At 43.0% G+C, this 72,089-nt stretch overlaps 1 long non-coding RNA gene across 1 annotated transcript; it reads right to left on the reverse strand.

Moving 5' to 3' along the window:
• Positions 1–24,435: 24,435 nt before the first annotated feature.
• Positions 24,436–27,382, reverse strand: LOC137164092 (uncharacterized). The gene is made up of 3 exons (XR_010922931.1): positions 27,275–27,382; positions 25,912–26,007; positions 24,436–24,868 (listed from the first exon to the last, which is right to left on the reverse strand). It is a non-coding gene; the product is annotated as an uncharacterized lncRNA (long non-coding RNA).
• Between the last annotated feature and the right edge of the window lie 44,707 nt (positions 27,383–72,089).

A 72,089-nucleotide genomic window follows, 5' to 3' on the forward strand; every position in this document is an offset into this window, starting at 1 on the left:
GGAGGGAGGCTACCGCAAAATCCCTTCAACATTGCAAAAGATACAAGAAGGCATAGGATTTGCCCCAACACTCCTCTGCCTCTCTAGGTTTCCACAGCCACGTTGCACTGTTTTCTTAGTGCAGCTGCAATTCTCACTGTGGAGTGGAAAATCCTAGGTCTTGATTCCCCATTACCTTGTCCTTTGGGCAGTCACTTATACCTGCACAAAGCAGGTGCCAAATGCTAGCAAATCAGAATGGTGGGGTTCTACACTGATTGGGCACCGCTGTGAATGACTATGGAAGGTGCAAGGCGGTCCTGGGCCCTGATCATGCAAACGCTGAAGGACGTGCTTAACTTCAAGCACAGGAGCAATCCCATTGCACGCAGTCGTGGTCCTTCTCATTAGCAGTAAGTGATGTGGCAGGCAGGCAGAATTGGAGGGAAAAAGTCTTTACTAAACATGCTGAGTGGCCAGTGTTCCATGCTGCGTCTTTACCATTCGAGGGCAAACAGACTGTGCCATCTCTTGAGTTACTGAGCCCTGGGGGCTCTATCAAACTAGGTCACTCCAGAAACGCAACCCTTTTACTCCAGTTCCACTCAGAGGGCTATATTTCAAGCTGACGTAGATTAGCATTTCTCCATTAGCTTCAATGGGATTACTCACATGCTTCCAATTCCCCATGTGCATGAATGGGGCTCTAAAATGTTAGTTCAAGAGGCCCTATTCTCCCCGTGCAGAATACAAGAAACTCCTCTTGACTCCAGTATGAATGGGATTTACTTCTAGCCCAAGGAAGGAAAACAGAACCTAGGGAGTTTCAGGAGAAATTGTCCTTCCCTGGGTTTCCCTTGGCAGGAGATGGCATGGCCCTAGACTGTGTGCACATCCATTCCTTTGAAAGTCACGAGACCACCATATTCTCAGCCACAGCTGGATGCTTCATAAAAGACAAGTAGCAACTCCATCTTGAGCTGTTATATAAAGATGAGTCTGAATAAAGCTCCTTAGGCTAAATCCAGTGTGAGGGGACAGCCATCCCAGGTTGCCTCAATTCAATAAACCTGCTCTCAGCTTCATTGACAGGCTTTCATGTTCTTTGCCTAGGCTGTGCAGTTAATGACAATATCAAAAGTCTCCAGTGATGCCATCATTTCCTGCCTTCATTAGAAAAACAAAGAACATAAAGAGATGGCAGAGCTGAGAGCAATGAAAGAGTTCTGACACTGACATTTCTCGCAGTGGTACTTCGAGTCCTTCACTCGAATAGGATGTCAATAGGAGCGTCGGGTACTCAATGTCTGGCTGGATTGAACCTAATGGGTGCACACTTAATGTCTTTGAGTAGATACCATCTGTTAGTACAGAAGCAATGTTTTACTTATAAAGTAAATTACATTACTTGGGCTATAATGTGGATTTTCAAAGAGGATCCACCTTAGAAACATTTTGTTTAATAAAATAACTTAATTAGAAAAAAGTTTCTGGCTGATGTGGTTGAGGCTGTGATAATTTTTCCTTCTCAAATCATTTTCTCTGTTTATTATATGTAATTATGGTGTAATTATATCGTCATCCTCTAGGCAAATTATGCAATCAGAACATGTAAGTGGTTCATTTGCCACTGCAATTAGGAGAGACGTTTACATCTCTAAGATAAAAACTGTCTGTTGTTGTAAAATGTAAAATACAGGGCATGCAGGATACAGAATGAAAGTGGCTATAAAAGGTTTTATTGGCACTCGTTCTGTGTTACCTTCACCACACCAGGGTAATTAACGCAGCCATCCCAGACACATACTGGGAAAAATTCTGTCTCATGCTACTAGCATCATGAGGTTTGCTATGAGTTGGTCCACCGAGGAGATCAACGGGTAAGAATACTAGGGCCCGAACCAACAACCCTCATGTAAGTGTAATTCTTTCTCATGCATATAGCCTCCACTGGGTTTATTCATTATTTTTATTTGTATTACTGTAGTCTCTAGGATCCCTGGCTGTGGACCGGGACCTCTATTATGTTAAGTGCTGTACAAATACAGAACTAAAAGACTGAGCTATGTTGGCAAAAGCCACCTATTCCCATCTGCAACAGCCCAGAGACCATCCTAATGACACAGACCCAGCCCTGGTGAGCTATGTATTAGTGACCTCTAGTCCTGACTGTTGCAACTCATTATGTCTAGAGATGAAGTCAGACCCCCTGAAAGAAAGGAGGGTAATTAACCACTGGAACAATTTACCAGTGGTTGTGGTGGATTTTCCATCACTAGAATTTTTTAAATCAAAACTGGGCATTCTTCTGAAAGATATGCTCTAGTTCAGCTAGGAAACATTTGAAGGGAGGTCTGTGGCCTATGATATACAGGTCGGACTAGATGATCACAGTGGTCCCTTCTCGCCTGAGAATCTATAAATCTATGAAACTCTCAAAATGGTTAAAAAAAAGTGTACCAGCCCACCTGCTTAGCAATACAAGTTTCTGCCCTGCCTCTCCATCCAAATACAAGGTGCAAGACCCTGAAATACCTGAGATATCATCTCTGTGTCCTTGTGATTTCCCATTTCTGTTCTATTGCACTGAAATTGTCAACCATCTGGGAGAGGCCCAGCAGGGAGATAGAAATTTCATGAAAGACAGATCCAGGTACGGCCCTTGCTCCCAGGTGAGATAAGAATGATCACAAAACTCCGCTCACTCAGAAAAAAAGGCAAAATTAATTTCCTTGACTTAGCTTTCCCTCAATTAATCCCACCCTCCCTTACATACATACTCTCTCTCATGCACACACAGGGTCACTCACACACAAAACTCTACTTCTCCTACAGGCGGAGGAAAAGAGAAAGAGACAAATATTTCCATTTTTAAATATTTGGGGACTGCTCAGATATTTCAGTGCTGGGGACCATAAAAATAGATTGTTTCACATTCCAAGAAATCAGCCCTTGGCATGAGGGTTATAAAGAAGTTATCCAGTGCCCCTCTGACCTCCCGAAAGCCTACATACTGGCCATTGCAGAAGTCGTTTGTCAGGTGAAGTCACAGAAGGGTATTCCAGGGTGGGACCTAGCATCAGGGGTAGGAATCTACATGTTTATGCATGCACACTACGTGCTTCAAGAATGGTTCCAATGCATACATACCTTTGCAGACTACTGGTACTAGCAGGAATAATCTGCATAGACTATGTAAACAGGAATAAAAGTGCACATTATCACTGGCTCTGCACACACACACACCACACGCACACACAAATAAACACACACGCACACTTGTGGGGAGCCAGGATAAAAAGGATACAATATTTCCAGAATTTGATCCTCTGTGCAATGGTATCATATCAAACTGTGCCATCCTTAGGGCGAGGTCTGAAAATGGTGGGAGGGCACATTTTTATGGGCTACCCATCCCGATCATGCGACACAACCTTAGATTGCATTGCCAGAAATGAAGATGGCAGACAGGCCCATTTTGACGAGACAGGCCCACTCCGAGTAAAGAGCTTCTCAGCATGAGTTATGTGGTGAGAATCCAGCCCTTTGTTATCTAACACAGCTGAGAAGTTGAAGGGTAACTGCTGTCCTTGTGTTTGTGTTGAAGGGCCTGACGCTGGAATGTATGTGCATTTCCATAAAGGATCACACACTATACAGTTTAGTCGTGAAAGTGTGATGGACAATGGAGGCATTTGAATTTGACAATGGTGTGAGGTGAAACAGTAATGAATAATGTAGTAATAACAAGAATAGCATGATAACAATAGACGGTGTTGTCTAGTGGATAGAGCATTGGAGTGGGACTCTGTTCCTAGCTCTGCCAGTGACCTGCAAGGTCACCTCTCAGTGCCTCAGTTCCACATCCGTAGAACGGCAACGGTGATATGACCTCCTTTGTAAAGTGCTCGGAGATCTACTGACGAAACACACTATATAAGAGCAAGGTATTATTATTAATTAATAGAGAGACAAGGAGGGCCCCATGGTTGGCTCAGGAGTCCATGTCCTGGTTTCGATCTTTTGTACGAATCACTTGATATCCCTACACCTCAGTTCCTCATCTCTCAAATGGGGATAATCCTACTTCTTTTGTCTGTCTTTTCCTTTTTAGGCTGTAGGCTCTTCAAGACCGGGCTAGCAGCTTATTATAGGTTTGTACAGCACCCTAGTACAATGGGACTCTTGGTTGAGGCTACTTGAAGCTTCTATCATACAAAAAATAAATATTAATAATACACTGCCTCTCCACAGCATTCTCCCCCTGAGGATCTCAAAGCTCATTGCCTCTGCTCTTTTAAAATTAATTCCATAATTCACCCCCCCAATCCCCATTCTCAAACCTTGTATGCGAAAAGGGCCTCGCGTTTTCTCTCTCTCTCTCCCTCTCACAGCTCCCAAACTAGTAGATGACCAAAAGTGCTGCAGATAATATACAGTTAAAATGGCTGAGTCCATCTTCTCTCTGCCACTTGTGCCAGACCTCACGGCTGGCTTGGCTCTGTCTGCAGTTTGTCCAGTGGAAAAAAATAAAGAAAACAACAGGGGAGTACAGGTGGGTCAAATCCAGGCTCCACTGAAATTAAGAAGAGCTTTACTATTAACTTTAACAGAGGCAGGATGTCACCCTATAGTCCTAAACACAGATGGGAGTGAAGGACAGGGAGATAGATGAAGAAGGCCTTGAATCTCCTCTCACACTGGTGGAGATCAGGATCACGCCATTGACCTCAATTTAATTCACTTAGTGGTATGGCTAGTAGAAGAGAAAGCCCTCACGTATGTGTCAGGAGTGGGGCTACCCTCCATAGGGGGTGTGAGCCCCTGGGTCAGGTTGCTATGTAGCGCAATGCCAACTCTCCTTTCTCCTAGGATCAGGAACAAGTCAACAGAGCTAGACAGGTGCTGCAAAGTGAGAGCAGGATCCAGCCCCTAGTGAATAGAGTTAGGCTAGCTATGGATACATCTACATTTGAGCGGAAGGCACTATTTCCAGGTTGGGTGGACAGATGCGCACTAGCTCTGACTGAGACAGATGCTAAAAACAGATCCATGGTGGGCTGTCCACCTGAGTTACCTACCTAGGGTCCTAGGCAAGACTGTACTTGGGGCAGCTAGCCCATCTCAGGGATACACTGCTATTTTAGTGCTCTAGCTCCGTGTTTCTCAACCTGTTGGATACCAGGGACCAGCTGGCTGCCTTCCTAATCTGTGCCAGGGAGATCTCAGGGACTGGCGTCGGTCCACGGACCGGTTGTTGAGAAACACTGCTAAGCTGGGTCCAAACTAGGATGTGTACACATACCAGGCTAGAAAGTATACCTCCCACTTGACTGTAGATGTACCCTCAGATACCCATACTGCAGCATTTGAGCACCTCACAATTGTCACTTATCCTCCTAACGTCCCCATGCAGGAGAGCAGTGCTGTCATCCCCATTTCACAGATGGGGAACTGAGGCACAGGCAGGCTAAGTGACTCACCCACCATAACAAAGGAAGTCCATGGCGGCGCACAGACTGGAATTTATAGCTCCTAAAGTCACAGGCTATTACCCTAGCCACTGGGCCATGCTGCCTCCCTACCTAGCTCATTTACTCTAGCTAACTCAGGGCCAGACTGAGGAACCCTTCTTCATGCCGTTGAGCAAGGGCTCTGCATTCCAGCGCTCAGAGAAGATGAAAAGTCTCCGAAAGGAAAATCCTTTTGAGCTCATAAACGCTCTCCTCTCCTGTTAAGAGGTGGTGACCCTCCGCTTTGCATCTGTTATTATATGCATGCCTCCGTGCAGGCACCCAAACCCCCTCCACATACTGATGATGCTCATCCCAGATGAGCTATTTGAAACACGGGCTTGGCCTCATCAAATGCAGCTTCATTTCCACATGAAAGGGCTGGAAGAAAATCAAGCCAGTTCATCTACACTGATAAGAATTTGGTATTACTTTCACCTCCCCCCTCACCGCTTATCTGTGATTTCTATGTTCATTAATCACAGTGCATAGCCGGGGATGGGATGGATTCTCTCAGCTCTTTTCCCCTGAGCAGCGGCAGTATTCCTCTTTTCGTTTTACTTCCTTCCACTAACTCCACTATGCTAAAACCTGATTCCTCCCTCGGCTGCAGTTTGGCCTGCTCTGTGTTCTTGCCACAGCTGTGATGCAAGCACTCTGCTCCAATGTTAGCCAAACCTGGCATGGGTATCCACTTGGAGTCTAGACACCAGTCTAACTGTAGTGCTAATGTTAGCTTTTAACAGAGACTGATCTCTGCATTTGTCAGAGCTCTGCCCACGGTCATTGCTTTGATCTTGATCCTTAAAAACCACAATCACTGGCAAAGGTAAAATGAATTTCTGCCTCTTACAGACTCTGACGGCAAGTCCCTTGTTGTTTTTTTTTTTAATTTCCCCTCCCATTTGCTCCTTTCAATTGAACTCCTTTGTAAAAGCAAATCCAATGCCAACTAGTATTCATCCTTCCCTGGTTTCTACAGTAGAATCATTTAGCAATATGGGGCAGATCCTACGGCCCTTCTCCCCAGCAAAATTCCCAGTGATTTTAATGTGCACTTTGATTTGTATCGACTTCAATGGGAGCTTTGCCTGAGCAAGAGCTTCAGGATTTGGCCCTGAATTTTTAAACAATACCGTGATGGGACTGGGTGCCAAAAATCAGGAGAGAATGAGAACTAGAGTACTTGGCATTAGATTTGTAATCTAAAAGCTTTGGTTAGTATTATTAGCATCACAGCAAGCCTAGAGGTGCTAACTGAGATCTGGGCCTGTTGTGCCAGGCACTGTTTACTGTTTAAGAGTCTGTCCCTGCACTGAGGTTACAAGCCAAACTAGACAAAATAAAGCCATTTTACAGATGGGGAACTGAGGCACAGGATGTTTAAACCACTTGTCCATGGTCATGTGGAGCATCTGTGGCAGAGAAGTTTTGAACAGGGCAGTGTAGCCTAGTAGATGCAACGTGGACTAGGCCACAGGAGACCTGCCTTCTAGTCCTGGGTCGCCGCTGAGTGACCTTGGGCAAGACTTTTCTTCTCTGAGCTTCAGTTTCTCCATCTGTAAAATGGGGATAATGACACGGACCTCATTGGTAGTGTGCTTTGAGACCTATTGATGAAAAGTGCTATATAAGAGCTGGATATTTTTATTAATGCACTATCTGGAGTCCCAGTTCAGGGACTTAATGAAAACAGAAATTAATTTTACCTTTGTCAATGAGATTCTAGGAATGCACAGGGATGGGCATGGTATAAGATCACAGCTAGACAGATATGACTCTAGTTTACAAGATATTACTTCTGTCAGTGTTTAGTGTGAGTTAAGATTGCAGGAGTTGGCTCATAGATGGAAAAAATCTGTAGTTTTCTTGCTGGCTCAAAACTCCCATAGAAATCAAGAGAAACTTTGCTAGAGAAAGGCAGCTGATTTTGTCTCAGTTTTCTTTTTTTCAATATAGAGCATGACAATCATAGCCTGCAAAATGTATGGTCCCTCTGAACTCACGGTGAAAAACAGCTTGCTTTGTGGATCTGATGCTACTTCCATCCAATTCATTAGCAACATTCCTATTTATTTAGATGGTAGCAAGATTGGGTCCTGTGTCCTGAACCCAGGAAGGGAGCAGGCATTTTAAAGTGCACTAGTTTAGGTCAATTTAAAGAGTTAATAAAATCAGCATTGCTGATTTCGATAGCAGGACGTACACACCATTCCATTTTCATATCAGTGAAATCTAAGAACTGTGGGTGAAATCCAGTTCCACTGCAGTCAATGGGAGTTTTGCCATTAACTTCAATGGGGTCAGGATTTCATCCTAAATATTTTCACATAGTTTCCCCATCCTCTAACATATATTCAACACCAGCGAGCTACAGCAACCTCTGGAGTGGAAGACAGTACAGCAGTATACTACAACGGTGTGGGAAGGAGAAGTCAAGAGGACTTACAGTTGATCAGTATCCCCGAACACCAGGAAGCATATGTCGTGTCACATAGCCATTCAGTTGGAAAGCAGAAAACCCCACGTTCCTTGACTCCCAGGCACGTGCTTCCCCCAGAACTGCCCCCAGTGTACATAGCCCACAACTACCAATGGCCAGTAGAATGTTAGAGATAGGGGAAATAATTAGGCTGGACTAAGAATTGTCTTGCAAAGGAGCTGACCACTCAGAACTGGAGCTAGTTGCCATCTGGTATTTGCTGGTTGGGGCTGGTTTTTGCCAACTTTTTTCATCAAATTATTTTTACTTGTGTTTTGGGTCAGTTTATAGATTGATTGAAATGTTCGAAAAATTCAGAAGTTTGACAAAACACTGAAAATTGTCCATGGACACTTTTCAACCAGCTCTCCTCAGAATTTCTTCTGAGGGTCATAAGAATTTGAATAGCATTTGTTGTGTGCAATGGTGTACGTTTCTCAATATCCTGATTTCAGCCAGGACATAGACACACACCATGAGTAAAGCTGTTCTGATATTTATAGCCTAGTCAAAAAGATGACGTATAAGGACTCTCCCCAAAAAGCCTTGTACTATAAAATTTTCAGGCTGATTTTCATACTGACTGAAGGTGATATTCCAAGAAACCCCATGGGTAAAATCCTGGCCCCATTTAAGTCAGTGGGAAAACTCCCAATTTTTGGATGATATTCTGAACTTGAACCTCAAAACACAGGAGGTTCATATATTCTAGATAAATCCCCTGTCTAAAGTCTACATCTACGTGTCCCTTATACAGTCGTGACCCTAAAAAGAGGTGATGAAAATTTCTGTTTTAAAGACAAACAACCCTGTTTAGATTCATAACTACGGAAAGGGCAAAGAGGTTTTGAACAAACACCACCACCTGTCAGTTGTGAACCTCTTTCGGTTTCTAACACCAAATATTTGTGAAGGTTCTGAAATGTTTGGTTAATATTTTTTCCTTCGCTTTTACTTTTGCTTACTGTTAGTTCTGGCCAGGAATGGCACTGACATTGCTGAAATACCTTCATAAAGTCTGTTCTTGCGGTATCTCCAGCCTAGATGGTGGCAAGAAATGCTAGGTTTCTCTCTCTTTCTCTGACACACATACACACACACACACACACACACACACACACACACACACACACACACACACACACAAATCCTGGCCAATGTTTTCAAACATGGTTGTCTAACATAAGGCATTCAAGTAAGTGACCTGATTGTCAGAAGTGATGAGCACCCACAGATCTGACTGGTCTAAATTCTTACCCAAAATTCTGCTCAAATTCTTACCCAAAATGCCAGCCCAGTTTTGAAAACCCAAGAGATCGGATAAGATTTGGAAACAGGATATAAGCTCTTTGGACAGGAACTGTCTTTCCATTCTGAGTTTGAATAGTACGCAGCACAACAGAGTCCTGGTCCGTGACTGGGGCTCCTAAGTGCTATCTCCATACAAATAATAAATCATAATAATAATGAGAACCCAGGCTAACTCTTGTGAGATTTATCCATCAGTAATAGTTCACAGACCAGAATCAAAACCCTGGATCCATATACCAGAGCTGGTAAAAAAATGTAAAACATTTTCTCAAAGAAAAATGGCTTTTCAATTAAACAGAATTTTTTTTTGGGGGGGGGGGGGGGGGGGGATCCATTTTTGTCAAAAAGTTTTGCATTTCATTACAAAAACTAAAAAACGGATAATGTTTTTATTTGAGGTTTTTCAATACCCCCCCCCCCCTAAAGTTCTTTGAATAATAATAATAATTTATTTTATGTAGCACACTGTTACCCAGGCGAAAGCACTTGGGATACTGATCAACATTTAAAACAATTTTTAAAAATCATTTCATTGAAATAATTCCCAGGGAAAAAAAATTCATTTCCTGGCTTGCTCTACCACATACACCTGAAATTTGAATCTGACTCAAGATGCAAACTTTGTGGCTGTTCCTTTTTTTTCTTTTTATAATAGACCCATGAGAAATCCAAAATCCACCTAGCCCTGACTTCGAAGCCAAGTTCAAAACTAGATATGAATTTTGTAGCACAGTGTCATCTGAATTAATAATCTGTTTAGAACATACTTGAGCCTTTTATTGAAGATCAATATAGCTGAAGTGTTAAGTAATAAACAGTTGCATGCTTTGTCCTGTCCGAATCCCATATACACATACAATATGGCTTCTGTCAGTGTCACACAATGGTCTTCAGCAGAAGAAAGTCCATCATTAAGACTGGACTTGGAAGAGTGTAGACAAGGCACCCAAAGCAAACAGACCTGTCCAGGGTGGGAGAATGGGTATGCGCTGATGAAGAGCATCACTGAGGCCTCTAAGGGGAGACAATTGCTTTCCAAAGCTATTTACACCCATCATGAGCTTATAGGGTAGGTAGTAGCGTAACACAGCCATCCTCCCTCAGGTGTGGGATACATGGAGTACAATAAGCATCTCTGGTGCAAGGAGTTGCAATTTACTCTCACAACCTGCAGTAATGGGGAAGAAACGAGTCAACACCCTTGGTCTGTTCTTTATATATCATTACTTTCATTGAGAAATACTGATAGTTATGTTGAATTTATCCTATGGCAATTCCCTCCCCCACATACATCTTATGAAAAATATGAATATTTGAAGTTTTGATTGCACTAAATTATTATAATTCATTATGTGTAACAATGGAACCGAGGAGGCTTAACCAAAATCAAGGCCGCACTGCACTAGGTTCTGTACATACACATAGTTGAAGACAGTCCCTGCCCCAAAAGAACTTACAGTCTAAATAGGCAAGATGCTTAAAGGTGGTATTATTATCCCGTTTTATAGATGGGGAATTTAAGAATAGCAACATAAAGGCCCCAGTGCTGCAAACACTTAAGCATGTATATAACTTTTCTCCCGATTAAAATTGTGTGTACCTAAGGGCTTGTCTACACAGCACTGCAGTCTGAACAATGGGGGGTGAGAGGGTGATTTGTAGAATGCTCTAAAGCTTTGTGCACTAACCGCCCCATGTAGACTCTGCTGGCATGAACTAAAAGGTACCTAGTTCATGTTAATGTAGTTCTGTTTGAAATGCCCTAAGTGATTTGCACACAGGAACTGTGCAACAGAGCCAGCAATTAAATCTCCCATGGCCCAGTCCAGTTGCTCAACTACAAGACCATCCAACTAGAAATATAAATAATCTGTATTAATGTGTCAGAAATGTTACCTGTGTTATTACAAGGGGAAATTCTCTTCTTTACCATTCCATTATCAGTTTTCTCTGTCAAACATTCACTGGTAAGAACCACTGGACAATCAAACCTTTAGCGTTTGGAGGGATTATTTTTTTATTTCCTATATTATCAGCTATCATGAACTAAAATGGGGAAGGAGAAAAGCAATTAGATCTTGCCGTTTTTAAGGCTTCACTGAGTATAAGGTAAGAAAATATCATAAATTTTATTTCATGACTTCTTGCCAATTGTTAAAAATGTGCAGTCCATATGAATTCATATAACAAGGATGGAATGTCAGGAAAGCCAATAAAGATTTTGTGGCCTGAACTATAATGAATGTAGTTTGATATAGAGTCTGTTTTTCAAAACATGGCGAAATTAATCATAAAATACTGGACCTTGCAACTCCTGCATTTTTAACAATAGCCTGGGGACAGTTTGCAGTGTAATGAATTGTAATTAACCCACCTTCAAAATCTTTTATGAGTATTTTGCCAATTAGCCTTGCATGCTGGCTAATGACTCATGGCCAGCGCATGTCTTTACAGAGCTCGCTTTTACAGCACATGCTGGCCTGTTAAGTCAGCAGAAGTATGCAGTACAGGGAGGTATATGCAGGTAAGACCCAGCCAGTATGATCCACGTACATATTTCACCATTCAGACAGGCTTTGCCGTCCTCACAAACCCAAGATAACTGTAATGTATAGCAACGTCAGAAAGCTTTGGTTTCTGAAGGATCGCAAGGAATGCAATGGGCCTGAGCGGTAACATCTGTTGTTACTTAGTACTAACATATATAATGCTGCTAATTGCTGAGCCATCTTTGTTTTCCTTACTTAGCACTAGGGTTAGAATTATTTTATTTTTGTGGTTCCTGGCTTCCTGCCATTTGCAACACAAGGTTCACTCTAAAGAAAATAAAACAACTACCCGGATGCCTACTTACATTGTTTACGGTTGAGTTTTTGTTTTAAATTAAAGGGAATAAGTACAGCAATGCTCAGCACACACAATCGTAGCTCTGATGCCTGATTTTTTTGAATGTGTGTACTTACTGACATCTTCCCTTTTCTCCCGATGCAGAGCCCTACCACTATCAAATGGGTGGACTGGAGAAATCACGGCTGGGAACCTGTATCTCACATTTCACACGTTCCATTCCATAGCCCTGGATATGTCAGTCATAGGCCTGTTAGATTTAACTACTGTTTATTCTTCTGTCCCCACTGAACATGACTTAGTTTCAAATAATGCAGATAATTAAAAAGAGGGACCCAACGTGAATGAGATTTACTTTACTCTGAAGATCCTGCAATCTTTCCACATGCAAATCCCCCATTGGTCTGAGTGAGAATTTTCCTCATGAAAGGATGGATTATGACCTTACAATCCAGCCCCAGTAAGGAGCAGCCTGTGGCTGCTGACTGGGACTGGGACTCTGTCACAGTCTGGGCTGGGCCTTTTCCACCATCCCAGGAGGGAAGCAATTTACATCAGCCCTTTTGCTGGCACAGGTCACTTTCCCTTCTGAGACCATTTGGCTGCACTGTCCAGTGCCAAGACTCTGCCTAGCTGCACACAGGAACAGAGCAGCCCATCAGTGAGTGCTGTCCCCAAGCACAGGATCTCTCAACACACATAGCCAGCAGAGGACGGTGAAGGGCTTCCAAGTTCCTCTTTGCTTTCTCACACAGAGACATGGCTCATGGCTGAGCCCCAAAGGACTTCAGGATTTGGCCTGGTTTGTTTCTTGCAGAATTGCAAATGATGGTAAATAACGGCTGTCTACTTACGGCTTGTGGACCAACGAATACCTCTGTGACGCAGTTCAGAGCGGAAGGATGTTCAGCTCTGGCTCATTGAGAATTTGCCATTCTTTGGGGGAAGGCTGCGTGTCAGAAAAACAGCCAAATACAGTGATGGCCAAGATTTTTGAAAATGACTATTGATTTTGAGTGTCTCCACTTTGGGGTGTCCAACTTGCAATGCCTCAGAAGGGTCTGGCTTTCAGAGAGCACTGAGCAACCACTCTCTGAAAAGCAGACTCCTTTAAGGTGTTTTGAGATGGACACCGAACAACTGAGACAACTAAACTACTCACTTTTGAAGATCTTGGCTGGTGCCATCTGTAGAGTCTCACTCATCAGCCAAAACCCTGGCCCAGCCTTGGCCATCTCTTACTTTGACTGGTGTAAACTCCTCCCCGGTAGACTCCTTGCTCATCACATTTTCCCTCTCCTGTGTATCCAAAATACGCAATTAAAATTATAACCCTTCTCTGGGCACTCCAACCATCCTGCCATCTCTTCTTGAAATCCCTTCACTGGCCTCCCCTACTTTTCCATTTCAGGCTCAAACTATTCTTCACTTCCAGGGCCCTGCACAATTTCATCTATACTGACATCAATTTCTTCCTATTCTCCAGCCCCACAAAACCCCAAGCTCCACCTCATCCAGTCTCATTAGTGTTCAGCTTATCTCCTTCAGCCAACGTCATCATCATGCCTCTTTTCAAATCTATTCCATGGGCCAAGAGACGTCCTTTTACCTCATTTCATTCACTCAACCTTCCAATGCTGGTCTTCTCTTCAATGCAGTCTGCTCACGATATTCAGGGATTTGTACTGACTCTATCTGAATGAAGTTGTAGAGCAAGTATTTCACCTTGCTCTGTGCTTGTAGTGGTTGTAATTGTGCCATTATAATAATAAATAATAATAAAGCAAAGCATCTGGCTGTTGTGACACGTCCCTAAAGATAGTAGAAGTCCAAAAAAACTGTGTGTGAGATTTTCAAAATGTTCAGCATTGGACTAATTCTGCCCCCACTAAGTCAACTGGCTTCAATGAGAGCAGAGTTAGACAAATGCTGAGCACTTCTGAAAAATTTCACCCTGGATGTCATAATTTATTAGCTACAATTTGGGATCTAGCCATGATCAATATTTTGCCACTCACTTACTCCAGCAGATGAAGTCTGCATAGTGAAGTGGCTTTGAATCGGATCTAAATTAAACTAAATTAAAATAATTTTTAAACACCATTTGCAACGCAGTTAGAGTACAGTGCTTAGCTGAGATCTGTATAATCTGTACAAGGTATTACTGTATCTGAAGAAGAGAACTAAGTCTCTCGAAAGCTTATGTCTACAAATATTAAATTTGTTAGTCTTTAAAGTGCCACAGAACTCTCGTTGTCTTTGCTGTATACAGACTAATACGGCTACTCCTCTGGAAAATTCTCTGTTTACCTTGGAAGAATACTGTAATTATAGGACTGAATTTTCTGTGCTTTCTTGATTCCCATGCTTCCCCAGCAAACCACCAGGATTTGGTTCAAACACTGAAGGTAACTTGCTCTGTCATTCTTGTTGCAACAGAACCTGGCCTCCTGGTTCAAGAATGGCAGGTTGGGCTTAACTTCTGTAGTTAGTGTAATCTTAGCCTCACAATTTCTGCTGTTTGGGAGTATGAATGCTCTGCATTTGAAAGCATTCTGTTTGCATAAGGGAAGGGCTTGTAAATGCCCTTCCCTTGATCCTGGGCCAGTATAGCCCTTAACCCTTCTGGACTAACATCAACTATCATTCCAATGTGAAATATGCTAGTGTACTGGCAGTGGCTTGTCATTTCCTTATCTCATGAAATGTTGCTACTTCTCTATTGTCACAGGTCTATGTCACTCCCTTGTCAGTCAGTATCTAAGTGGTTCAGCAGTAGTGGTCAAACGTGGGATATACTTAGCAAAAGAATTTGCGTAAGTACTAGAAAGTTGTGTACTTCTGCGATGTTCCCTTGGGGTCCTGTTTCAGTTATTTCCTGTTTCTGATATGCTCTAACACCCTCCGCATGTGGCCATTGTGTGCTTTCTGGTCTTTTCCCCACACTATCATGTCATTGGATATCTTCTGGATTCCCTCACCCCCCTGTAAAACCTTTATATGGAATGCCAGTACACTGCTAGAGCAAATGATATCATGAACATGAAATGCTTTTACCTGTACAAATCCTTACAAGTCACCAGTCCAGGGATCTCTCTGGAATGGGCTTTGGCTCAGACCAACAGAGCATATGTTGTATAATTGTTGTTGCCTTTAAGTATTGCATATCTTCACACTCAATTCATGAAGCCCCTTATGCTCCCTAAATAGACAGAAATACCTGTTGATTAGAATGGGTTGAAAACTGGGCTATTTTTATGAAAACTTTCATTAAAATTTTATGCCTTTTGTCATAATAAAGTACTTAGATGAAATATGTTGTCCACCTTTCAAAAATATTCTACCAGGTCTAGAGAGGTTCAAAAACCCGGATGAAATTGTCCTGAACATATTTATCTTTTTTTTAATCAAATTTTTAAAATGTTTACCAAAAAAGGGAAGGGGGCGTTTTACCTGTATAAGATGTGCAGGGCTGAACCCTGTGTGTTTGTTCAGTTTGTGGAAATACCGTAACTCCGTGGGACATTAGCTATCTACATGATGTAGAGCAGTGGTTTTCAACCTGTGATCTACAGACCCTGGGGGTCCGTAGACAATTTCTTAGGCATCTACAAAAGGTTGTTATTACCATAGACCAGTGTTTTCAACCTGTGGTCCACAGACTCCTGGGGTTCCACAGACCATGTCTAAGATTTCCAAAGAGGTCCACACCTCCATTCAAAATTTTTTAGGACTCCGCAAATGAAAAAAGGTTGAAAACCACTGCACTGGAGGCTATTTTTACCATTCCGGCTTCTTCTTGGCATAGCATGGAATCAGAATTCTCCAGCATTCTCCAGGTGCTTAATCCTGCACCAGTGAAGTTAATGAGAATGTACCAATTAACCTCAATGGGAGCAGGAACAGTCCCTGAATTATTTTAGTCAAGCTAACACACCACAAAAATTGTGTCAAAACATTTTTTTAAAAAAGAAGAGAAAAAGAAAACATATGGTTAGCTAATGGTTTAGAATTACTAAACACCTCCACAAAATAGTTGTAAGCAATGCAATACTCAGACAAGTATTTGAAGCTCCCCCACAGGTTTCATGGGTGTTGCTTACGCTGCTTCTTTGTGCCTGGGCAAATAATTTGGATGATGATCACTCAGCTAATTTAATCTGGAAAGGCTGTAATTGAAATGAAATCAGAACTGCTAGTGTTACAGAAAGAGGAGAAGACAGTCAGTTTTTATTCCTGCTTAAAACAGAGTTGAGTTCACAGCTGTGGCTATATAGCTGTCTGTTACACAAATATACAAGAGGGATTTATGAAATATATTGAAGATTTTGTTGTCATGACAAGTACGAAGATCTGACTTCCTTATAGCAGTTCTCAATGAAAGTACTATATAAAGGCAGCCAATTTTTCTGTATGATAAAAGAAACTTCATAACTCATTCCCTGTTTGTATGCAATAACTAGTCAGGGTAGTCGGGTGTGTTTCCTTGATTGCAACTATGCTTGTGTGTGAGGAAGAATAGATACCACTGATGGAAGCTCAGAGGCAGGAGGGGCTGAATGTATATCTGATTGGAGAGAGCAGATGGAAGAGGGAGAGATGCTCAAATCTACATGCTAAACCTTCTCAAATAAGATGGTTGGGGGGACCCTGTACTAAGGTAGCTAGACCATTTAGTGAAACAGCTCTCCTGTTCTTGTCCAGCTGCTCCCTGCTGGGGCAATTAAGAAGGTGGGGCGGCACCTGGGGAGCTATAAGAAGCTGGGTGAGATCCATTGTCTCAGAGCCGACTGAGTCAGTCTGGAGACAAGGCAGGAGATGAGATCTGCCAGAGAGAGAGAAGTTGGTTCTTGGGAGAAGGCTGGAGGCAAGAAAGCAGCAAGGCGTTTGCTGGCAGGCATCCCCAAGCCAGAAAGCCAGGACAAGAGGGGGCTGAAGGCGGGAGGAGCAGCAGCAGCAGGAGATGCCTGCTGGCTCTAAGATGGAGAACCAGAGCCCAGGACCAGAGAGGGCTGAAGGAAAAGGAACAGCGGATGGACTTTCCTGCTGACCTCTCCTTGCCGGGAAGCTGGGCACCAGAGGAACCATGAGAGGCTCCTAGCAGAGAGGGTGTGAGAGTTCCTGCTGGGAAGAGCACAGTTATGCCTCAGCAGGAAGGGCTGGGGTGGCTGTCCTGGCCAAGGGATAGAGGGGGACTGTTAAGAGTCCAGGTCTGGCAGAAGACAACAGGATGGTGAGAATGGAGCTGAGTTTTTAAAGATTACTTGAATGGGGTTGATATGGACTATGCTGCAGGACTTTTGGCTTGGGATTCTTGCACCTGTTTTGATTAATAAACTGTCGATGGACTAAAGAACAAGATCGTATGGATTTACTGGGAACCAAGGAGGGAAACTGAGGCAAAAGGCCATTTGCAGGGCTGCCCAGAGTCCATGAAGGGCTAGCCAAGGAGGAGGCAACTCCTTTACAGACTCCATTACAAACTGCTGTACATACATACAGCCCCTGCCTCAAAGAACTTACTGCCTAAATAGGCAAGACAGACAAAAGGTGGGAGAAAAGAAGGATTATTATCCCCATTTTACAAAGGTGGAAGTGGGGCACAAAGAAATTAAATGATTTGCCCAAGACCACACAGGGAGTCAGTGACGGAACCACATTGAAAGCTTTGTCAGCAATGTGAAAAGCCAGAGGCGGCTGGGGTGGAAGATGTCCCCTTTCCTTCCGCAGTCTCTTTTCAGGGTTGATATCTGCTTCAAGTTCCAAAATACAATGGAGATTTCTAAGAGAGAGCACGTTTGTTGTATCCTGCAATAAACGTTGTCTAACCATGTTTAAGGATGGCCAACTTATTTATTTGTATGCAAACGATACTGGGCTGCTTGCGCACAGAGCCTATTTTGGGATAATTCACTAACAGACAATTTGGATAGAAAACAATGTTTCAGCCACAGCTTTAAAAAAAAATCATCTCCAATTCCCTCTCATTATACACACTGATGGAGCTGTTATTAACATAGTCATCATGCTGCTCCTATCACACCTGATCAGCTCTGATAGCACTAGCCTGCATGGTTCCTGCTAGCCAGTTCCCTTTTTATTTCAGCTAAACACAAGTTGTGCATGAGATCACATGTAATCATTGCCATCAAGTGACTTAACTCAAACTAAAAAGGAAGCCATCTGTACAAATAGGAAATGTGCCGCAATTTCATTCGGAGGAGTATCAAGAAGGAAGCCAAGAAAGTTTCTCACTGTCAGCAGGTTGGGAATTTTGAGAGTGGGTTGCCATATTATTCCAACTGGTAAAACATAATGAGCCACCCAGGAGCTAATGTAAGACAATGGAACTCCACCAAAGTCCATACAGAGCAGCTGAGGATCTGGCCCCCTCGACGTGGGTAAGCACACAATAGTCAAGGGATTTTTAGGCAGCATGGGTAACATTTTCAAAAGCGCCAAAGGAACTGAGCAGCCTAAATCCCGTTTTCAAAAGTGGAGTAGGCCCATTTCCTCAAAGGCATTTCGGTGCCTAACTCCCTACTGAAATCATTTGGAGTTAGCCACCTAATGCCTTTGAGATTCTGGGCCTCAGAAGGCTGAGGCCTGGTCTACACTAGAAAATTTGGTCGGCAGAACCACATCGCTCAGGGGTGTGAAAAATCCTCACCCTTGAGCAGCGTAGTTAAGCCAGCCTAAATCCCTGTGTTGACAGCGCTAGGTCGATGGAAGGTGGCAGATGACAGAACTAGGAGCAACGGTCTCAAGTTGCAGTTGGGGAGGTCTAGGTTGGACATTAGGAAAAAGTTTTTCACTAGGAGGGTGGTGAAGCACTGGAACGGCTTACCTAGGGAGGTGGTGGAATCTCCATCTTTAGAGTTATTTTTAAGCTGAGGCTTGACAAAGCCCTAGCTGGGATGATATAGCTGAGGTTAGTCCTGCTTTGAGCAGGGGGTTGGACTAGGTGACCTCCTGAGGTCCCTTCCAACTCTAATATTCTATGATTCTATGTAGACAGTGTTTACACTGATGCTCTACAGCTGTGAGGCAGCAGTGCTGCAGTTGTGCCACTGTAGCATTTCAAATGTAGACAAGCCCTGAGTCTCATTAAAAGGCCAAGGATCTTAAGCTCACGGAACCTAAAGCCATGTCTGCACTGCAATGTGAGGTCTCCCTGAAGCACATATAGACACATACGAGCTACCTTTGATTTAGCGAGCTCGAATAACACCAGAAGTGAAGCCATGACAGCAGGGGCTAGCTGCTCAACTACACACCCAAGTCCGGGGGTGGGTTGTAAAGCCCCATGCTAGTTCACTGCAGTTATCTAATCTAGCTAGATCCAAGCTAGGCTTGGGTATATTTACACATGCTGCAGTCATGCCTTTGATTGCAGTGTGACAGACCATATTCCACTTTTGAAAATGGGACTTATGTGCCTTTGAAAATTTTGCCCCATAGATCGGGGGAGTAAACTATTTTGAAATGAAATCTACTAGATTAAGTTCTGTTGTTAGTCTGTCTAGCCAGACACATCACTAAGCTAGTGACAAAGGAAAACTTATTCAAATCCTCCCACTGAACCATGCCTTCCAGTTCAGTGTACCTGGGCTGTTGTTTTTTTTCCACTCATCTGGAGAGAGGGCTATCGCAGGCTGGCTGCTGGTCCGCTGCTATCCTTTGTTTTAGAGATATGCGTCCCTGCGAAGCTCCCTTTCTCCTGAAAGTCTGAGCTATAAACTTGCTAACACTAAGGAACAGGTTTGTGGATGATCAGTCTCTCTCTCTCTTTCTCTCTCTCTCTCTCACACACACACACTCACACACACACACACAGTGGTGCCTTGAAGCACGTTCTTTTCTACAGCCCCAGAACAATATTTAGAATCCCCATGGGCACACATCAGCAGGTTGAAAATTAGGCCTGGCAAGAATGCACTCCCCAGAGGGGCCACGCACATGTCACATGTGTGCACATGTCAAACAGAGAGCATCTGAAAAGGGGTTCCAGCATGCCAGCTAAAGCTAAAGCTAGTGTCTGTACCTCTCTACAGTACCCACCTTCCCTGAGAACTTCTCACTCTGAGGAAGGTGAGCACTTCCTTCTACTTTTCACCCTCCCTGAAGGAATTTCACATGTTTGCAATCACCTCCTTAGGGAGAACTCATTATTTTGACTTGATAATTAGCTTCTGCCTAGGAAACAGAGATATTTCCTTGCATTATCATCCACACTTTTCCAGAACAAATATACTTTCTAGAGTCATCGTAAGTATCCTGGTCTGCTAAGAGTCAAAGCAAAGAGAGATCTGCTGAGAACTGATGGGTTCTGCCCTTGCTAGACCATTCCATGTTAGCTCAGATTTCAAGGGGTTTGCTTGAAGGCCTAAGGGTTTTGAGGATTTTTTTTAATAATTCTCAGAAAAATCATTTTTATCTGCTTCTTAGATGAAGGCTAATATTCTCCTGCTGTGCTGCTGGGAAAAATTAGGAGAAGTAAGTGCAAGTTCTGCTCATAAAAGGTCCTAACTGATACTAAACTCCCACCGACGATGGGAATGTTGCCTGTCTAACGACATTAGGAAGAGGCCTTAATGGGAGTAAGAATCAGCACCTGCCTGGCTACCCTAAAGAACAGGTCCCAGATTCTTTACTGGTGTCAACTGGCGTACAACCATTGACTTAAACAGAGCTGTGCCAATTGACACCTGTAACAGCTCTGGTTAGCATTCTCTAGAATAGCTGGTACAATGTCAATTTACACCATTTGAAGGTCTGGCATTAGGTATGTAAAAACTTAGACTAAAATGTAACAGAATAAAACCTGACTGTATTTTAATAAACTATAGTACTACCAACCAACACAGTAACATCTCCTTGCCAACTTGGAAACAGGAGATGAACTAGATGTTTCTATTTTTATGTTAAAATGGAAACTGAGGTGGGAAGGTTTCATGGAATTTACCAAGCTAAAGAAATACTTTTCTCTTTTTAAAATTCAAAATGGAATAAAAATTATAGTCTTCCACTGTTATTATGGAACTGTAATATTAGCCTTCCACTTACCCGACCTTTAGCAATGAGGAATCAGCTGCAGCAACTGGAGCTTGGGAGTCTACTTCCTAAACCAATCTAATTCCCTCCAAGGTCTGCCCTTTTTTTGAATTATTACACCACCTGGCACAGGAAATATTATTGACTCAGGAGGAAGGAGTCTAGTTTTGCAATAATTTTTACAGATTGCTAACTGGAAAACAAGAACAAAAATGAACTACTAGGTAGCTGAAACCACTGATTTTCACTCTTCCTTCCTGACCCTATGTAATTTATTGCAACAGACCTCAGCTCCCACACTAAGTTAGGCACTTTGGCACGTCTAAGATCCTTACTGTGTGTGGGCACCAGCCCAAGGAAAGAATCAACCCACGTCTGTGGATTTCGGACCACATTGCATGTAGCTCCCACAACCTTCTCTGTGTTCACATCTCCATTTTGGGACAGGCACAGCTAACATAGCTTTAAAAATATAACTATTAAAGCAGTGATCCTCTTCTGATGTAGTATTTCACTGTTGTAGCTTAAGAAAAAAAACAATCCAAACCCAACAATGTTGGAAAAACAAAATTATGATTTAACGCAAGGTAAACAATTATATCATAAACATCTGATGACTTATTCCTTAAGTAGGGTGCTCAGATACTAAGGTGATAAGAGCCTGAATGGATAAATAGATTGCCTAGATTTACCTCTAATTTTTTACTATTTTCAGCTGGTGACCCAGATGCTGCATGTTGTTCCAGGCAAGGGTTTGCCTTTGCCTTCAAGGGGATTAGAGACAGGGGCGAAGATATAAGAGCACAGAACTGTAGCAGGATCAGGACCTAAAAATGTTACAGAGACTTTAAACAAGTAAAATGGCATAGCTGCCTCCATATTCCAGGACTACAAAACTCCAACTGGATGACAGTGTGACAATGTGCTACTGAGAGTTATTTGCTGATCTAGATGAGGTTAAAAAAAAAAGTGAGCCAAATATTTGTCCGTTTCTTGAACTTAACTTAAGTTTTTTTTGTTTTTTTTTTGAGGTTTGAAATAGAGCAGAGAGCTCTTCTGTTGTGTTGTTTTTCACATTTCATATCCCCTTGCACTTCCTGGTTTTGTGTGGGATCAGAAACCCAAATACCAAAATGTTATGAGAAAGGCCCATTCTTGAGGTAACTTTGAACCAGCAATCTCATGAGAAAACTTGCTCTCCTGAGTTTTCCAGCCCAATTACCAGAGACTGAAAATGGTGGGATAAGTTCAGATATGCTTCAAATATGCAACCAACCCATTTGAGGTTCACCCGTCACTCGTCTGGACGCACATTTCAGAAGGAGATCAAAAATAGATATGGTAGCCTCTCTGGGAATTTTTACCTGTGATTGTTGCATATCAAAAGAGCAAGGCAATGCTCTTCAATTGAATACACTTGTTTAGAGAGTGTTAGAGCCATCTTCGCATCTTCCTCTCCATAGGGACTCTAGCAATGTCCCAGATCTCTGCTATACGTGTTTGTGACAGCAGCACTTTGGGCAAGACACTTAGGTCCAGATCCTCAAAGGTATTTAGGTTTTTAACTCCCATTGAAATCAATAGGTGTTCAGTTCCTAAATGCCTTTGAGGATCTGGACCCTAATCTCTCTGGGTTTGTCACAGCCCTTACCCTGCCAAGCAGGTGAGTAAGAAGTGGGGGGAGGGGTGGAGGTAAGGATCTTCCCGTCTCTGCCCTACCCAGATACTAATTCCAGCTTCAGGGGGTGGGGTGAGAACAAGGAATACTTGGCTGATGTTTCCCCGCCCACTGGCTCACAGGGTGGAGGGAGGAGTCTCGGTTCCTCCCTCCATCCCGGACTAACCCTAGCCAGAAGCCACAACTGGTTCATTGGCCTGCTCCTGGGACGATGCAGCTGTCAAATTGGGATGATAATAATCCTTCCCTGCCTCACAGGGGCATTGAGAGGATAAATCCATAACAATACTCAGGAGATGCTCAGCCATTTAATTACCTGGAGAGGGAGAGAATTGTCACCGCACAAACCACAGAAATGCCTCCTTCGTTATATCACACCTGGGTGCATTCACAGACAAGCAACAGCATTGCCGGGAAAGAAAAGCATGTGGTGTTGGTTCCCATCTGTGGGATGGGCCTCCAGGGGGAGCACAAGACCACGGTGGGCCTAAGATGGGAAATGATGTGATTCCAGATCCATGTTAAACCCAGCAGCAGTCAGCCTGCAACACTAGCACTGAAAATCCTCAGACCAAGGGAGCTTCCCCCATCCCTTTGTAAAGCTTGTTAAATAGCAGATGACAAAATACTGATACAGTCAAGTGCATGGCCTCTTACTAGGAATCCAACATGCTACAAGAAAAGAGAGCCTCACCTCTGAGCATACTCTTTAAACAACGTAGAGAATACAGGAGAGAAGAAGATGACAAGAAGATGAGTTTCAAGGCCAAATTCAATGGAGCCATACTGATTTACATCAGGTGAAGATCCATAAAGGCTACCTAAATATTGCCTAGATATTACTGGGCATTTTAATTGCTAATTTATTAATATTTGTACATTAAAATAATGTGCAATTATTATTGTTTTAGCCCTCTGCACATAGTGCATGTTAACAATTGAGAATCCCTGTAGGCAAAAAAAAAAAAAAAAAAAAAGAGTTCCATTTTTTGTATCATTTGACTGGACTTTATGCACTTTAGTAAATGAAAGTGATGGAAGTGTGGTCTATCCTTCTCAATGCTTTTTCGGTTTTAGATGATCAGAAAGCAGCAAGATGGCCTTGTAATTAATGCACTGGACTGGTGTTATGAACGGGAGTGGATTAACACACTAGACTGGCTCAATTCCCAGCTCTGCCATAGCATTTTTCTGTCACCTTGGGCAAGTCATGTTATTTCTCTGCACCTAAACTCTCTGTCGAATGAGGATGATGAATCCTTCCTTTGCCTGTCTTGTCATTTAGAGACTAGTGGCAGGGATTGCCTCTTGACATGTGTATGTATAGTGCCTAGCACATTAGGCCCTGATTTTGGAGGGGCCGATAATCTGGGTTGGAATCTGAACAATGATTTGTCCTCTTTTTTCCTCAACAATATATTCACAATACAAACGGGGTGAGTTTAAGGGCTCTGGACAAAATTAGAATACGTCAGACTACTTGGAGAATCTTTTTGCTCCTCTCTACATCCTACTGGGCCCAATACCGCTCAATAACCTTCATCCACCATGATAAACTCAACATTAATTTATTCAGAGGGCAACTTCCCATTGAGGCTCAGAATAAATAGCTCAAGCTTCCCAACCAAGTTCTCTACCACCGCACTAAAGGAGCAGCTCCATTAGCACCAGCCCAGACTGGTATTCAACCCAGATTTCCTCACAGTATCATATTATATCATAAAACCATCATCCATGTGGCACAAGTTTAAGGCAGTATTCAATACAAGAACGAAACCAAGGACAGAATTGGCATCCCACAAAGTTGTTTTCTCAAATCACAGATGAAGTGCGGAGACATGTGGAGAATCCACTAGTCCCTCTCAAACGAAAGAAGGGCTGTCAAGGTTTTATAGTCTTTGAAAATGCCACTCCCCTTTGAAAATTTGAAAATGCCACTTCATTACCTCCGCTTTTTGTTGCCAGGAGAAGACTGAGGGATGAAACGTTCCTGAAGCATTCTTTCTGGAACATAAAATAGGGTTTACATATTAATCAGTTTTCACCATACAGCACACCTGAAGGATGCATGTCCAGTGAGAGACCACTAATACGCACTCCTTCATATGCTAACAAAGATGAAAGGAATTTCAACACTTGCTTTATATTCCACCTCCTCCACCACCACCAAAAAAACCCCACAACCAAGCTTAGGCCCTGATATTCAGGTCTGCATGTGGTTTGCCTTTGCACTCTGCTGATCCTTGGGGCATAACTGGTTTGGCATACATTTTGGCTGTTCTGATCTATGCTGCTTTGTAACAGTCCCTAGGGGCCATTACACCGGTTGGGGATCACCAGAGCACACCACCTCTTCCCCCCACTTCTGGAGGAATCCTCAGATTCCCAATGAGAGAAGCTTTATAGCTAGGGGAGGATGCAGCTTCCCAATTCAAAGTGTGAGCTATACTAAACTGCTGAGGGAGCACCAACCACCTGCAGTAGCACCCTCCACCCTAATCCCAGCCTGGTATGGAGGGCAGGCCTGGGGAGGAGATGGGGGGCTTTGAGAGTGAGCCCACCTGGAACTCTCCCCACAGAGGCGGTTCCCATCCCACTGGGTGGGGCCCTCGTCTGGGCATTGCAGCCTGGTGCAGGGTGTCGTAGTGCCACTCAGGTTTGGCACTGCCACCCGGCCATCTTGATGGAGTGGCAGCCAGGCCAAATTTGAGTGAGTAGCTTTGCAACCTGGTGCGTGGCGATGATGGAGGGACAGCCAGGCTAAACCTGAGTGGCGCTGCGACCCTGTGTGCCAGGATGCAATGCCCAGAGTGGTGAGCTAGGCCCAGCCCCCTGGGACAAGAGCTGCCGCTGTGAGGTGAGTGTGGGATGAGTTTGCGCTCCAGCACTTCCCCCATCCCCATCCTGGAGTCACCCCCTCCATGCTTGGCAAGGAGAAGTACATGTTTGCCTGGTTTTGCACCATTGGTTTCATGATTTCTGTGGGTTCAGCTGAACCCATGAACCCACACTAAAGCTGCCCCTGTTTACATCCCCTTTATACCCACCTGGATTTCTGGTGAAAAGCTGATTCAGTGTGATGGTTCCAAGCAGCGTTCACTCGTTTCAATCAGCACCAATGGCTGGTCAGTTGCATAAAACGTCTACAATTTAAACAACATTATGTAAAATAAACGGGTAGGTTAAGCTAAAACACCATCCTGATCATAGAGAACATGCAACCAGGTGCGGCGGGAGTAGACTGTGGCTTGCAAATATTGATTATATATGTTGGCACAGCCCACACTTTCCACATCCGCTATATGGGGCTTCCAGTGCATCCAATTGGTCATTCTCATCAATGCAACCTCAAAGAGGGAGACTGTTAGCAAAGCAGGATTGTGATGGGGGGAAGCCAAAGCGCTCAGCTCTGACAGCTCCTCCCTCTGTCCACTGTCCATGACCCCAGTTTGAAACCCACCTGGGCATTCAACTCCCCGTACCCCTGTCATGAGAGAAACTGGGATTCCTAAAGTTACTTAGGCAGCTAATCCCCAGATTTAGGCACCTAAGGGCCAATTTAGGGACCATTGCAATCCACAAAATTCCCACTTGGCCTAACCCTGTAAGTGCCTAAACTTCGTCAGAGCCTTAGTGCTTTCTGCCTCTGGGCACGCACAGCTGCTGCCTCACTCTGGGCATCTGGATGCCTAGCTCCTGCCTACCCTCAGAGCAATCCAAGAACCAGGGGAAGACAGGCCCTCCTCTGCCTGACTCATGTGCAGGGCCTGATCTAGTCTGTGTGCTGAGAGGCTGCCCAGCTCTATACACGATAGCGGGGGTGGGGGGGGAGAGACGACAAGGCCTCCCTTATAACTTTAGACCAGCAGTTAGAGCATTCACCTGGGATGTGGGAGCCAACTTGATCAAGTCCCCCTCTGCCTGATGAGGAAAAGGGATGTGAACAGAGCTCTGCCATGTCACAGGTGTGGGCCCTAACCACTGGGCTATGGAATAGTCTTACGTGGGGCTCCCTCAGTCTCTCTTATTGAAGTTGTTCCATTTTAATGAAATATTAACTGGACCAGAGAAAGGATGACAGACTGCATACCCCAGTGGTGAGGGCACTTACCTGAGGGACAGTCGATCCTTAGGCAAATCTCTTCTCATCCAGCAGAGGGGGGACTCGAACCAGTGGGCTCCCATATCTCACGTGAATGCTCTAATCGCCGGGCCAAAGTTATAAGGGAGGTCCCTTCCTTTATACAATAGTACCAAGGAATAACCGTAAATCTACCAGTGCCAACATGGGTGGGTGAGGAGAAGAAAGGGGACATGAAACAATTAAATAAATAAAAAAGGAAAGGCCACACCCACAACCTCTGTTATTCAAAAATTTTGAATGGGTCGACAACCCAAAGTTTGACCTACCTCTTCTTTCCTTATAGGAAACGTGACTTGATTCTCTCTTGCTTTGCATCTTGTGTAGTCATGCACACCTGCACAAAATGTGCAAAATGCTATCATTCTAATCTGCAGTGGTCCTGAAAGTAAGAGATTGGTTTTCCTTTTCTGTGAAGTGAAAGAGCTAATGGTGATTACCTAAAGGAAGGGTGGGGGAAGATCCAGTGTCAGACACTGGTGCAAATCAGAATAGCTCCACTGACTTCACACAGTAAAATGGGGATAATAAACCTCACTTTCTGCCACCCTTTGAGTGTTTTGCCTAGTTGGAATGTACGTTCTTTTGGGCATTCTTCTGTCTCTTACTATGCATCTATATATTATCCAGCACAATGGATTCCAAATCCTGCCTGCAGCCTCTAGATGTTACTCTAATACTGATAATAACATGAGCTAGACTTCAAAGACTGAACTTATGCACAAAGTTTCTCCAGTTGTGTAAAACAAATTATAGAGTGGATACTCTCCACTGGGAGAAGATAAGTGCTTGACTTTCTAAGTCACCCTTCAATGCTTTGCTATGTTTTTGTCAGTTTACAAAATAGTCCAGCAGAGTTTGTATTGTTTTTTTAAAATGTACAGTTAATGTAATTTAAATATTTAAATATCTCCCTTCAAAACCCCATAAAAATAGAAAGTAACACTAATATGAAACAAATGTTATATAGATTATATCCCTGTCTATGACATATAGTAGCCAGTTAAGTAGAAGGTAAGGGGAAAAAATGAGATCAAAATCTAGGTCAGAATGAAAAGCTGGAAAAGAGCCCACCCTTCCAAATCTTGGGCCTCCCACAAAAAAAAATTAAATCATTTTTTGTTTAAAAAAAAAAAAAAAAGGAATAATGTGCCTTTTCAAACCTCCAATATTCTACAAAAAGCTCTTACTGGAAATACTATTGTTCCATTCCATCGGTTTCTAGGACAACCATTATTATTCACTAATTTTACAGATACTTTGTTGCTTGTGTTGCCAGCTTGTGCCTGACTTGCCCTGTTGCTCCTTAAAGTTGCAGAGCCACCTTTCCTTTGGCTTGCTTTTCCCCGGCACATTGGCCTTACCCCATCCTCTCCTCCAGATGCTTTCCACTGCTTCTTGTTCTATGTACAGAATATTTCAATTTTAATTTCTGTGTTTTCCCCAGTAAAACAAAACATGACTCTCGGCAACATTTTAGCAGCCACTCATCTGTACTCTTTGGGTCTGATTTTTCCCAGTAGCCAGTGACATCCCGGCAGCACAAAAGCTTCCGTTCTTTTCTCAGCAGCAGCCGGAATCCAATGTTCACATCGAAACATGGACAAATCAAGGCTTGTGCTCTACTGAATTTAGCATGAACTGACATACCCTTTTCCCTTCCTCATGTTCTTCTCTCTCAGATGCTGAATGAGCCACTGCCAAATTGTTCCACAGCTCCTTGGTCCCATCCCAAATCTTTATATGCTGCAGAATTTATACTAGGCTACATAAATCTGAAGAGGAAGCTTGGTTTTCTGGTCAGGGCACTGGATTGGAACACAAGAGAACCGTGGGCTTCATTCCTTGCTCTGTCACATGCTCCGTGTGTGACCTTAGCAAGACCTTTAGGGTATGTCTTCACTGCTGAGCCAGCCTGGCTGATCAACACTCAGACCGGAACACATGGGCCAGCCTGGCAAAAGTACCAACGGCCAAACTGCAAAGCCCTACCCATGTTACTGCACTCTCAGTATGACTGCACTCGCCCTCGTGTGTCAAGACTCGCCATAGGACTTTGGGGGGGCCCATCCCAAGGTTCTTTGTGCTGCAGTAAACAGAGCCACTTCATGATGCTTTACAAGTGAATTTAAAGGAGAACTTGTCTCTCCTTCTGAGCATAAAAAGGGAATTGTGGGAAGGCATTGGAGGATTATCTGCACTCAAGTGATTTTGCCTGTCTCCCCTCTGCAAAGTGAGAGGGTTACCAGCCTGAGTGACAGCAAAACCCAGTCTCTAAACCAGGAGTGCCCAACCTATGGCCCCTAGACTATATACATGACCCACCAGAGCATTTCATAAGGCCCACGGCCTGCTTCAACGCGATATACTAACCACCAATTCATTAGTGTTCTGCCATCATGTTTACGTCATTTTAGTTTACACCAGTATGTCAATAGACACACTGGACATAGAAACAAACCTATCTAAATAAATCTGAAACAAGCTGAACGTAAAATATAAATCAGTACAGGTAGCTTTAAATCTTATGAAAATACATAGAATCTGTTCGGCCCACCCAAGGTTGTGCTTAGGTTTATGTGGCCCTCCTGCATCATAAGACTGGGAACCACGGTTCTAAACCATATCCCCACCAGGGCCAGTAAACCTGACTTTAAAGCTCTATTAAGCTTGGGTGGGAGGTGGGTGGATGGGAGGGAGGGAGGGTAAAGGCAACACACAGGTAAGAGCCCCAGGTAACTCTGCAGTGAAAACATACCCTTAGGGCAAAATTTTCAAAAGTGTCAGAATGACTAAGGAGCCCCAGTCCTATTTTCAGAAGTGATTTAGGCACTTTGGCACCTAAGTCCCATTGAATATCAATGAGATTTAAGCTCCTAAATCACTTTTGAAAATGGGCTTTAGGTTTCTAAGTCATTTAGACACTTTTTAAAAAATTACCTAACTCTTTCTGTATCCAAGTTCCCCCTCCCTAAAATGAAGCTAATTTGGCTCGCTGTCTTCCACTCTTTGCTTGTCTTGTCTAATTAAGCTGTAAACTCTTAAGGGCAGGGACTCCTGTTTCTTACTCTGTATGTGTGTGCCTGGTATGCTGACACCTCTAGATGTTAAAGTGTTATAAATAATAATACATCTTCTAACCAGAGGCCTGATACTGCATTCTTCATAAAGAGGCAAAACATCCATTTATTTCTGAAAGAAAATAAAACTTACCATCTTTTTGCCAAGTAATTCTCTCTCTCAGGTATTGTATTTAAAATTCACAAAATATTTGTATTTAGGGGCGCACAGGGTGGGAGGAAATTGGCCACAATATGATCATAAGAATGTACCAAAGTTGTGCTTCCTTTCCCACCCTTTGATCTTGGTGCCTTAATGACTAATTAGTGCTAAAGTACTGGAAAATACCTCACTTAAGGCATTTGAAAGCTTCTCTTTGTACAGATAAAAACGATGAGTCACATCAAAGGATAACCACAAAACGTGCCAGAGAGGGTAAAGCAGAAACCTGTCTCATGGGGATGTTTGGGTAATGGCCAAACTGGAGAATCTGCTGGGCTTTTGGGTCAACTGATGCCTCCATTCAATACTCCAGATTTTTCACTCCTAGACTTGCACAAGGCAAAAGCTAATCAGAAACGTCAAAGGAAATCTGTGCTCCAGAAAGAGATGTATGTGTTCAAGGGGAGGTGAGCCTTCAAACCTTGTCCTTTCATGAAGGATCAAGGAGAAATGTCATCAGATCCTGTATGCAGTGTAGTGGTGGCTATGCCAGTCCCAAGATATTAAAGAGACAAGGTGGGTGAGGTAATATTTATTGGACTAACTTCTGTCTCTTGCCTCTCTCATCAACAGAAGTTTGTCCAATAAAAGATATTGCCTCACCCATCAGATCCGGTGGCAGTCAGCAGAAATTAATAACCACCTCAAGCATTCAAATCGGAAATCATTCACCTTTCTGCTACGGCAGGTTTTTGTTTTCAGCACTTCATTTTCGGGGTTTCAGCCAATCTCTTAGCAATCAGGGCAAGGAAGGTAGATTATCCCACATCTGTCTATTGTGTGGTTCTTACACCTTCTTCTGGAGCATCAGATCCTGGCCATTTTCAGAGACAGGTTAGTGGACTAGATGAATTTCAGCTCTGATCCAGTATGGTTATTTTTGTGTCCCTATGTATGCTATTTAGCCTGAGGGCTAGTGGAAGGAAAAATGGGTCTTATTTCCACTCCCAAAGCTATTGCCATACGGATGCTGTAAGATCAAATCTGAACAGTTTATTTGCCTTTCTTTGTAATGGAGTATGAGCCCCATCCTGCAAGCAGCCACCTTGAGGAAGGGCTGAGGAATTGGGTCATATGCTCCATTAAAGACCCAAGGGTTGTAAAAGCCTGGTGCCAAGTTCTGTTAGTGAATCAGCCCCCATGTCTTCTCCTTTGATGGAAGTCTCAGGTTTTCAGAGAGGGACCTCGGTATGTTACCATGGAATGGATCAACAAGTCAGCAGTATGATCTACTGAAACCATTTGAATAATTATACCACCTTGCTCTTAGCTAAACTTTCACACCTACTGAGCACCCCCGACTCCCACAGACCTCAGTGGGAATTGTAGCTGCTCGGAAGGGCCCTGACTGGCTGCAAGGTGCCAACAGCTAGAGGGGCAGTCAATGGGAACGGAGGGCACTGGGAACCTTGCAGGACTGAATCCCTAGTGGTAAGTACTCGAGCTCATTGGGAATTTTCCATCAAAATGATTCTTCTATGAAAAACAAAGTTTCTGCACATCTGAAAGTTTCCCAAGGGGAAAATTTCAATATTTGTCAACATTTTTCTGATCAGAAAAACTAATATGAAACATTTTTGTTTTAGCCAGTCCAATCTTCAACTGCATCTGCCTAAGCTACTGCAGTGACTCCTGCGTGTTGTAGTTTCAGTGTGTCATGCCCCCATTCTCTTGTATGGACCAGGCTGCTTGACCATGCCACCACGGTCTTCCCTCAGACCAAGCCAAGGGGTACAATATGGGACTCAAATGACTGCATTGCATCCAGCCAAGTAGCCCACCCTATAAGAAACAATGAGGACATGATCCACACAAGCTACAACTTCCATGAGGCACTGTGGTGTGATAAGCAGAAGCTGTTCAGGGTCGAACCAAAATATTTTGATGTTTCTGAATTGAAAGTTTTTGTAACTTTCTATTGGGTGAAAAATGTGATATTAAGAATTTCCCATGGGACAGAAATCCTTGGCTTCGCTCAGCCCTCGTCAGCACTCTCAGGCTCTGCATCTCCATCTGCAACATGGGTGTGGGGTGAGGTGTAATTCATTAATGTTTGTAAAGTACTTTGAGATCTTCACATCAAAGGGGTTCTTGAAATGCAAGGCATTAGTATTCGGTTAGCAGTAAATAGTTTTTAATATTAGTGACTAGCGCTGCAGGAAGCATTCCCTGTGAAATCTAAAAGAATAAGAATTTGCCAGGCTTCACGTTTCATTACAAACTTGAAATTTAGCTCCGATTCAGTGAAAGGACTGCTAAAGTGTGGCAACCGCAGAAGTGAGTCAGGGCTTGGTTTCAGGTGAGCTAGGGCTAAATAGATTATTGTACATCAGCGTCATGGGAAATTAGTAGTGTTTCATGCTTTTGACACAGAACTCCTTGGCATTAGCTGAATTTCACTCAAACGTTCAAAGAAAATCTCAGGTAAGGAGTGCAGAATTCAGACACCACAGTGAAAGGTCAAGTATGGAGGAAGGAAAGTAGATTAGATCACATCCTGATTATAGCTGAAGGAAAAGGTTCATATATATATATAAATAAAGAATTGGTATTGGCTTAAAAGCAGAACCTAGAGGTGCCAACTGAGCTCATGGCTCCATTGTGCTAAGCATAGTGCAAACAGCTAAAGAGAGAGAGTTGCCCTAAAAGACTTTGCAACGGATAAAACAGAGGAAGGGAGGGAAGGAGGGAGAAGAGAGGCAAAGTGACTTGGCCCAGGTCCCACAGAATATTAGTAGTTGAACTAAGAACAGAAACTGATCTCCTGAGTCAGGCCGGGACCCTATTCACTGAACCACACTGCCGGCCAAAAAAAGTATCCAAGAAACAAAGCCACCAGGTTTCACACAGCTCTTGTGCTGACACCTTGCAACAGCACTTGAGGTCTGTAACAGATAGACTTTGCTTTTATTATGAATTCCTATACATAGGAAGAGAAGTACAGTGACTGAGCCCCACCTGAGTAGTGGCAGGAAATTGACTGTGTGGGGTATGACCACCTGGTCTTAATGGATTATCTTTACTCAGTGTCCTCAAGAAAGGCACCCCACTTCCCAGATTCTTGCTCCACGTGCACTGCTTTCCACTCCAAAACTTGGTCATCGGTTTAATGCTGTGTATAGAGTCAAGAATCAGACTAGTTATTTATTATATGCATTTCCAATGTGCCTATCTTCACAGTGCCTTACAAAAATGGAGGTAACCAAAGACAATATGCTCTAAATCAGGGACCGGTACCCAGTTCTCCCCCTCTCTCCAAATATCCAATACTGTTTCCCTGAAGGAGAACTGTCCCAGGAGATAACTATGCAGCTGGCTGGGTTGCTAAGATGTCAGGAGTAAACCTCAACAAAAAGACATGTCTTACCTCACACCCTACATGAGGCAAGCCTCGGGGCTTTGGCATCTCCCTGAAGAGTGAATTCCAGGATCTAGGGATCTCTGTTGGGAACACCCAGTCCTCCAGCTCCTACAAATTTAGTCTTGGGCACCAAAGTTTCTCCACCACTGACACTTATCAGGGTGGAACAAATTCCTTTTATTTTTAAATATGCCAGTAGTGTCAAAGAAATGATCTTGGTGTGGCCCAGTACTAGACTGAGATTCCAAGGATCCAGTTTCTATTCCTGGCTAGGAAATCTGAGGCAAGTTAATTTATTTCTCAGTGCCTTTGTTTCCCCTTCTGTAAAATGCAGATGATGATACTCTCATCTCTTTTTGTAAAGCACTTTGACATCTCTCCATGAAAAGCATTATATCAGCAGGAGGTATTATTGTTTTTTCTCATAATTTAGCAAGCTGGCTTCTGCCAGTCTCCTCAGAAACAGAGGATTTCAAATACTGATCACTCTCTGATTATTTAAACTAACCTTTGGGTTTTGCTCATTTTCTTTTTCAACTTTCCAGGTGTGTCTGTGTGTTTTCCTGTGGTTACTACATTTGAATAGATCATTATTCAAGTCCTTGTGATCACTCTAAGGTATTTATTAGAGCCATCTGAAAATTTTCCATCAACCCCAGTCCCCCCGCTGCCTTTTTTTTTTTTTTTTCCCCTGATGGAAAATGGCTTGTCAACTAAATGGAAATTTTCATGGAAAAATTTCCACTTTCACCATCTAATTTATCCAGTTTTCATCAAAAAGCTGAAAACTGAAAACATGTTTTGGTTTTCAAGTTTTTTGACGATAACCCTGAAAAATTGTATGAAAACAATCAATTGTTTTAATTGAAGTTTTTTTGTGGGATAAAAAGGTCACTTCCCAGCCAGCTCTAGTATTTATATGCTTCTGAAGGTCTTACAAGTGAACATGCCCAGAAAATGTCAAGGGATATCCAAAATAATCCAATCTAGAATGCTGATACTGAGATCACAATAGCACCGTGTTGTTACTGTGTCTCTGTGAAAATAAATATACTGGTCCAGATCCCCAGCTGAGATAAACAGATGCAGCTGCACTGACTGCAATGGACCTGCTCCCGTTCATATAAACTATGTATCTGTCCCGCTGTCTCTTCAGTTATAAAAGGCTGAGAATGGTATATTTGTGCAGCAGTGAAGCGCGTGCATGGCTCTGTGTTACAGACTTGATGAATATTTTATGTGCGGTATTCCACGTCAACGGAAAGGCTCATATTGGCAGCAGGCTTTGTGGACAGACGGTTCCATGGAAATGCAGACATTGGTCCCCTCACAGTTAAACTAGGGGCTGTGGCTCAAACACCTCAGTGGATTACAACACCTACAGCAACACCAGGGAAGAGATACGGCCTCCTAGCCTGGAACCATCCCGTTCAGGGCTGTAGAAATGAAAACCAATATCTTAAAGTGCATCCAGAAAGAACCTGCACAATTGCAGAGAGCATGTGCGGTGTGATCCCAGAGAGAAAAATCTTAGCAAATGGACCTCTACCTTCTGCCCCATCTGAAGATAGGGCTAGCACTCAGGAGCAGCCCATTGCAGAACATTCTCCTTGGATGACAAAGGCTTGGATCATTCTGGTGAGGTCACTGGCAGTTTCCACCATTTGAGCGCATTCTGTGATAATGACTAAGACTTTGAGATTCCTTCATCCCAATCCTTGAAGTGCAGGAAGTGTCTGGAACTGACAGAAGACTGGAGTTTGCCAGCCGAAGCTTTTAGCTAAGAACCTCTCAATACTAGGAAAAGGTTCTGTTTCCACCAGAAAGGAAGGGCTGGCCAGAGATAACACGCGCACACGCACGTGGGTCTAAAACACCAGGGCCAGAGCCTCAACAGATACAAATTGGGGAAGATGCAGTGGAGCCAGTTTAGACCAGCTGAGGAGCTCAGCTGGCCCATGGAATTAACATTAGGACCGACAAATTTCTGAAAGGTCATGAGGTGCACTGACTTTCCAAGTTACATGAAGAAAGGCACAAGCATTTTGCAAAGCTTGCACTCATTTTCTCGGTCAGAGCCATATTTCAGATAGGCAGAATTGCTGTCTAATATGATCTCTTTTCAAAGTAAGAACAAAAATGTGCAGTTGCAACTCATTAAATTAGGTGCTAATTTCACTAAATTATTTATTCAAGCGTTAGACAGGTGTCCCATTTCAGAGAGTACTAGTAAATAGTGCCGCAAGCCTAAAAGCTAATTTCTAACCTAACCTAACGATGCCAGTAATAATGGCCTACCATCGCTGCCTTGTGAATCAGATCTTATGAGAGTTAAAATAATTAACATCAAAGCACAAACTGGTAGCTTGCTAACTTCACTATCAGTCATAAACCATTAGCACAGTTCTGAACATTACACAGAATTGTCTCCATGCAGCTTCTCAGCAAATTCAGTTTAGAAACCTGTTTAATGGTTTTGTCACCAAAAAGCGACCACCTACTAATATAATTCTATTGAAACTGACGAGCTGTTTCGTCTCAGCGGGCACCTTCAACTCACAGCTAGAGGGCAGACGTCCAGAGGGCATGCAACATACCAGTCCAGGAGCAATGCAGGGCAGAGCAATGAGATTCTGCTCAAGAAGGGAACTCCTACAAAATTCCCTACCCCTAAACCTGTGATAAGCCCTGTCTATGGGGTGCAGGTTCTCACAGAGAGGAGAGGACTGGGGAATCTATTCTTTTATTTTTCCTTTAAAAACAGAAAACACAGGGGCTACCATACTAGATCAGACCAATGACCCATTCAATCCATTAACCTGACTCTGACGGTGGTCAGTACTGGATGCTTTGGAGGCAGGTGCAAGAAACCTTGCAACAGACAGTTATGAGAGAATCTGCCCACGGGGAAAGTTTCCTCCTGACCCCCATTGGCTACAGGTTGGTTTAAGCCCTGAAAGCATAGGGGTTCATATGACTTCCAAACTTTTGGGGGTAACTCTGGTTACTGTGGTGACTCTGGATACTCTTCTATATGGTTCTGGTGGAGAAGCAAACCTCCCCTGCCTTTGGAGTAGAGATTGGCTTTCTCTAGGAGCCATGTGGGTAGGGGCTGGAGGATTCAGGTGGGGAGGATGGTACCTAGGCAATTGGGATAGTCAGGCAGGAAGAAGCAGGGTGTCTGATTTCATGGAGGGCTAAAATAGAGCGCCAATTTCACCTCTAAACCATGATCATTTTGTGGCTAGCAAGTTAGTTGTAACCACCTTTATGTTTGAGGCTGATGGCCGGTATCTGTATGAAATGAGTTGGTGGCCTCAGTCCAGTTCCTGGGAAACAAATATAAGCATCATAAAAATAACCACCAAAATGGGTAGCTAGTGGCTTCTACGTTGTCAGTCTCAGATGAGAGACAAAGGACAGGGAGATAGAGCTGCCTCCTCAGTCATCAGGCAGTGTCACTCCCAATGCCGTACTCTGACTATGGGTGAGAATGACACAGAAAGCCAGTCCCTAGGTAATGAAGAACATTTCATTTGCATCTTTTTCATTATGAAGATACTATCACATAAACAATAGCTGCACTGGAGAGACATTTGTAGTTGATAATAATGCCTGTGTTTTAACTTCCTGATGAGCCCAAATCACCAAGCTGAGACCTGGAGTTAGATCCAAACTAAGATTTGGTTTTGCAGTTGCATCCATTATAGAGGCCTGTTTCCCATTATAAAGGCCTGAGCAGCAAAAGATAGATCTGGAGATTAACTTTCCCAAGCTTAACCCTGACTGGAAAAATTGTTTGCCTGCAATGCATATCCTCCGTACCCAGTGGTACCCTCCCCACAAGCAATTGGACCCGAAGGGTGCAATGGAACAAATACTGAGGTGTGTTTCCGTAGATTCAAGAGTAGATGATATAGAGCTGGCTGAGGTTTAATCCAGTAAAACTGTAGAATGGGGGAAGCAACTGGAAGAGGTGATGAGGGTGATCTCTGCACCTCTTGTGGCAGGAGCGTCGCCACCATCAGTGATTCAGGTTTGCAATCCTGGGGTGAAATCCTGGCCCCATTAAGTTGTCAATGGGAGTTTTGTCATTGACTTCAGTGGGTCCAGGATTTCACCCTTAGTTTTCTTGAATCCAGAGCTGTCATTGGAAGGTCAAATATGAAGCTGACTGACATTTTGGCAACAAAAAGTTTTTAGTCTAAAAATGAATGAAAAAAAAATTATGAAATCTTTTATTGTTGACAAAATATTTTGTTCCTTGAAAAAATTGGAAACAAAATTTGGGGGGAGAAGGGGAAACCCTAAATCTTTCGGTATTTATGACTGTTTTCATTTTGGAATTGTGGTAAAATCCCTACTTTCTCTCTGTTTTTTCCTGGAAAAGTAAAAGCAGAGAAGTGCAGGTGGGGGAAACACAGTCTCTCACTTATTTATTTTTTTCCCTGTTGGGAAAAAAAAAAATTCTAAAAGTGTGAGAAAGTAGGGAGCAAAAAACTTTCTTACACCAGCTTCCGCTTTGGAAAAATCTGAAAGACACCCATAATCTTATAAAAACTGACGTGGGTACTTTAATGATCTCAAGTGATCAGCTAGAACCACCCAGAATATGGTACCTGCAGCAACTCTGTGCACCAGCACTGCAAAGGTGCGTGAGTTCAGTATTGACTCCGAAAAGGACTATTGCCATCAGCAATATTCTTCAATCTCTTCAGTACCCAGGATTATCTCACTAAAGATCTTCAATCCAAGTACTGCCCAGGCCTTGGCCATACTTAGTTGGGAGAACTGTTGAAATCACAGCCCCAGGTCAGGTGACTGTTGGAAAGAGATGAGCAGGATAGCACTGTACAGTGCCTCCATCTATCAGATTTTTGACCCCACAGCTGGGATAAAAAATTCAAAAGCACCTAAATGGTTACGGGCGCGAGTTCCACCTTTAAAAGGGATTAAGGCACCTAGGCTTTTGAGTCCCATTGACTATCACTGAAATGTAGGTTAAAAATTTCAAAAGAGCCTAGACCCTAAGACACTCAGGCACTTTTGAAAGTCTCATTGAAAGTCAGTGGGACTTAGGAGCCTAAATCACAAAGGTGCTTTTGAAAATGTTATACTAAGACTTTATTTTCTTAACCTATTCACTTACTCAAAGGGGAAGGGATGGGGAGCATTTCTCTAATCCAACAGTTTGTTTTCTAAGGCTGTCAACACTGACACCAACTTGCTCTTCAAGCTTTGTATGGCTAACTGATACTCCAGGGTTAATGGACATAAAAGCAGCAGCAGCATATAAGCAGCAGCAAAAGCATTTCTGCTCTAGTCACATTTTTGGTCGACATACAGGACTGGTTCCAGGGGGACTGTGGAAACGAGACCGTGCCTGAGCTGCAGTTTTGTCCCAGGATTAGCTCTCTGCAAGGGTGAAAGATTTCACTGGGATCAACATCAGAACACACTACTGAATGTGAGAAAGGTACCAGGAAAATATTGGGTGGATTGCCTGAGATTATTTGTTTCTCAAAACACTATTGACATTATAACCTTGATTGAGCAAGTACTTTAGTGCGTATGTAACTTTAAGCATGCAGGTAGTCACAAAGAAGTCAGTGGTCTCTGCCAATATGTTCTACATGCACCTTTGCATTGTTTCCTATCTCAGAACTATCCACAGAAAGAGACATCAGTTGCCAGTTAGTCCAGCCACATGCACATCCACTCTCCCAACTGATCTCTTTTTTGACAACAGCACATTTTTAATGACATGGAGACATCATTAGAATATAGGCTTTAAGTTGGAATTCCTGCTACCTGCGAATGGTTTAGGAAAATCGCCTGGCAAGTTATTTACAAACTCACCTTGAAAAAAGACAGAGCAAGAAAAGGTCAAAGAAAGGCAACCAGAATTATTCAATGCATGGGTTGGATTCCAAGTGTGAAGAGATTAAAGAGACTGGGGGCTATTTTGTTTAGATGGGATAAGAATAAAAGGAATCTAAGCTAGTGGAATCTCCCCCCAACTCCACACAAAACTCCACACATGCTCACTGCACAGGCAGTGTCACCTTACCTGTGGTCTGGTCTTATTTAAATAAAAGTAATTCCAGAATAGCCATGCATGCGCCCCCAGCCTGAGCCTGAGTCTTCTCTCTAGGCTCCACTACTCCTTCCCTCCAGACCTGTCTACTACAGAGCCTACCGCCACCGGGCTAATCCCACCTCGCTTAAATTCCAGGTGGAGTCTAGGGTGCTACATCTGCTCCTGTGAGTCATCAGCGATTAACCTGCAGCTCCTGGAGGGTTCCAACACCTGCTACCGGGAGGGGTGGGGAAAACAGGAGAAACCTGCTGCCTTATTTCCAAGAGGTAAGATATATGAAATCTGCAAATGAACGTAGAGATAAGGGCAGTCATGTATTCCTATTGGTCAGGGAAATCTTGATTTAAAAGAAACAAGGAAAATATTTTATGCAACAGATAATTAATGAATGGACTCACTGCTGCATGGTATTATCGAGGCAAAGAACTTGGTAAGTGCTGAACAAGAATAAGCACACTTATAAGTATAGCATCTGCAGCTACTCTAGTTAGGAGAATAATTATTTAGCCCTCATTCTTCAGGATGTAAGCTGAATACCATCGGAGTTCCAGAAGGAGCTCCCCACAAAATATAGTGGACATTTAGGGCGGTTATGGAGAAAATGTTAAACCATCCTCTGAAGCATCTGGCGTTGGCGACTGGATATCATACTGCCACTGATGAACCTCCAATCTTTTTTCAGCATAACAATCCTGATCTTCTCACTATACAAAGTTGTGCTATGAGCTACAGGCAAGGTTCCACGTCCATCATGCAATCAATAACGCTATTCATTTTTCCCCATAAAATGATGAAATCCAGAAAATCATTTATTATGACTTCTGATTTATTGTGAATTTTAGTAGCATTTTATTGAGCATGAAATGGAAACTGTACAACATCCAGATGTTCTGGGTAATAATTAAAACTGGGTTACTGAAGCACACAGTCCAGAAAGATCAGCTTGCCTATATTTTAAAGTGTATATTTCCCAAATTCCATTGGCACAAGGAGAAATGGCTCTAACATATGGATCTGAGTCTCTCTGAAAATGAGAAACAATTATGCAAGCACAATTGTCACATTAACATTTATTCTTGATTTTTAAGACTACATCACTCTACAAGACTTTTGAGAGCATTGAGACATGGATGGAATTTAGCCTATTATGTAACAAAATCAATCTACATTTGGGAGTCTCTCTCATTCTAATGTTTAGAAAGGTGAATGAACTTGGAAGTTTCCCCATGTTGTTTGTGAGTATCTATTACAACAACTTTTGGAAAGTACATGAGTTGTGTTTCAAGCAGTCGCATTCACTTCTGCATGCCAAAAACCTCTTCATGTTCTCAAGCTACCAGCAATGCAAAACAGAATCCAAAATGTCCTGATGAGAGAGATATGTAACTTCCTCTGAGACAATTCACATTAAGAGTGGGTTTTATTGCTATTTTGTTGTTGTTGTTGTTAACATCCTGCCCTCTCTCCTAGATCCTCTACAATGCAGAACTACAACGCAATTTGCAAAGCTCCCCTTTGGGACAGGTAACAAACAAGCTCTAGTCATTGTCTTTCCACTTCATGCAATGATGCAAGAATAGAAGTTAAGACGTTAAATGTATTTCTGCATTCGCATCTGAAAGCCTCCCTCCTCCATGAATATACTTTTTTTTCGCAAACTTACGATGCTTTAAGCACGCTCTATCTTTGGTAAATCACCATTTCCATGAAAACTCAAAAGGCAAGATACTTATTAAAATATAATGTAAGACAAGTTTATTATCCAGTGACTCATGAATGTACTAAACACCATACAATAATCATCCTTAATATTTCATCACCTCTGCTTAGTGCCATAAAGGGCTAGCTCACAAACATACCACAGGTAATTTAAAAATGAGAGGACAGTGCATTACATTTATCCCCAATTTATTCAAAATTGTATATTAGATAGAAACTTCACTTCTGAAAATGCCATTCCTGGAGCTGTTACAAGCTTCCACAGAGAAGCCCCAAGAGAGTTAAGTGACAGGGATGTCTTCATATTATAGCCATAATCTGCCCTCTCTGTCCTTTGCTTTCTCAATTTGACTTTCACAGCTCATAGAATAGAGCCATCTATTGCCACATCACCATAGTTGAAGGCTACAGCTGATAATGGCTGGACGTCACTGAGAATAGTTGAGAAACCACCAAGAAGCCTCTGGAGGATTCCACCGTCTCTAATTTCTCTGCAAAGCCATTTGCTTCCAGGAACATTTGGAAGCACTGCAACCACTTCCTTTAGGTCTCTGCCAGACTGAAGAATCCAAGTGGCTTCATTTGCTCCATTTTTGCCAAAGGTTGAAGACTAAAAATGGAGTCCTAAATCTGTGAGCTGATTTTCAAAAGATCTGAGGGTCTGGCAACTCCTCTTCAAGTCACCCATGTAGGTGCCTCAATATAGATTCAGGAAACTAACTTTAGGTTCCTACTTTTGAAAATCTCAGCCATTATGACAAAACCCGAGTGAACTGATACCAGCAAAGTTCTGCATAGCCCTAGACTTTCACCATTACTAGTTTTCCTCCATTCTTTTCCATTTTCCAATTCTCCAGCAGTGTCACAAGCTCAAACAGTAGGAAAACATGATGTTTCAGGGTGGAAAAGAAAATAAATGGAAAAAAAAATGTATCTAAGGAAGGTGGGGGGAGATGGATGGGGAAAGTCATAGGGATCAAGAGTAACATTTTCAAAAGTTCTTAAGTGAGATGGGGTTCTGATCTGTATTATTTAGGAAAAATCAATGAAAGTTAGGCTCCTAAGTCACTTAAACGCTTTTGAAAATTTTATCCCAAATATGTAACATATTAATTGCTAATGTCATCCCTTAATCTTTTTATTGGACAATATTAAAGTACTGAGTTTTGGGAAGGTTACATAAGGAAGAGAGCATACAGCTTCTTTTATGTACAACATTTTAAGATACTGAACAGAGAAATAGGATTCCCCTAGCCAGCTAAGGCCTTCATAAAGGTAAGATGTTTTTTTACTTAATTTTCAAATTTACTTAACTTTCAAAGCCTCAAAGGATGCAGCACCCTTAATATCTGTCATAAGAGGGACTTATATCCCAGGCAGCACAAACAAATTGCTGAACTCCTGCCAAATTCAACTGAAAAGGAAAGAAAAAGGCGTAAGCATTGAATACATTTGTATTCCAATACGACTTTGTAAAAGCGAATACTGGGTGCATATAGGTGGGAGATTCCAACTAAATAAAGAGTCAATTTTTTCCTTGTGATTGTTAATATAAAAATGTTTACTGAAGGAAAACAGATGGCACAAGAGGGCTAATTTGGGAAAGTAACTCTACAGATGCTTCTAGACGATGACATGCATTCAGAGATTCTTCTAGGGTTGTTATTATTATTAGATGTATTACAGTAGCACTTTGAAGCAGTATCTGAAATCGAGGTCCCATTGTACATCAGGTATTAAAAGATAATTCTTTCCCCCAAAACAGACAATCTACAATATACAGGCTAAATAGACAAAGAATGTGTTGTCACCCCCATTTAACATATGGAGAACTGAGGCACAGAGAGATCGCATGAGTTGTTGAAGTTTTTACAATAACTATGAGGCAGAGCTAAAAAGTGAAACCAGATCTCCTATGTCCTGCTCCTTTTCCTTAACCACAAGATCGTGCTCTAAGTCCATAGCTGGGTAGTAGAATGTTGTTGTCAGTTCACAACCTGCTGGAAAGATGGATATGGAGTTCTGTTGAAAAGCCCAGAAATTATCTCCTAATGCACAGACAGTATAGTACGGCCCTATTTAAGTCCATGATCCTTGTTTCTAACTCTCCTCTGGGCACTGACATTAGTGTTCGAAACACATAGATATGGCCATCCAATATCTTGACAGATGAAAGGAGAGGTAGCTCTTAAGTTGGCCATAGAACCCAACTTTTAGCAGACGATCTTGTGGCCTCAGTACCCTCCTTTATAGCTGTGAAAGCTGGGTTACATACTCCAAGCGCTTCACATGTCTCAGCCAGCGAAGCCTGTGAGCATCCAGCATAGTCTGCTTAGACTGTACGCCGGTTCTCTCAAGGATCTCATTGTTAGTGATATGTGGTCCCAAATGACTTCAAGGATTTTTCTGAGACAGCGAAGATGGAAGCTGTTCAGTCTCCACTCCTGCTTGGGGTATGTGACCCAGCTTTCACAGCTGTAAAGAAGGGTACTGAGGACAAAAGCCTGATAGACGGACACCTTTGTATTTAGGGTTAGCAACAGTGTTCAAAAAAAGCTAGCTTCTCCCACCATATACACTGGCAAAAAAATCAGCAACACTAACTCCTGTGTGAAAACACAGCCTCCGAGGGCTACTCAACTCAGCAAAAGTTTGATTATTTGCTGAGTTAATGCTGGTCATGATGGTAGTGTTAAATAGAGTTGAGTGGAAATGGTTTTCTCATCCCATGAAAATTTTTGAGATTTTTGAAGTTTTTCCCATCTCAAATTAAGACAAAAAGTCAAAAACCCAAGAATTCTCACAAAAGGAAAATCAGAAAAAAAATTCAGTTTGGATCAATCAAAATATTTTATAGTAATAATGATTCCTAAATGTTCTGTTTTGATTTATAATTTTAAATTAAAAAATCCTGTACTGTAATCAACTTAACGTTCAAAACAAAAAGTTGTTCTGAACCTAAAAATAAATGAAAATTTTCATTTTCAAAATGTCAGAACAGGACACTTTGACAATTTTTAAACATTTTTTCCCAACATTTTTCAAGTCAACATATTAAACAAAATCAATGCATTCCTGCAGAGAGCTTTGGTTTTAACAAATTGGCTTTTCTTTTTCTTTTTTTTTTTTTTTTTTTTAAAAAGGCAATTTTTTGGGTAGTTTGTTTACAAAATAAAAATGGTTAAAAAATTCCCAACCAACTCTAGATTCAAACTTATTCAGTGTTTCCAAGGTTTTAATGAAAAAAATAGAAGCCAAAAATATGTCACTTACATCATTGGGCCAATTCTTTGCCTTTTGCTATTTTCTCCATTTTTATGGGTATATCACATGCACTATACACATGTGCACACATACAAATGCACTTTTTATTTCCAGTGATGGACACCAAATTCTGAACAGAAAAAGCTGCCCATAATTTAAAGAGGAACTGCATGGTGTCTGTATTTTTTCTTCAAATAACACAACAGTCCAAGCTATGTAGGGTAAAAGTAAGGGCAGAATAGAGCCCGAGGCCTCATCTACACCATATAATTGGCCATGTTAAGAAAGCATTTCAGAGATAGTTTCGGCTAACATGGTTCTTCTCACTAATAGGGATGAGGCATGACTTTATTAAAGCAGATTTTAAAACCATTTGAGACAAAGGGATGATTTTAAACTGATGAATTTGTAAAAGGCTCAAGAATAGGGAAAAAAGTCATGTCCCATTTATATTAGCCATTTTAGCGGAAACTTTCTTTAAAAAATAGTTCATTAACATGATTTTCTGTTGCAGACTGGGCCTTAGGGCCCAATCCTACAAAAATACACAGGATATACTACAGCTGGTAGTAAATATTTGTAAGATCAGGCACTTTAGGCCCCCATCCTACAAAGAAAATCACTGAACCCGTAAGCCTTCCTGCTGAGGTATCTGACTTGGACTTTGCAGGGTTATGCACTGACTTTTGGAAGTTTATTAGGATATCTCATCAGTCTTCCATGATCCAGCAAAGTACTTAAGCATGTGCTTAACTTTAAGTACCTGATTGGCCCTGTGCTTAAAGTTAAGCATGTGCTTAAATCATTTGCTGGAAGCCAATGGGATCATTCACACACTGAAAATTCAGCACATGCTGGATCGGTGCCTGGATTTGTTCTTCAACTCCGCTTAAACTAGGCACATTTTCTAGCACGTACTCCACAAGCAGAACTATCCCTCTCAGTCCAATAACACACACTATGATGACTGTTTCAGTCCATTAAAACTAAAAGAAATGTTATTTCTTTAATGGCAACTAAATCTTTATAAATTAGATTGTAGTGTCAATACATTACTTAAATGAATGCTTTACCAAGGCTTTATTGGAAGAGAGCTGTTAAGAATCTAGGAAAATAAACCAATTCAGTGTGCTCCTGTTTCCTAACTGAGCACAGAAATGCCCCACAGAGAGTTAATACCATTGCACATGAGCCATTTCACCTACAGCAAAAAGTGAAAGCATGCGACTACACCCAGCAAGTGATCACAGAGCACCCTGCAGGGAATTTGCTTCCATTTCAAAGGGAAAGATCAAAACTCACAAAGGAAAAAAATATCCAGCTTCCAGCCTGTGCATGAGATTAATATTGGGCCCAACCTCAGAGGCTTTCTGAGAGGAATGGAAAGATGAGGACAGAAAGATCACAGAGCAACTCCAGTGCTTGATTATTTATGCTCTATGGGTTTGATCCTACCTACACCATTGCGTGAATGGGAGTTTTGCCATTGACTTCAATGGGTGCAGAATAGAGTCACCTTGAGGTTTATTTGGCTATCTGCATAGAGTTTACAAATATGTATGGAAATTAGAGACAGAATAGTTTGACATTATAATGACAACATGTTGGTTTTACATCAACAAAAAAGAAAAAAGTTAGCATTCATTTTTAGAGCATTCTTTTCTAGCAATCTTCTCCTGGGATAAGAAGTGAAAATCGAGGTGAGAATAAGACAGTAATGATTTAGACTGTGATGCTGCAAACAGCTATCCTCCCTCCTGCTTCCTGCATGGAACTCGGTGCAGAGTTAGTGGCTTACACAGTGGGAAAATGTCTGTGGTGGTGCCCAACATTCAATTGTTCAAATATTCCACCCCTCAGCAAAAATAAAAAGAATAAATAAATACAAATAAATAATTCTGCAAATTATACAGAAAAGGACATTTGCCCAAGTGAGTCCTGCTTTAAAGAGACTCTGTCAAAACAAAACAAAAAACCAATCATGCAAATTCTTGCCTGTGCTACAACTAACAAGCTGTGATTTTCAAAGGCATCTAAGCACCCAATTCCCATTGACTTCCCTTAGACTCCTTTGAAAGTTCTGGCCTTCATTTATGGGGAAAAAACAGAATTTACTCTTTTCACTTATTTATGGGGGCAGTTCTTCTCCTTTTTGCATGATATTCATCTTGGCCAATAATATTAAACTGGCCAGTTTCACTAGGGTCAGTTTCTATGACCTTTCTCTTTCCATTCCCATGGACTGGCACAATACTGTTGTGTTTGTGTTCACTACACTGCGGGCAAATATTGCAATTAAAAGACACATTCTGATTTTTATTCATAAGAGGTTCTGTCTTTAATTAACAAAGTCTAATTTCTGAGCTCAGACTACTGTCAGAGGGTGGTATCTCTGCAGTGTGACAAAAAAAACATTTATATTCAGATTCTTATATCATGCCTCTCACCGGCCACCTACAGAGACAGCCTCTGCCCCAAAATCTTACATTCTAAACAGATAAGGAAACAAAGGCCCAGGGAAAGGACTTGGGCAAGATCAGTGGGCTGGTAAGTGACAGAACCAGTATAGAACCCAGGTCTCCATTCAGTGTTCTATCCACTGGGCCACACTGCCAGCTTCAGATTAGCCTTTTTCAGCTGCCTTTCATTTCTAATACTAGAGCACCACCTTTTTTTTTTTTTGCAGGTGGTTCTCCTCTCTGCTACATGGATTGGTGATTGGCTGTCATTCCGGCACCATCCCTCACATCCCTTTCCACTGGAGGTATCTCTGTGTGTCCAGGGTGTACAGTAAGGGTCTGGACTTACTGCTGTTAAAATCACTGTTAACATCCTATTGACTTCAGTGGTCCAGACTGGCCTGTAGGGGAGGAGGTAGATACAGTGCAGGACACAAGAAGGACTGAGGGAGGGGGTTGGGGTTATGGGGCCATGCACATTTTCCCCTGCTTTGGCCCCAGAGAGAAAAGCAAACTAGTCTAAGGCTGTATTACCTCTTCCCTGGGGAATGTTGGAGGCTACCATGGCTAGGAGAGTCCCTGGTAGCTTGCCAAAGAACCGCAGGAGTGGGGGTTGGGATAGACCAGAGTAGATCAAAGGGATAAGGCTCCCATGCAGATGCACCTGGCCTCCATGGACTGCCAAGATCAGCCAGGTTTGGGCATGGGCCCTGAGGCTTCTTCTGTGGAGAGCAAAGCAAACTGCAGCCCACTAAGAGGCCAGCATTGGGAGCGGGGGCAGATCCTCACACAGAATTGCTTCCTCAGGACTCATTGCAGGAGGGGATGATCTGGCCCGTGCTGTTGAGACTGGGAACTGCCATTGCTGTTTGAGTTATGAGACGAGCCTCTGCTATTAAATGCCTAATCTCAAATTAATACAAACTTCTAACTGTGGGGAGGGGGCTTGGGACCCACTTGAAAGTCTGCAGTTTGCAGAGACGTTTGTAGATCCATTTCACCTCTGATGATGTCAGAGGGGCTCAAGATAAATGTTTGTCTAGCTCTTTTATTCCTCCAGCCTGGATTTTACACGAGCGGTTTTGTCCTCTCAAGCCTCTTCCAAATGTAATGTAACGAAAGGGATGTTGTTATCTTTGTATCTGGGACTCAGTGTGAAGAATCCCTTGACCCATTTCTTTGTCACCTCTCTCATTACAGCTGTGTTAATCAATTGGCTTGGTGGCTTCCACCATGTGCTTTATTTATAGTAAATAAAGTTATACGTCTGCATAGGACTCAAAGATCTGCCCTGCCAATGGGGTCCCATTCTGTGCTGCCCAGCCACGAGACACCCCCGGTGGGATGGATGGGCAGAAGGGAAAGCTGCAGCCACTGGTGTAACTTCCAGTAACCTGGGGTTCCTCGGATTTATGACACTCTGCCAAAGTCTGTGTCATGCCTCAGAATTTCCACCGCATTGTGTGCTATGGAGATACCCGCTCCCATTCCTCAACACACCCAGGGCGTGCAAGGGGAGTAGCAAGGCTCCTGTACCAGGAGGAATTCTCCCCTGGCCCTTTGCAGCACCTTTACAGACAGAGCTGCATATAGGAGTAGGGGAGGAAGAGCTCTCTCCCTTGGGCTTTTGGTTTGTAACATTTTTGCGTTATATCAACGTAGTAATCTTTCCCTGCCATTCCCAGAGCCCGTATCCACAGAACTGCAGCAGGTTCAGGACTCCATTACTGATGTCTTTTTCCCCAGAGGAACTAATTGTGTCTTTTAGGCCAGTATTTTAGATTCTGATTCCTTGAGGAAGTTTTTCATTATTATTATTATTATTTATTATTCAGTATAATGGACCTTGTGCATTGTTGAATTTTAAAAAAAATTCATAAATCGAACTGTGGGTTTTCCTGTCATATAGACAGAGGAAGGCCAGCAAAGTTATAGACTTCCTCCCATGTAAAAATTAGTTTTCACTAGCTAAGTTCTATTTGAAGGCAACCGAAGGTCAAGGGTTTAATTCTGCTTGCCTTAATGCCAGTATGCTTGCCTTTAATTCTGCTTGCTTCAATGTCAATAGCAAGTGGCATTCATATTAACAAAGAAAAGAGTTTGCGAGGAAGTCTCTTTTCATTCAGACCTCTTTCACTTGTAGATTGATGGACAATTTAAAAGACACTAGTACGGAGAATTCTCACTAGCATCTTCCCGACAGGCCAGATCCTCAGCTGATGTAAACAGTCACATGACACCACTGATTTCAGCAGAGCCAGGCTGATTGACACCAGCTGAAAACCTGGCCCATGCAAATGTAAAGTGCTGAAATGTATCACTATTTTCTAAAAGTGACCATTTCTCTTTCCATTCTTTTATAAAATATTAGACCAACTAAAATCAAAGTGATCTTTTTGCCTCTTATTTTCAATAAATATGTGTGTGTCTCTCTCTCTCTTCTCAGCATCAGAATTAAGTGTTATTTTTTCTTGCCACTCAGGAGAGGTTTTGTTCAAAAACGTTCTGCAAAAAACAAAGCTGCAGACACAGGAAATTCACTTCACATCACAGTGGCATGAGGAGGAGGAGAAAGTTTACAAAGCATGTAAAAATATAAACACAAGTAATGACCTCACTTTTGCCAAATGTTCAGGCTGATTATATAGGTTTATAGCCAGAATTTCCCCCATGTTCTTATTTTTGCTCTCCTTATGAGAGATGCAGATCAAAACCAGAATGATGTAAAAAAGGAACAGCCATCATGTCCTGTGCTTTCCCTCTGGCTTTTCAGACCTCCTCCCTGACCTAGCTCTGCATTCATTCCATTGATCTGTGAACCGATAGAGCATTTTAGCTTGTGCAGCATGACGGTCCAGCCAGCAAGCAACTGTACTCATTCCGAATCTGCCCCTTGTTATGGAACACGCGCTTATGGCCATAAAGGCGGGTCTTGCACTTATGGTGCTGGAGTGGGACTGAGGAAACCTTCATTCACACCCTAGCTCTGCCACAGACTTTCCTCTCAGACAGTGGCTTCCAAACCTTTTACTACAGTAACCCACCATCTTCATTTGGTTTTTTTTTTTTTTTTGGTGACCCACCATTACAGGTGCACACTTTCAATCCCAGCCCAGTTGTCCTTACTCGGGGCTGATATAGAAGGGAGGTTCCGGGGGCCAGAAGGGTTTTTGGAGAGCAGACCCGCCCCACACTCACCCTGCAGGGACAGCTCCTGTCCTGTGGGGCTAGGCCCAGCTCCCTGCTCCAGGCATTGCAACCTGAAACACAGGGTCACAGCACCACCCAGGTTTGGCCCCTCCGTCATGGAGGGGTGACTGAGCCAAATTTGTGTAAGTGATGTTGTGACCTGGCATGTGGCGATTATGGAGGGGTGACTGGGCCAGACCTGAGTGGCACTGTTACGCTGTTGGCAATGCCTGGAACGGGGGACCAGGCCCAGACCCATAGAACTGGAGCAGCTGCTCTGGGGCAAGTGTGGGGTGGGCTCACTCTCCAACACCCCTCCTTCCATAGCCTTCCCTCCACACCAGGCTGACAGAAGCGTATGTTTGCCTGGGCTGGGTCCCACAACTCATCTAGAGCCTCACCACAACCTACTGGTGGGTCAGGACCCACCATTTGGGAAACCCTCTTCTATAACTTTAAGCCCAGATCCTCAAAAGTATTCAGGCACCTAATTCTGGGCTTTAGCACTCATCTGTACAATAGAGAGGGTAACACTTCATTTCCCCTACTCCTTTCTGTCCTGTCTATTGATAATCTAAATGTACCCCTCCGGTGCGTGTACTCCAGGTCCCCCCCTCTCCCGATCTGCAAAAGATAGGAGTTGTTACCACCCCAACTACAAGGCTTTAGCGTAGATGATCAGGTGCGGGGAGAAGTGCACCTGTTCATCTATGCACACCCCATCCATGGGAAGTCGTGGGACCTCCTCGTCAACCTCCTCCTAGCCCTGGACAAAGTGGCCATCTACAAGACCAGGGAGAGGAGGTTGGCTGGCGGGAGCACTCTGCAACTGTGGGGCCTACTTCCGTTCCTCCGTCTGTTCACGCATCCGGGCGGAGTTCCTCTGGGCAGCGTCCGCTGGCTCCCTTGACACCTTCCAGGAGCAGTGGGTGCTGTCCGAGGCTCTCTGCTTGGTATCTCTTCGTTTAAACCTGTGACCCCCACGCCCGCTCTTTTTTTCATTAGTTGTCCCATGAACTCAGTTGTGTCCTGGGTCCAGTGACTCCTCCCCATCAGGGGGAGGGGTCTTTAGCAGTCAGCAGGCTCGCGCCCGCCCACTTCCCAGACCTCAAATAAAGTACAAGTCTTTAGCTCAAGCTGTAGTAGCATATGCTTTCCATTCTGAAGGCCCTTGATTCAATCCCTGGGGTATTGGCCAAGATAGTGGCCATCACACAAGCTCTCCAAGGCCGGGGCTATCTCCTGCTGTGTTTGTATGGTGTCTGTCTCTACCTAAGCATTTGTGTGGTGCTCAGCATCGCAAGGTTCCCAGCTACTCCTATATAACAAATAATAAAGGTTACTTGAATTCAGTTCACACCTACCTCTGTCACCCTCCTCCTTTATTAAATGAGAACCTCATTGTTACACGCAGACTGCTTTGTTCCCGGGAATAGCGTTGAGGGGAGGGCTACTTTTCTAATGAATATCCTGTGTAGAATGGAAAGAGCAGCAGTGAAATCTGTCCCTGCCAGTCTTAATTAGTGCTTCATTAAGCCGTTTGAAAAACTTCCTCTCTGTTCTCCTTTGAACAGGTTATGCTTTGCTCTTTTAAACTAGTGTTTTTGGCTGGCTCCCCATACCTGAGAGGATGGGTGGAGAGATGGCCATCTGCTCACAGAGCAAGGCTTTTGTCTCACAAAGACAAGATCTGCTAATAGGTGGCGTGTTCTCTGTCTCACCTGGGCCAGGTCCTCAGGTGGTATAAACAGGCGTCACTCTGCTGACTACAGTGGAGCAATACCCATTTCCATCAGCTGACAATTTGGGTCCTGTAAGCACTGTGCAGAAAGCTAAAGTCAAGGGCACTTCTTTTTTAATGCAACTCAAAGGCTCATATGCCTGTTGAAATATGATTACATATATGAAGGTCAGAATTTCAACAGCAAACCAGAAACTTAAAAGGCTGAGACACTAGGTAACTTGATGAGTTAATGCTCCAGCCTTTTACCTATGGAGTTTTGGGTTCTAATGTGATTAGGTTCCAAATTTAGTGTTGTCAGCAACAACAAAAATCTCCAATAGGTTTCGGCACAATCTAGCCTAATTTTCAGCTTTTGCTCAAAAGAGCTTCAGGAGCAGGGGTGCTGTGGATCAGAATTGGCATGATTTTGCAGGGCTGTTTGGAGAAGCTTGCAATCTTCCTTTAAATGAGCATCCAAATTAATAAATTAAATCAATATCATATAAGACCTGTCTTATTCAGAATCCAAAGGACCCAGCAGAATTGCTTAAAAGGAAGACAGGAGTCACGGGAACAGGAATTAGAACGTTCTGTCAATGAAACTGGACTCAAACCTCTCGTCGCTGAGAGATCAATGTTCATAAAGTAGACACTGCTGCATTCTGGCTCTCGTTCTTCAAGGCTACAATCCTGGAGCCTTTAATATTCTATCTGCCCTGCAAGGTAACTCCATTAACTAACACTGAGTTCCTGAAATAAGGCTCCCCCTGAAAAAAAGAAACAAAAACCAATCCTCTCTCCTTGCTGGTCAGACTGAATTTTAGGGTCTAGGACTGCCTGGAAGTGCTAACAAGAAGATGGGGATTAGATCCACTCCAAGGCATTCAGTGGCCTCGAGCCTGGCAGAGGGTTTCTGCAGCAGAAAGCCTTTCTGCATAAGAAAGCTAGACCAGTTCAAAGCAAATGCAACCTCAATCACACTAAGGGACCTGGAGAGGTCCAACACAACTGGATAAATAGGCAGCACATGTTTGGAAAGGGATGTGGCTAGGGCACTTAGTAAGCAGGTTGATCCATTGTATTTCCATAGCATCTCCAACCCAAGGAGGCACTATCTCAACTCAGTGGGAACTGACATAGCTTTCCCCTGCAAGAAACATGAGGGAGGACAGAGGTGGAATGACAACCTCATTTCACTATGATGAATCAACCCCTGGCCCACAGGTAGTCTTGCCAGCAGAGGGAGGTGTAGTTTGCACCTCCTGTCACACACCTCAGTGAATCTAGCCTCCTACAATGAATTAATTACTTTTTACTAGAGATAACCATCAACCCTCCAATAATAAATGATTCTAGGATAACGCAATGAAGACAAATGTACAGAAAAAGCCGGCATCCTTGTGTGCATATTTAATCAAGTCACTATTGACCATTTGGCTGGTACCTCAATCAAATAGCTTAACACGAACCAAACAAGCCTTGCTGTGAAGTTCAGAATCTGAATTCTGATAGTGGGGGGACAGATTGAGGGTAGCCAGCTTCAGCAGTGTTACTGATCATGCTCAGTCCTTGTGAGCATGCTCAGTCCAAGCTATGCAGCAAATCTAGGGGGCCATGTGACCCTGCATGTCCCTCCTCCCAACGCCTCGGCTCTGCTGAATTCCATGAACCTTTGGAAGCTTGCTTGCCTAGTGTCATTTGAAAGCTTAACTGTGAATGACATTTGCCTTTATTAGCTCCTCCGCCTCTTTACATGCAAAAAAATAAAAAGGTCTGATGTTTGAACGAGTAGCCAAGATTTTTTTATTTTAAACTACCATATTCTCTACAGCAGGAAGATGGACAAAGAAATACATCCCCAGATGGTGTAAATCAACACAGGCATAGGAGATTTTCAGTGAAATCAGTGGAGCCATGTTTATTTACACTAGCTGGGGATCTGGTCCCGAAAAATGTAGCTGAGGAAAGATTGGTAATGCCACCTACTATTTTTGACCAAATATAAGTCTGATCGCTGAGGGCATTGGCAGTTTATTTTAAAGTAGTGGAACAAGAAAAGAGTTTACCATTCTAACTGGTCATCCTACTGAGGCAGTTTCTCTTGTGACTCTGATATTTAAATAGGAGTTAATAATTAACTGACCAATGCCTTCATTGTATTATTAACATATCTGTCTACCTTTATCAGACAATGCGTAGACAAGGATAGCATGGGACAAAGACAATTTGGACAGGTATGCAAACTGATTTGTATATATTATAGGTGGAGGATTACTCTATTAGGTAAGCTCCAGGTCTTGCGGCCAGCCATGGAACTATCCAACCTGATTTTTAGTTCCACACATATAGGCAGGGACCCTCTTTTTTTAAGGTTAGGACTGAAGATTGTCAGGAGGGACTTACACGTGTGTTCTTGCCATGGTCAGACCTTTGCCCTCTCGAGGATGATGTCAGAACTCTTTATTGCGCTGTTTGAGAGGGTGGACCTATTTCATGGGTCACCTCCGTGCAGATTAATGGACCTAATTTCAATCCAGAGCTCTTGAAAGGGAGCAATACTATACAGTCGGTGATATTTTAGCCATTGTTTGCCCTTAATCAGCAACATGATGACTCCTAAATGACCTTTTCCTTCAGATGACCCGTAAGAGATGAATCACTTTTTCCCTGTCTCTTGAACTGGAACTGAATTGCCCAGCTAAAGCCTTTGATTACAGGAAAGTGCATTGGATGCTAAACCATTGAAAATCCAGTCAAAGGTACTAGTCTGCTATTAGAACGGACATCTAAGGCCTACTAACACTAATGGTTGGCAGTTGTAGCTTAGCTGCTGCAGATAGATCTTCGAAGGCTATGACAGGCACAACTGTCTTTGAGCTCCTTCTCCTCCTAGAGGACTTAATCCTTTTATCTCTCTTGTACATCAGATAAGCTTCACTGGAACATGCTGTGTAGCCAACATCTCTACAGATCAGGTCACTTTAGGTAGCTAAATATCTATTTAGGTGCCTGACCTCAGACCACCAAGTTTTAAGATTTTGGCCTCAATTTTTATATCCACTATCTTTTGAGATGTCATGGCCCAGATTTTTTCCGTTTTTTGAGCTGACTGTTGCCATCTGCTGGTGACCCATAGTGGTTAAACTTTAGGAAAATCTGTCAGAGGAATATTTTATGCTACCAAAACTACAACTCTTCTAGAAAGTTCAGCGTGGTTTATTTTCACTATTGTTCTTGTCATACAAATGTTTTAGTGGCATTTATTTTTCTTGAGAACTCTGATATCACTCCTGGTAGCTGATAAACATTTATAAACCAAAGCATAATTCTACCTAACTGGCCTTCGGAAGACACTAGAAAGCAAAGGTCACACTGTAAACAGCAGTATTTTTTTTAGGGATTGTGTTCATTAATGTTTTGAATTCTTGTTTTCCTTAAGTAAATGCCAGGAAAGAGATAACAGATGCCGAATTTCAAAGAGCACAGAGTTTATAATTTGGCACGCAATGACACGAGTTGTAATGAAGTTTACAGAAGTATGGTCTGAAACCTTCCACAGGCTCAACATGAAAATTAAAGTGGGGACTGCTATTTTATGTAAAGCACCCCCATTTTAAGAAACTCTTTATCCAGCCATAAACTTTTGTTGAGTGAAAAATCTAGACACCCGCCTCCCCTACCGCAGATTTTCCTCTTAATAACTAACCACTAACCTAGTACATTTTGTCTTAAAGAGCACAGAGGATGGACAACTAGAAAGACATTATATAAATATACACACACACCCCTTCCCCCCCCCACACACACACACACACATACACAAAGTGAGCAGGGCTACTGCTGAAATGTCTATATTGTTAAGTAAAGGGTTGGATCTGTTCTGATTTACAGCAAACTTCAGAGAATTTTTATTTTTCAGATCCACCCACTGTAATTATACAAAACAGTATGATGGTTGCAAACTCCTGCATGCAATTTTTCAAAAAATGTTTCCACTATATTTGTCTCAGTGCTACCAACAAAGTGATTTCATGCCAATTTGAACCTTTTTAAATGTGCTTTGATGAACTGTCGATGTCAACCACGTCTTTTTTTTTCTCTCTCTCATTCAGCTGTGGTTGTACAGCTCACCACATGCCTGAATAGAGCGGTGCACTCTTGTTTTAGATCCATGAAGTGACAGATTATATTTGTGTTGCAGGGCTACTAGGATAAGCAAATAAACTGCTTGACTGCCTGATAAAATTAACTAATGAAAGTAAACAGATTAAATGGAAATAAAAGAAGGCCGTGTAAGTAATACCACACTCCCTTTATGTTTAAATAGTTTGTAATGAATCAATATTTGTACTTCCTAGAGAGTTACCCTGTTTAATTGACCGTTTTTGATACTACAAACTGAAGTCACTTAGGCGCCTGGACCCAGCACTGGAAATCTATTCTTCCTGCTCTAAAATTAACATTGGTAGCTGGAAAGGAATCTGAGGAACATAGGAATTGTCAGGCTGGATCATACCTGAGGTCCATCAAGACAGAGTCATAGAGTTAAGGCCAGATCATTTAGTCTGACCTCCTGTAGATCACAGGCCACAAGCACCATCCAGCCCCAGCACGGTAAACCCAACAACCGAAATTAGACCAAAATATTACAGCCCACAGGAGACTAAACTGTTATGTGCCACAGGAAGAGAATAGGAGGAACCAAGGGGCACCAGCGCTCGAGGCCCCTGCAGCGGCAGGGAAATGATTAAGTGAGAAACACCCAGTTAATTATCAGAAGCGACCCATGCTCACACGCAAGGCCCAAGCATAATTTTTTTGGGCCCAGTACAAACTTTTAACATGGGCCCCCTCCTGTAATGGGGGTTGCAGTCTGGGTGGGGGCCCTCAGGGCCTCCGGGCCCTGGTAAAGTGTAGTCTTTTCCCCCCATGTTGGGGCCCTACTCACACGCTGCAACGAAAGGTGTTTAAAAAACAAAAAAAAACAAAACCCAGATCCCTGACAATCTGAGCTGGGGGAAAATACCTTCCCACCTGCCCATGTGGTGACAGGAGTTCTCAAACTTTTTTTTGCTGGGACCCCCTTTGAAAATATTTCAGGCTGTGATGACCCCCTCCCCTCCACCCGCATGCCATGCCATCCTTATCGGCATACACAGGGGCCGACAGCTCACGACCCCCTGAGGGGTCACGACCCCCAGTTTGAGAACCCCTAGACCTTAAGCCTGTGAGCAAGAACCACCAGCCAAGCACCTGAGAGAGAAAATCCTCAGTGCCACCTCAGAGCACTGGTCCACCACAGCCAATATCCCATCTCCAGCCATGGCCATCCCTGGTGCTTCAGAGGAAGGAGATAAAAGAATCTTCCCAGAATATTAGCGGGGAGGAAGTGGGTAGAATCCCTTCCTGACCACAGCAGGTGGCTGGGTGAAATCCTGAAGCATGAGAACTTTTAGAAACATAAGACATAAATCAGAAGTGAGCCCCCAGGCTTCTGAGCCCTGTCCCCTACCCTCAGAAGCAAACCCACCAAATAACTGCACTCATAAATTTGTCCAGCTCTTTCTTAGTACTAATTAAGTTGTTGGCCCCTACAACTCCTATTGGGAGGCTTTTCCAGAACCTCACCACTCTGACAGTTAAAAACCTTCTTCTAATTTCCAGCCTGAATTTGCTCATGGCCAGTTTGTACCCATTTGTTCTTGAGCCAACCCTGTCCTTTAGCTTAAATAGCTCTTCACCCTCCTTGTTAAATGTATTATAGAGAGCAATAATATCTCCTCTTAGCCTTCTTTTTGCCAGTCTAAACAACGCAAACTCTTCTAGTCTCCTCTCTTAAAATAAGCTTTCATTCCCCCGATCATCCTAGTAGCTCTTCTCTGCACCTGTTTCAGTTTAAACTGACCTTTCCTGAAGATGAGTGACCAGAACTGTACACAGGATTCCAAATGAAGTCAGACCTTAGTCCAGTATTCTGTCTCTGACATGACCAGTACCACACATTGCAGAGACATTGCACTGGAGACTATAGATTTATGTAATCCTGCCTCCATTTTATATATTTTTTGGGCTGGAAGGATTAACAGCTCCTCCATCAAATTTCAGATGACAATTATTTGCCCCAGTAAAATTCAGGACTGAGGCTAGAAAATACAAACTTTCCTTCATTTAGACTATATCTTTGTTCATGGTAGATATTTAGGCCATGAAGAATTGTTTAACCACCATTGGCCTGCCCCTTTTAGGAGTCTTCTGAAAAATATTAATAGATTGAGCCAGGTGTAATAAAACAGCTAAGCTCTGAGGAGTATATAATTTCATCGGATATTAGTGAGGGCAACTAATGCTGTGTATTCTTGACACATTATGGGACTTTTCTGTACATTTAATTGATTTAGGTAGAGCTTGGTTATATTTTTTCCACTGAACATTTTGATCGAAACAAAAAAATATTATTTTCATCTAAATTTTCAGAGAAAAAAATTGACTTTTTGTTGAAAAACAGAGAAGCCTAAAAACCAAATATTTTTGGCCAAAACTGCTGAAAACAGATTTTCCCCCCCACCAAAACCTGAAGAAAACTGAAAACATTTCTGACCCAAAAAACCCCCCTAAAAGTGTTAGAGGAAAGCAGACACTTGCCACAGAAAATTGTGTTTGGTCAAAAATCCAATTTTCAGTCAAAAATGTTCCAGTGGAAAACTTTTAACCACCCTTAGATTTAGTATTTCTGTCATCACCTCCGTTATTTATTAATACTGCCAATATATTCAGTGTTTAAGTGAAGTGACTTGAGAGAACTTAAAGGACCCTGATTTTCAGAAAGTGTGGCACACCAGCCCTCTGAAAAAAAAAAAAAATCAGTCCCTTTAAGGAGGCTCAGGTTGAGTATCCAAATATTGAGATGTACAAAAATCACCAATCACTTTTGAAAATGTTGGTCGACCAAACCTGAAAGGATGTGAAACTCAGCTAGTTTGGGGATCCCAGTAGGGAAATGCAGGCAGCCTAATTTTGGGAAAATGTTTTCAGGCTAAGGGACCTTTCAAAGCTCAGCACAGAAACTTTAAGCTGTTTGCTCAGGCATTCATAGTCCCAAGACTGAGTTTGGTGGTTTCAAAACCTCACTGGTTTAGTTTTCATCATATTTGGTCTGAAGAAACTGAAACCAACAACAACAAAAAGTCACCTAGTGTGACCCAACCCCTGAGAGACTCCCAATGATTTAGAAATGAAAATATCCCCTCAACATCCCAGGAAGTTTGGGTGATTGCTTTGGTTACCTGCTGGCTTTCTCCCCTCCCCCTGTTCATTCTTCCTTTCTTTGCTATTCATGTTAATTTTTGGGGGGGGTGGGGGAAGAAATCATAGCCTAGGACAACACACCTGACTGCTTCCCACCCCAAGGTCATTTACCAGTAAATGCACTGTTATATTCATTCTTCTGCCTTTATAGTTCCATAATGAGCTTGAACTGCAATTAACAAAATGATCATGCTCACTTTAACGTGATACACCTGTGAAATAATACCAGGTTCTGAAGCAATGTTTAAGGCACAAACACTTACAGCACAAGCTAGATACCCTGTCATGAATTTGAATTTTAATGGATGTAAATGCCCGTATCTGGTTATTTAAGTTCCCATTGGCTAAAGATTTCCTCATGGCACTTTATCAGCATTGGCATAACATTTGTGTAAGAACCCAAAATATTCTTTATTTCTTCTATCGTGGTCATTTCCCATTCTGAAATTAATAGATTTTTATTGGACAGTAGGATACAAGTCAGCTTCATATGGAAAAGAGACTATAATGCTTTCTCAGTGTCCTGTTAGAAATCATTCATGTCTGAAACTTAGGAGGAAAAAACTACCTGCCAGAGACAAAGGAGGAAGCAATTAATAATTTTTTCAGAACACAGATATTGTTCTAATGAATAAATGATTCCTTAATCTGTATAATGTACCTGATTTCCTGTCCATATTTTTATAACCAAATATATCAGAGAGAAATGCAAAACATATGCCCAAATAATTAAGTGGAGAGCAAAACAACAACAACTTATTTAACATTAAGAACACAAAGACTCGGCTACACTTAATATCCCGAGTTACCATTCTTTCTTAATTGCTTTTCTGATTGTCCCAATAAATGAGTTTTCCTCTTAAAGGGGTTTGCTCTATTGTCAACAAGTGCAGGTACCTCTTGATAATGAGTGTGGAACAGTCTCACCCTGAATTTATAGGCAGGGCTACGACCTTTATAAGCACAATTAGGATCTCAATTGGAACCTTTGTTGTGCAAGTGCAATAATCACTTGCAAGCCACTTTGTAAAGGTTCTATTCAGACAACAACTGCCACCCTGACTGCATCACCTGTGGAGGAACTGTGAGTATCCTAAGCGCTGCAGAAGCAGAGGCAGTTTCTTATTCCAAACAGGTGATTCCCACACCTGAAGTGCTTGCATAAAGCCAGTTTGGGGCTTTGTGATGAGATACATTGACCTCTTTCAAGAGCTGGCAAGGAAAGGGTTAACACTCACCTTCTGAATGAAAGAAAGACCAAAGTGGTACAGCCTACATGCTGTGACTGTCAAGGTAGCAGGGCTCAACCCGTCTGGTGAATGAAGAAATTCCCCAGCACATGATGGGCCAGACCCAAAGCCCACTGAAGTCAGTGGGAGTTTTTCTATTGACTCCAATAGGCTATGAATCAGGCCCTATTAAATGGCTGTGCTCTCTGGAGCTTAATAACATTAGGAGCTAAATTTCCAAAGGAGTCACTTTTTAATGGACAGCTGTCAGATGCACAAAGCCCTTTTTTGGTTAAGTTAATTTAGAAAACAGATACAGGGAGCATTTTAGAACCCAGGCCAAATTCCCAGTTTTAAGGCTTTCCCTGCATTGAAAGTCATGGCGTAAGTGAGGGGAGAAGTAGGCCTTCAATTTAAGCATGAGACTGTGGGAAGTTGCTTGGAGCAGGCTCTGAAAAGCCAGGGGGGTAAACAATATGAAAGTGTGGGCAGATGCTCTCAGGCAGCCTATTGTTTCCCGGGTGGAAATGTTTGGAAATGACGCCTCCTGGGGAACGGTCTCAAAAGCCAGGAGGCTGAAGACGACTTTGTCAGCAGCCACAACAAAGCTGGAATTTGTTAATTAAACCTGCATCAGAGTTAGATCTTATATGGCAGAAGATCCAGATACGAACCATAGAACATGGTGGCCATGGTAATTGAGCCCTAGACAGCAGGAGAAACCATTCAGAACTGCACTGCAGAGAGCGGAATACTTCTGTCAGTACACAGTTTGTTTTACAAGACAAGGCTGATAACAGAAAATGGAGGGACTGAAACCTCCAGGGATATTAAATCTGCAAGCTAAGAATTTAGCTCAGGTATGGAAGAGCTGGAAAGAGGAATTTAACCTCTATGTAAATATTGCTATGGCAGATAAAGAGGATGCCGTGAAAATAAAACTGTTTTGTTACCTGATTGGAAAAAGGAGAGAGATAAGTGAGACTCTGTGCATGGAAATTCCCCAAGCTCAATGCACCTTAGAAGCAATAAAGGGCTGTTTTGATACTCGCTGTAACCCCAGGAAGAATGAAACGGTGGAAAGATATCATTTTCCTACTTGGGATCAAGCAGCTGGGGATGGTAGATGAGCATAGCATAGCACCAATTTAAAAGTGCTAGCAGCCAGTTGCAATTTTGGAAATATTAAAAAGATTCATTGATTGGAGACTGGACAGTGTGTGAGCTATGAGATTTGCTAGGATGAGAGTTGCTGAGGGAAGCTGATTGAACTTTGGAGAAAAAAGCTTGGAGATGTGCAGAGCTGTCCAAAGAGAGGATTCGATTCTGGAAGGGAAGTCAGCAGGAACTGTCCATACAAGAAAGAAAAATCAAAACCAGATACAACATCAGTAGATGACAACAGTGCAGACACATGCAATTACTGTGGGAGAAAACATGTAAGACAGAAAGGGAAGTGTGCAGTTTATGGGGAAAATGCCACATCTGTGACAAATGTAATCATTTTGCAGCCAACTGTTTGTCCAGAGGGAAGAAAAACAAATCCAAGGTACCAGCAGTAACTGATGAGAGAAACAGTGAGTATGAGGACATTATGTGGGTTACTGAATAGATGGTAAGCACAGTGCAAGCAGACCCTAAATAAGCACCAGAAACTGTTATATGCAGCCATGTTACTTGGGAGAAAGTGATACGATTTCAATTAGATTGTGGTGCAAGTTGAAACATTATCCCGATCAGTCCGGTGAACCCAGACATCCAGTTGGAAGAGACTAACCAGCTGTTAACAACATACAGCCATGCCATGTTAAAGCCTGAGGGGGGAATGTAAAATTAAATTGAGAAATCCAAGTAACAAAAGAAACACAGACTGGACTTCGTGTCCATAGATGAGGAGACAGCAGTACCATTTCTGGGCAACAAGGCCGCCCAAGCTGTGAACCTGAGAAAAGTACAGTTCCAGTGAATAGCAAGATGACTAAAGACCGTTGGATGGGATTACCTGGGATCAAGAGGTGATACAGAGGGAGTATAGAGATGTGATTCAGAGTGACGGATGGCTAGACTGTGTTTATAAACTAGAGATCGACACCAGTGGGAAACCGTTAAATTGTCTAAAAGGACCCATTGCATTACTACAGCCACTGAAAGATGAACTGCAAAGCTTACAGAAACATGTAACTAGGCAACCTGTAGAGAAGAGCACAGACTGGATAAGCAGCCTTGTGGTAGTAACAAAACTATTCAGAAAACTGAGACTACACACAAATCCAAAGCCCTGGTTTAAACAAAGCTTTGAACCGGAACCATTTCCCTCTGCCTACAATTGAGGACATATTACCCGAGCTGTCACACTTTTTACAGTGTGCAATGTAAAAAATGGATTCTGGCATGTCAAAGTGGATGAAGAATCCAGTCACTTAACAACCTTTGCAACTCCATTTTGGGGATGCCAATGGGAATCAGCCTGGCAAAAAAGTATTCCAGAACAGATTGGCCCAAGTATTGGAGGGCCTGATGGGAATCTGGACAATAGCAGACGATGTGCTGATAGGGAGAGAGGGTGATGATCCAGAACAAGCACAATGAGGTCATGACTACAAATACTACAATTTTTACAGAGATGCAGAGCAAAGAATATTTAACTGAACTTAGGCAAGCTCTGGTTGAGAGTAACTGAAGTACTACACATTGGACATTAGTTAAACTCCAAAGGCCTCAGAGTAGACCCCGAGGAAGTGAAGGCAATTAGAGAAAAGCCAAGACCCCGTGCTGCTAAAGGAGTCCAAAGATTCCTGGGAATGGTCAATTATTTAGCAAAATTTTGCAACCATCTATCTGAGAGCTGCAAGATCTTGAGACAGCTGACAGATCAAGACATTTTATGAGACTGGACAGACCCACCCAAGCAAGCATTCTGGGAAGGAAAAGAGATGATTGGGAAGGCTTCCATTTTGAAATATTACAATACAGAGGAACCCCTGATGCTGCAATGCAGTGCATCTGTGTCAGCTACCATGTTGTAAAGGGGACAACCTGTTGTGTTTGAAAGCAGAGCATTGTTCATGACAGAGAATGTCTCCACTCAAATTGAAGAATTGTTAGAAATACTCTTTGGAATGGAAAAATTTCAGCAACGCACTTATGGTCACACCATGGACATACAATCTGACCATAAACCTGTCAAAAGCATTTGGAGAAAGGTATTACTTAATGCACCAAAAGCGCTTACAGCAGATGATGATGTGACTGCAAAGGTATGATATACAGATCAACTGTTGTCCAGGCAGAGACTTGGTGTTAGCAGACACCTTGAGCCGTGCATACCTGCCAGAACTCAGAAAGGAGGGATCCATGGAGGCCAAGGTGGAGACAATAAATATGGTACAGTACTTATCTGTCTCAGAAGAAAGGTTGAGAGAGATGCAGAGAAGTACAGAACAAGACAGATGCTGCAGACAATGAAACTCATGATCCTACATGGATTGCCAGCAACAAAAGATCAAGTACCTACAGAGATAACACCGTTCTTTCAGATAAGAGATGAGATTTGTGTACAGAATGACATTTTATCTTGGGGAGAAAGAACAGTTATTCCAGCAGTTTTTAGGAATGAGATTATGCACAAAGTTCATTCATCACATCTGAGAATTGAAGACTGCTTAAAGCAGACACTTTCAGGCAGCTTACTATTTCCCGTGGGGTAGGGGGGATAATACCTCCTGGGGAACTGTCTGAGAAGCCATGAGGCTGAAGAAGCCATTTTGTAAGCAGCCACAGTAAAGCTGGAGTTTGTAAATTAATCCTGTGTCACTGTAAGATCTGAGGCTTGGTCTACACTGCTGGTGAAATTGGCGGCAGTCAACGGGAGATACGCAAGCTACGTAGACTAACTTGCATATCTCCTGTCAACTCCTAATTTCTACGTAGTGCGGCGTCCACACTACGCTGCACCGATGGGAAATGCCCTCCCATCGACGCAGTGTTAATTGTTTTGCATGGGTGGATTAACGTAGTCGACTTCTGGATTGATTAAGCGGGTCTCCAGTGCCGCTCAATTGATCCAGTGGCGCCGACAGCGGCGCCATAAAAATAGTGTGATATAGCGAGGGCAGAGGGCAGTAGGAGAGTGCTGGATGGGAGATACGTGAGCCCCAGAATGCTCAGGGCTCTGTTCCCTGCTGACTAACTCAGAGCCATTAGGGGGCAATTAGGAGCAGCTGAGGCCAATTAAGGACCAGTCAGGTGCTTCATAAAAGCCCTCTGCTCCAAACAGTCAGTGCACAAGCTGGAGGAAGTGGGAATGGAGTGCAGGGCAGGGCAGGGCAGGGCAGGGCAGGGCAGAGCAGAGCAGAGCAGAGCGAGTACTGTGGCGGAGCAGTCAGGAGGAAGGTACCGCTCAAGAAGCCAGAAGGACTGAAGGAGGGGGAAATTAGTCCAGGGGAAGAGTGTGCAGTTTGGAAAGCAGTACCAGCAGCACATAGCTGCTTCTCATAGGGCTCCTGGGCTAGGACCTGGAGGAGCGGGTGGGCCCGGGTCCCTACACCCTCCCCTGGGAAGACGGGGTGACGGGCAACTTCCTGGCCCACTGCAAGCAGGAAAGCGCGAGACCCACCAGAGGGAAGCTGGCCGTCTGCCACAATAGACACACCCTTATATAGCAGAAGACCAAGACACAACGACGCATAGAACACTGGCTATGTCAATCAGTTGGACGTGAGAAAAGACCAGCCTTAATCTCTACCTGGACCAGGAAGCACTTGTCCTAGGGGAAGGCTGTTGTGGCTGCCCAGAGGTTCCTTCATGGGTAGGTAACGGCCTAGTCAAAATATTGTATTCAGTGTAGTTGTAGCCATATTGGTCACACAGGATATTAGAGAGACAAGGTGAGTGAGGTAATATCAGAACAACAGAAGCTGGGCCAACAAAAAGTGGGCTCACCCACCTTGTTTTTCTAAGGTCAAAATATTGGCGTTTGGGAATGATGTCAGAATACGTTGCACACATCTCTTGGTCATCTATCTACGGCTCCTGTTGCCACAGGATCTGAGCAGCTTGCAATCTTTAATGTCTATAGCCTCACAACATCCCTATGAGGTAGAGAAGCGCTATTATCCCTGTTTTACAGATGGGGAACACAGAGAGACTAACAATCAGATGGTTAAAGATATTTAGGTGCCTAAAGATGCACACAGATGCCTAGTAGGATGTTCAAAAGTACCTAGGTGTCTTACTCCCACTGAAACTGTTGGTCTGGGTTTTGTCCCGACAACAACATGTTTTCCACACTCTGGAATTTTTCCACAAAAAGCCTCACTAGTGCTAACACTAGCTAAGCATGCTTTTGATGTTTTTCAACCCTCCCATCTCCTGGAGTTGGAATTTCCTGAGAATTTCAACTCCCGTTTTTAAGGAGTCAGTCACCAGCCCACACAGTTGCAGAGAAAAGCCTGAAAACATAAACCTTGAAGGCTCAAAAACCAGAAGACGAATAAAAAGAATCCAAAGTGTTTTTGTTTTTTTAAATCTCACAATTATTCAGACAATATCATGGTTTTGGAGGGGGCAACTTCATGATTTCTGAACACTTGGGGGATGGCAATAGAGCTAACGTAGACAGACCCTGAAAACCTTGCTAGCTGCAGTTCACATGGGTTTCAATGAACTTTTTCTTTCCTTCTGGTTTGGGTGAGTGCACAGACCTGGTTTCACTTTGAGTTTTGGAATTGTTAGGGTTGAAACCATGCAGAAGTGCCAAGTTTCACTGTCTTTTTCACATACATTCCTCTCCAGAACCCAAGGGGAGCATGTGGGAGACGGGGAACGCTCAGAAGGGTCACACACTTTGATGAACCTGGACAGCATTTGGGGTTTGTGACAAGATATGAAGTGAGACAGGATGATTTGTGGTTCTATTACAAAAAGTCTTTCCCAGGCCTAGCCCCCAGTGGAATTAGTCACAATATGTAGCGTTAAGCACAGGGGCATACGCAGGAATTCCAATTTGACCGCTTTGGGAGGGGCATGTTTTCTGCCCCTGCCATAGCCTTGGGGCCGGAGGAGCTCGCTCTCCCCTCCATGGAGAGGGGTTGGAGGAGTTCTATGCTCCTGCCAATTACTGGGGAGGGGTCCAGTGCCCCTGCACGTCCCATCCCTGAGCACAAGTGTAATTCTTTGCAGAATCAGGGCCCTAAGCAAAAATTTTAATATAATTTTGATGTTGCTTGTTTATTTTTCCAGTGAAAGAAGAAATAAATAAAATCTTTTCTGGAAGATTAGGAGGCAAATATTTGTCTAGGGTCGTTCTAACCCTTTTTTGTAAATAAATAGTTAGACAGGATCCTTTCATATTGTATGTTTGCAGAGATTTTTAAACCACATATTTACCAGGCAGAGGCAAATGACCAAATTTAGAGGTGTGAAAGCACATGAAAAAACTTACCTAGCCATTTAATAGAAATCCTTCTGAAATTTCTCTGGGGAAAAGAGTTCTGTGTACACATTACCAAATAACTATATGTCAACATTTAATATCTTGGCTTTTTAGGGAATAAAGTTTAACTAACCAAAGTATCAAAACATTTTTATAAAATAATAGTCACTGTCCCAACTTCATTTTAAAACTCCAAGTGCTTTCAGTTTTCACAGGTAACTTTTAAGTAGAGTTGAAAACAGAGAGAGAGGAAAGACTCAGAGATTTGAACAAGAGGCTGTAAAACTTGAGAGGAAAAAGGTAGTATCAGTGAAGTTCAACATACCTTTCAAAATTCAGAAAGTACAATGGAGATTGAAGAATCTTCCAGACAAATCTTTGGCCCCTGGAAACAAACGTGTCAACAAATTAGGGATAGATTTATTTCATGGCTAAACCTACAATGATATCATAAAGAGTTAATTCTGGGCCATATATGCCATCTTTACTCATGTCAAATAGCAATTTACTCCATAAAGTAATCCCACTGAAGTCAATAGAATTATTCACAGAGGAAGGTGCCACTCATCATCAACAAAGGTGTCAGAATCCAGGCTTCTGGCCACACAGTGATCCAGTGATACGCCAGTACACACCTTAGCAACAATGAATTTCAATGGAAACTCTTTAGAGCAGGGGCTATCACTCTAAACTGCTTGTGATTTCAACAGAAGTCGGGAGCCTACTTCTGAGCATCTGAGCTTATCCTCTAACTACATATTTGTACAGTGAGGCCCACTGTAAGCCCCCTAGTACTACTGTCATATCAACAATAAGGGTGATAAGCAGGATCAGACCCACTAACAGCAGGCAACTGAAATAATAATAATCAATCATCATCAGTAGATCGCAAAGCATTGTACAAAGGGGGTCAGTATCATTATCCCCATTGTACAAATGGGGAAACTGAGGCACAGAGCAGGAAAGTGACTTGCTCAAAGTCACCCCAGTCTCTTGAGTTCCAGTCCAATGCTCTATCCAACTACCTCCAAAATATTTTTCTGACTGAAGGACTATTAAGAGTAGCAGCCCTGAAACATGGCAGAGGTCTGTACAACATTGAATGAGCAGCTTTCACAGTAAGATCAGTGATGTTTAAAAATTGTTTATTGATAACTGCTCCGCTTTCCTTCCCGGCTGATGCATGACTGAAGAGAGTAATAAAAATGTAAATTCTGAAAGAGCCTTTCATCTCTCAAGTGAAATAGAACCCCTCCCGCCAAAAAAAACCAAACAAACCCAACCACTTATTAGTGGAATGTTAAGATTGTGAATTAAACCCACAAAAGTATTACCATGTCCCATTGATTATCCTCATTCCACCAGTTCGGGCAATGCCTATTATATCAATATCTTCATTTAATGCCAGGCACTCTAGTATCTCAATATTTATCACATATCTTAGTATTTATACTTCTAGCATTTATATATAAGCACTCATAATTGTCAATATTTAGTTGTTTGTCTTTACATGTATTGTTTAAATGGTACTCTTTTACATTTGATTGTTCCTCACTTACTCCTACCAACTTCTTTCTACTACTCACTACTCAACTTCTTCTTTCTTATTCTGTACACTGATATAGCATTCCCCCCTTTAATAAATTCATCTTGAAGGGATGCCTCTGCCCAAACCTCCACACCTGTTGGCTTTCCCCCAGCCCTTACATTAAAAAAAATCCTATACAGCCTTTTTAATTTTATGCGACAGCAGTCTGGTTCCATTACCTAAATATTAAGTGTAGACCAGACCTAAATAAGGAAGTAGTGTTACCCTGCAACTTTTCAGCAACAGTAATTTATTTACCTTCTGTAGACGCATATGCCAAGAGCATAAACTCTGCATTCCATGCCTAAAATGTGGCTAGATGTATCTTTGGGGCCCAAGCCCACAAGGTGTTGAACACAGTGTTCTCTCATCTACTTGAGTGCAAGTTGAGGGCACTTGTCAGCACCTGTGTCTATATAGGTCTAGCTAGATGCTAGTATCTGAGCCCCTCACAATTATTAACGTAGCCTCTTAATGTCCCTTTGAGATGGGGAAAATATATTTCCCCTCAGTCTTACAGATGGGGAACTGAGGCACACGGAGACTAAAGCTGTGATTTTTCAAAGCTTCCCATTCATTTAAATGGCTGGGAACCAGGTGTCCAAATTGTTTAGACAGCTTTGAAATATCAACCTAATTATCTTACCAAGGTCACACAGGGAGTCTATGGTTGACCCCACATTCCCAAGCCAGTGCCTTAATCACTAGAACCATCTTTCCTTTCCAACCTAATACTGACCTCAGCCACATCTAATCTAGCCACCAAAGAATGAAACTGTAAGTACGGTCACCTTGCAGAGCCCAGCCCTTAAGTATCTGGCTCTGGGAAGGCTTCCCTGCATTTTGCACAGATCACCAGTCCCAAGCACTCCCTATCCCTACGTACAATTGGGTCATATTTCACAGTCGTAATTAAGATATCTCTAAGCTGCATGGAGCTGAAGCAAATTGGCGAGTGCACAGTTCCCTAGAAATGCCTTGTGGGTATCCAGGCTAAGTACAGCACCTGCTCGAAAGAGAAATCCATGCCCAAGAATTTCAAGCACAACTAGCTATTTCAGGTGCATCCAGTCTTGGGAATGCAATGTGGGAGGCCTGATTTTCAGAGATTGCTGAGCCCCCACCTCCCTGAATATCAGGCACCATGAAGGCTTGCACATTAGGCACTTGAGAAGTGTGGCACCCAAAAATCACTAGCTGGTTCTGAAACTCTTGGCTGACATGCCTGAGGGATTCCACCCATCCTATCCTCTGGTAGCAGCAGGCACTGTATGAGCTGAATCACCCTCTGGTGTCAGAGCATGGCACTACAGGGGTGTTTGCTTCCCACACCCTTGTACAGCCACTGTGGTCCTGCAATGGCCTGTGTCTGTCCACATCTTAGCCCTTTAGCTAAGTCACATCTAATCTGGACCTTTCCAGAGTAACAAAAGGATAGCCATAAGTCCAAACATCCCAACAAGAAATCCTTTCACCCCTCTCGGGCTACCCCTCAACACATCTTCTGGGCTGTCCTCAGCCCCACCCAGCTAGATAATCCTTATGTCTCTGCCCCTTCCTAGGGGCTAGCAAGAGTACCCAGACTAGCCCTCTGCTCTGGGTTCTGATCTAGGGACCCTGTGTTAAGCAGCTATGTCTGCCCCAGTTGCTGTTTTCCTGGGCCACTTCCTACTGCCAAGCCCCTTGTGCTGCTTCTCAGTAACCTGTGATTAACACAGCCTCTTCTCTGGCTCCCAGGCATCTTTCTAAGTCCCCACCTGCTCCTTGAAGGGCTATCTTGCTGGGCCTTGTCCCATGTCCAGGGACTAGCTCCATCCCTATAACCCTCTTCAGCCCACCTTTCCCAGACCCTTCCTAGAGAGAACTCCCTACCTCCACTCTGCTGGGTCTCCTTCCTGGTGGCTTTCTCCCCTCTTTCACTGTAGTCCGCTCTGACCCTTTCACAGTTGTAGTCACTAATGGCAATTAAGTCACCAAATCAGGATCAGCTAGGGAGGGGGGGGGAAGGAGGGAGTAGTTGCTGCTGCTGCTGCTGAGACAGACTCCCTTAAATCTCTAGATTTCCTGTGTCTCAGTAGTTATTGCTTACATTCAGTTTGCATAAACAACCATTACAAATCTCTCATGCTATAAACTGGTCTGAGTGAAATGTTCTCTCTAAGCAGAATAATAACTCCCCAGGCTCCTCCCAGGCGGCATATTCAATAAACCTTGACCAAAAGTTTGGGGAGGAAATGACTACTTATATAGCCCATCACTTGGCTGGGAAAGGAAGAGCTGAGATAAGGAAACTCAGAGTTTCCTTAATGGAGTCTGCATGGAGCAGGACTGAGGTTGCTAAGGAATGGGACTAGAGTGGGGATAAAGAAGCTCAAAGGCACAGAGTCCCCAGTCCATAAGGTACTTAAGCACCTAAGTCTCAGGTTCAGGCACTTGCGCCCCAATTTTAGTCTCCATTGCAATCCATAAAACTCCTGTCAAAACCTGTAGACTCCTAAACTCACTCGGCACCTAAATTGTCATGATAAAAATTCCCTTGGCACCTAAGTTTCTACCTCTGCTTCTCTCTAGGCATCCCACCTAAGCCCCAGAGTGATCCACAAACCAGGGAAAGATAAGCAGACAAACACCTAGTGAGCGTGCAGAGTCCATCCCGGTAGGCAGCCTCTGAGCACACCTACTGGATCGGGTCACATTCAAAATCTGGCTGCCATCGCCCACCTTATTCCTTTTAGCCCAGTGGTTAGAGCTCTGACCTGGGAAGCTGGACACCCAGTTTCAATTCTTCCCTCTGCCTGAGGAGAGAAACAATTTGAACAGGCATCTCCCACCCCTCGGGAGAATGCTCTAATCACTGAGCGCTGGGATAGTCTGATGTAGGGTGCCCTCAGTCTCAGTGGATAAATAATACAAGAGTGATTGGATCAGGGGGACCAGACCTGGGGTTTCCCACCTCCCGGGGTGTGATTTCCACGAGGAAGCCTGATCTGTCAGAGGGATGGAGACCGAGGATTGGAAAATTCTCTTCAAAGTGACCCAGAACCTGGAGTGGGCCTGGCAGAGTTCCTGTACTCACAGGGAAGGTGAATTTGAAAGCCCTGATGGGGAGGTAACTGGGGAGCTGTGTGGAAGGGGCTGGCCTACTGGAGGAGCCGGAGAGGTCTTCAGGGAATGGGAAGGCCCCTAGGGAAAGGATGTAGGAGGAGGCCCTCCATACCTAGTAGGTGGAAGACCTGACTGGAGATACCTGTTGGGTGGTCAGAGGCTAAAGCCTAGGAAGGAAAAGGCTTTAGGAGGGGCCAGGGAGCAGAGCCTGGTTTATTTGCTTTGATTTATACTGAGCTATTTCTGTTTAGAAAAATAAGCCCACCTCTGCAGATGGGGATAGAAATTTTAGTGCTTTGGGGAACTTTCTTTATGCACAGGCCAGGC

The sequence above is a fragment of the Emydura macquarii genome, unplaced genomic scaffold (genome assembly GCF_026122565.2).
Source record: "Emydura macquarii macquarii isolate MOO-44397 ecotype Brisbane River unplaced genomic scaffold, CSIRO-AGI_Emac_v2 contig_2676, whole genome shotgun sequence".
NCBI classification, from domain to species: Eukaryota; Metazoa; Chordata; order Testudines; family Chelidae; genus Emydura; species Emydura macquarii.